General features: G+C 47.5%; 2 protein-coding genes across 2 annotated transcripts; one reads left to right on the plus strand and one right to left on the minus strand.

The window, feature by feature from the left end:
- Positions 1 to 4,708: 4,708 nt before the first annotated feature.
- TMEM129 (transmembrane protein 129, E3 ubiquitin ligase) lies at positions 4,709 to 16,723 on the minus strand. Its single transcript, XM_066573018.1, has 4 exons — positions 16,475 to 16,723; positions 12,918 to 13,392; positions 10,999 to 11,158; positions 4,709 to 9,074 (listed from the first exon to the last, which is right to left on the minus strand). The coding sequence occupies exons 1-4, from the start codon at positions 16,677 to 16,679 to the stop codon at positions 8,826 to 8,828; spliced, it is 1,089 nt and encodes a 362-aa protein (XP_066429115.1). The 5' UTR covers positions 16,680 to 16,723; the 3' UTR covers positions 4,709 to 8,825.
- A 3,229-nt stretch (positions 16,724 to 19,952) lies between these two features.
- Positions 19,953 to 49,608, plus strand: TACC3 (transforming acidic coiled-coil containing protein 3). Its single transcript, XM_066573019.1, has 16 exons — positions 19,953 to 19,973; positions 27,386 to 27,545; positions 27,695 to 27,831; positions 30,345 to 31,496; positions 32,818 to 32,887; positions 33,731 to 33,935; positions 34,014 to 34,069; positions 34,209 to 34,333; positions 34,402 to 34,510; positions 35,905 to 36,051; positions 37,327 to 37,403; positions 41,486 to 41,529; positions 42,668 to 42,828; positions 43,560 to 43,666; positions 43,984 to 44,104; positions 49,446 to 49,608. Exons 2-16 carry the CDS (start codon positions 27,387 to 27,389, stop codon positions 49,509 to 49,511), a joined length of 2,736 nt encoding a protein of 911 aa, XP_066429116.1. The 5' UTR covers positions 19,953 to 19,973; position 27,386; the 3' UTR covers positions 49,512 to 49,608.
- Positions 49,609 to 72,089: the final 22,481 nt, after the last annotated feature.

Below are 72,089 nucleotides of genomic sequence, written 5' to 3' on the forward strand. Positions count from 1 at the left end.
TAAATGGGCCTTTACTTTCAGTTATAAAAATTTCTTGAACATTTGTCTCACAGGGTTATCGGTCCCTCTAAAAGCCCCTTAATGAGGCCTTCCTGTTTCCCCAGCAATGAGAATAGCAGCAGCTTGGAGATTAGGAGATAGCCAATTAGTGTAACAATGGAGGTGAAGCTACTGGTAGCCCGGAGCAATACAGTCTAGGACCTGCCCTGATAACATGGTGATGTGTCATCGGGCGAGGAGGCGACTGTTCTTAGTAAACCACAATCTTGTAGATAGGAAATAGAGATGAGCGAGTATACTCGCTAAGGCACATTACTCGAGCGAGTAGTGCCTTAGCCGAGTATCTCCCCGCTCGTCTCTAAAGATTCGGGGACCAGCGCGGGTGACAGGTGAGTTGCGGCGAGGAGCGGGGGGAGAGAGAGATCTCCCCTCCGTTCCTCCCCGCTCTTCCCTGCCGCTCTCCGCCGGCCCACTAATCTTTACAGACGAGCGGGGAGATACTCTGCTAAGGCACTACTCGCTCGAGTAATGTGCCTTAGTGAGTATACTCGCTCATCTCCAATAGGAGACCTTCTAGTGGCTAACAAAAATACATTATGTTACAGCGAGCTTTTCAACCTACTCCAAGTTTTTCTTTAGGCTCAATGAAACAGAGCCGAAAAGGCGCAATAAATATATACACACATACGACAAGGCACAGACATGGTGTGATTAACCTAAAACTATCCCAGAACAGGATGAGCAGAGGAGCAAATACTTCATTAGTCCACTGATAAGGATTTCTCAGTAGCGATCCTATCCCAGGGGAACAAGAAGGATTCCCCCAGTGGGGATGCACACTCTGTAATCCTGTTTATACCAAATGCCGTATTGGTTGAACGAGCACACGATGTCAAAGTTCATTCGGCAGCCCATTTATACATCGTTGGTTCATTCAAGCAAGAAATCGTTCACATTCGCTGTATAAGTGAGAACGATTGAACTGAATGATAAACGAACGCGCTAACGATGATCTTTACTCCTGCATAATATGAACGATTTGGCGTCCGATCACCTTTGGCGATCACAATATCTGCAGCAGGCACGTATCACTCCTCTACTGAGATAACAAGGGGGCACTTTTAGGCTGGGTTCACATGGGGCGGACTTGCCTCAGAATTTCCGCACAGCAATTCCACCCGCGGCTCCTAATCCCGGGACTAGTTAGAAAAGTGGACAGGATTTTGCAAAAAGCCGCACAAAAACCGACATGCAGTGCGGAATTCAATGCCGCAGCATGTCAATTCTTTTCTCGTTTCCGCAGTGGCCTCTTTATGGGGAGAGAAAGCCGCGACGAAATGCCGACAGCGAAACCGTTTCAAAACCCGCGGCTAGAGGCTGTGGGTTTTGAAGCTGCGCTGTTCCCACGGAAATCTCTTTTTTTTTTTGTGCGGTCATTCCACGAGAATTCCACTGAAATTCCGTCCCGTGTGACCCCAGCCTTACGGTCCTAAATAAAACTAAGCCCAAAAATAGAGCACTGTGCGATTTTTTTTTTTTTTGCCTCATAGCAATGCTGCAGGGGGATAAAACAAAACACTTGTGTGCGGCAATATAAACTACTGCTTACTGAGTATACCAAAAAGAAACTTCTGTTTTCCCGTCATCAGATCTTCGATCAGGAAGACAAGAACGGCCACTTACCGGCCTATTTGGCCAGAGAGGATCAGTCACTACCACCAATCACAGCGGTGCGGGATAACACGGGGGGGGGGATTAGCTTTACCACATTTCTACTACTACTATTATTTGGCTGGCCAGCTGGATGGTGGCTGTCTTCGTCAGACTATAATCCGGTGGTGGGCCTGGAGCGTAGAGTGGTGGACCCCGCCCAGAGCCTGCGGGGGCTGCTGCTGAGTGGTCCCTCGTCTTCTGTTGTCCCTTTGCCCACCCCCATGCTGGTGACACTTGAGATCTGGCATCGTGCCTTGAGGCTGTCCACTGAGGAAGGGACCACGTGGTCCCCACATACCCCCCTGTGGAATAACCACAATTTGCTGCACTTTCAACGCTTTCCGGAGTCTGCTTTTTGGAGACTTTGGGGCATCAATGTCCTCTCTGACATAGGCAGTGAGGGTGCGTTCTGCACCTTTCTACAGCTGCTGGTAACCCATGGCCTGCCTGAGCATTCCTACTTTAGATATTACCAGCTGCGGGATGTGGTCAGAGTCCAATTCGGAGGCCTATCCATTCCACTGTCTGACGCGGCTGGAGGGCTTGGCGCAGATGTCCAACCTTGTTAAACCACTGTTGAGCTTCTATGCCCATATAGCGCAACATCTCGCCCCGCTGGGCGAGAGGGCCATGCAGAAATAGGTGGCGGATATCACTGATCTGACATCGGGGGAGGATGAGGACATACTTAGGGGTCCCCCTTTGGTTAGCGCTAGAGACAGACTCATTAAAGTCAAATTTCTGCACCGCATATACTATCCCCCCTCCAGACCGTGCACCATGGGTCTGCTCTCTTTTGCGATATGCCCACGATGTCTGGTTGCGGATGGGACGGTCATGCACGGGTTTTGGGAGTGTGCAGTCTTACAAGACTACTAGAGGGACATTCTCGTTTTATAGAAACACATTTGGGGGCTCTGAGGATCATGTACCCTGGAGTGTGCCTCGTTGTTGGAGACCTACTGGTCGCTGCTGCAGCAGCTCGCACACTGTATGGGGGTGGCATAGGGGGTTTTTGTTTATTTTTCTCTTTTTTTCCTTTCTTTTGACTTTTTTATTTGTTATATCTAATTCATTCTAAGTTTGTTTATCTTTTATCTTTATCAGCTATTTCTAATCAACAGAATCACAGAAAACACAAAGTTCTAGCCAAGCATGTGTCTAAAAGAAATGTGCATATAGACATAGGTAATGATTATTTTATCCCGGTATCTATGCAATGTACCATGTTTTTGGGATGCCTGGATGTTAATTATTTTCTGGTTAAAGGGGTTGTCCCGCGCCGAAACGTTTTTTTTTTTATTCAATAGGCCCCCCGTTCGGCGCGAGACAAACCCAAGGGATGGGTTAAAAAAAAAAAAGGTTTAGTACTTACCCGAATCCCCGCGCTGCGGCGACATCTTACTTACCTTACCAAGATGGCCACCGGGATCTTCACCCACGGTGGACCGCAGGTCTTCTCCCATGGTGCACCGTGGGCTCTGTGCGGTCCATTGCCGATTCCAGCCTCCTGATTGGCTGGAATCGGCACACATGACGGGGCGGAGCTACGAGGACCAGCTCTCCGGCACGAGCGGCCCCATTCACCAAGGAGAAGACCGGACTGCGCAAGCGCGTCTAATCGGGCGATTAGACGTTGAAATTAGACGGCACCATGGAGACGGGGACGCTAGCAACGGAACAGGTAAGTGAATAACTTCTGTATGGCTCATAATTAATGCACAATGTACATTACAAAGTGCATTAATATGGCCATACAGAAGTGTATAACCCCACTTGCTGCCGCGGGACAACCCCTTTAAATAAAAATTCCTTTAAAAAAAAAAAAAAGCAACAAAACACTTGTGTGAATGAGGAGATTATGGGCCCAGCAGAGCTCCCTCCATTGTTCTCTCCAGGTGTGTTTGCCTTCCATAATTAATGATGTCATTATGTGCGCAAAGTAAACAAATCCATCTTGGAGTCTTTTGAAAGACTGAGCAAAGTGCATTTAAATCAAGGCATTTGCTCAGTTTAAGGCCCAATGCCCACGGACGGATTTTTGCTGTGGAATTTGCTGCCAGACGCCCGCCGCGCGTTCTGCAGCAATGACCGTCCATAGCATGCTATGTTAAAAGATTCTTCCACGCCAACGAGCAAAAATCAACTGCGATTTTCCCCTCTCAGGAAAAAAAACAAACAAAAAAACTGCAGCGTGATCTATTTGGTTCCAGAAATGCAGTCAATGGAAGCCGTCCGACTGGCGGCAATTCCAAAATGCCAATTTCGAAATAACCGTAGATCCGTGTCATCAACGGCGCATCATGCGCTGCACGACGGCCAAGACACTCGTGGCGGATCTGGACAGGTGAGTATGTGTCTCTGGCTGGGCACTGGGTCAGATTCCGCTACGAGACTTCGCAGTCAGAATCCGACGCGACCGTGGGCATTTGGCGTATCACTGGCTTCAAAGATGGATTCTGTGCGGGGTTTTCCATCATTAAACGAAAAGCGCACAATGCCCACGCTTACATGTAACGATTAGCGCTCACATTTGGCCATTTGTGACGAATTTCGAGCGATTATCGTTGCGTGTAAAAGGGCCTTTGCTCATAGGTGATAAAAGACAATCTTGTTACAACTCTTTTAAGAATGAAACACACAATGAGTGGGGATTCAAGGGTTAATGGGCACACCATTAAATAAGGAAGCGCGCAACTCCTGACCAAACATGGCACAGAGTCGGACGAGGTTTACCAGGCATACATACGATGCTGTAACAATCCGCCGCGAACAGAGCTGCGTGTAATGCATGCCAATCGTGATGCAGACTTGCCCTGGAAAGAGTTTTCCGCCATGTTTGAATCCATAGCCTAACGGCAGGACCAGATACAGCTGTGTATACGGATGCACTTATGGGTGGGGAACCGGGGCGGGTAGTCGGACCCTTACCGTACCATTTACAAGAAGAAAACCCCAAATAACTCCTGGCCGGCGCCCAATAACAGACACAAGATACGGAAATCATTTTATTAAAACGTGTATACTGTAATAAAAGCTGCAGTAATACCGTCAGTAATTCAATATTCTACCGCTGAGCGCTCGGTCGCACCGCAAGCTCAGAAGTTCTCCGCTTATAGGAAACCCAACTTCGATTTGCTCCATGAGATTGGATGAAAAATACTGCGAGTCTGTGAGCTGCAGCTACCGGCGACGCTCAGACTGTTGTGGAACTGCAAGTCCCAGCAGGGCTGCACAGTGTCACTTCATGCTGGGACTTTCCCGAAACACTCCACACATCAGGAGAGATTTATGGAAGCGGTAAGCGGCTGCGTCACGCCGTCTCATTCATCAAAATTGCTTTTGTTCACCTAGCGACCAATCACGGCACAGCTTTTAGTCTTCTAGATCCGTTAAAGGCCCAATGTCCACATACAGATTTTAATTATAAAATGCGCAGCTCCAAAAGCCCACGGGGAGGCATTAACATCCGCAGGGCAAATAAATGCATGCGGATGGGATTTTTTTTCCTAGTGTGCGGGTCGCCCGTACCGGAAGAAATCGCAGCATGCTCCATTTTCCTGCGGATCTCCCACGTTTGGCTCCCATTGAAGTCAATGGAAGCCGTCCGTATCCGCGGCACTGCCACAGCAGTTTTTGTGCTGTGTCGCGGATACACGGGAGACCATGAGATTTAAAAAAAAAAAAAAAACTAAGTGTGCACAGCGGTAGGGCATGGCACGCTGCCGGCATGGCGAGCACATCCACCAGGCAGGAAAAAAAAGATCCGGCCGCGACGGAGGGGAGACCCGCAGCGTCTGGCCATTTCAGTATAACTATATTTTTGGCCTCATGGCGGCGGGCACGGGTGGATTTTTCACGTGGATAGTCACAGCAGATTCACCGCACGTGACTAAAAGGATTTTTGATTGCTTACAGGAGATTGCGGATTGCCTTCTTTTCCCAGGCGAATGCACCGCAGATCATCCACACTGAAAAGAATCCCCAACCCCACCGCCATAACGGATTTCAACATTCGAATCCATAGTGAATCCGCAAATGTATTTGCAGATCCTCAGCTCCCATAGAGATGAATGGAGCCAGATCTGCGGTAAAATGGCGCACACTGCGACTTATTGTCCGCACGTGGCATCCGCAAATCATTGAAAATGAAGTCGCAGGTGTTACATGAAGTGCGGACGCCCCCGGCTCCTCTATGGGCGGCTTGAACTGCGGATCACCTGCACAGATTTTGCAAATCAAATCCGCCCGCGGACATTGGGCCTAAGAAATGAAAGCTGAGCTCTGATTGGTTGTACGGGCAATGATGCCTATTTGATAAATGAGGCCTGGTAGGGTGGAGGTGGTGTTGGCATTACGGCTCCTTCACACAGGCGTATTCGCACGCATTTTTGCACACCCAACTTCTGCGTACACGAAGCACAGAGAACAGAACCCAATGATTTCACTGCCTTCACTCACACTGCCTTTTCTCATGTGCAAAAAAATTAGAACATGTTCTGTTTTGTGCACCCCGGAGAAGTCTGAAAGGGGTGCGCAGAAGGGGGTGCGATACGCTTTACAGCGCAAAGCCGCAGGAAGAACAACACATCTGGACTTCATCAGGCTAAATAGCCTTTAAATCAGTACACGGATGCGTCCCGGGCCCTGCGTGCGCAGAAACGTACAGTAAATGCACAATCACCTGCACAGAAGCGCCTTATTCATAGCACGCATACACTGCGCTGAAGTGTGCGCAATTGTTCATACTCCTGTGGGAACGAGCCGTTAAAGCTGCATGAAAATGCGTGCTTAAAAACAGAGCGTTTATAATGCTTTTTTTTAATGTTTTATGTATTTTAAAAAGATGTATTTTTGGCACATTCCTATTTTTTGTGAGTTTTTCCAAATTACAAACCATGTAACTCAGAGAGAGAAAGTTTAGAGGCCGCCATCTGTAATGCGGAAAACGTGAAAAACATCTACTGCAGCCCCCATGCAGAAGCAAACCCTACTTAGGTCTGTGGGAGCGAGGCAGCGCAAAAGCAAAAAAACAAGCCGCAATTAGGCTACGTTCAGACGGGTGAACGCGATATTAGGCCCAGAAACCTGACCAGACATCGCTTGTCAGTGTGCGTTCTACCCACGGACGCGAGTGAAATTCCGCCCGTCCTGCGCTTGTTTCTCGTGGGAGGATCAGCAAGTGCTTCCCACGGAGGGGAAAAAAGCCCCGCGCACATTTAGGACTCCATTAAAAAGAATAGAGTTCATAGAGGCGTGGGTTCTGTGCAGAATATTGCAGGTCAGGTTTGACTACTTTTGCGCACAGCTATACTCACGGGGCCATAACTGTACTCGTCTACGGAGCTCTGCGGGCCTGAATTTTGCAGGATGAGATAATATTTTTATTGGTACCATTTTTTATTGTGTTTTTTGTCAAAGGTACAAATTTAAAAAAAAACAAAACTTTTTTTTCCAATAGGCTGGTTGGGGTGCGGTAAAAGTGCCATGTGAACTCTATTCTTACTATTAACCCATTACTTGCAACACCAAGTTTAAAAGGGGTTTTAGCATTTTATAGCTTTGGCACAATCTAGTATTAATGTCCTACTGGTAATTCGGAGTCCATCATGACCGCACACATGGGGGTTGGCCTCCGACCTCTGTAGGGACGGGAAGACCGAGAGCTTGTGTTTTGTGGAATGACGTCACATTTTCACTACCACCATGTTGGAGTGCGTGTAATAGATTATTTTTGGAGGCAGAGTAATCAAAATATGCAATTCTTGCTTTTGTTTTTAGTGGAAAAGTGCTTTTTTTTTCATTTACATGATTTTTTTTTTAACACTTATTCATCCCTAAGGCCGCCTGCAGACGGGTGGGAATTCTCGCCACGGGACCTGACCCGAGAGCCTGCAGGGACCATGCGTACTCACCCGCGGCTGTTTGATTTGCCAGGCAGCTGGCGCATGCGCAGACCGAAGCCGGGTGAGTGACGTTTCTGTGCGGGGCTAACAGAGCATGCCGCGGTTTATTTGCCACGCCGGATTTCGTGCGGCCAAACCGCGGCCGTCTGCATAGGATTGCGTTTGTTAACGCAAGCCTACGCAGGCTTCCAGCAGTGGAAATCCCACGGAAAATCCCGCCGCAGAATTTCCGCTCGTGTGCAGGCGCCCTATGAGGGCCCTCGAGCACACAGTCATTTGATGGCTTTGATATGGTATGACCGATAGGGACCATTTACATGGGACGATTGTTATTCAGATTTCTGCGCTCCCGCGGGTATTTTGTGTGAAGACGCCGGCGGTGACTGTTCTTTGGTTTCTGTATGCAGAAAACTGAATGATGCGCCATTCAGAGTAACCAGCACTGGTTCATTCACTTACAGTAAATGAAGAGGGACGGGGGTAGAACGGCTCACCCAGCCCGCCCCACCTCCATGCCAGCGATACTCGCTCCTGTGTAACAGCGCAGGGGCGAGCATCACTGGGACGTGCAGCTAGGCATACTTTGCCCGATAGTCTGCCTGTGTAAATAGGGCATAAGTCAGATGTAGAAAGCGGCAGGGGACTGGCACGGGCAATAAGGGAGCAGCAGGGGTTCGGATGCAACAAATATAGCTTTTTTTAAATGTTTTTTTTACTACAGATTCGATTTAAAAAGGCGTTTTCTCCGTGGGTAGCCTCTAACACATGCCTGCATTCAGCAGACAGTCAGATCAGGGAATCATAAAGACAACCAATGAGGTAAGCTAAAATAATGGTGCGCCAAACTTAAAATGAAAAAACAAAAAAAAAAAAAAAAAAACACACAAAAATGATATACTTTCACCCCAGAACTGGAGAGTAGTGTAACCTACTCGTAGCGAGCGGATGGTAGAGCCGGTTACACTTCAATTCGACTGAATGACGACCATCTCAACTTTTCCAATTTGCCTTTCTTGGAGTTCGGGGAAAACCATTGCATTACACTCGCTGCATCTACCCACATGAAATGCAAGATTGGCTCAACTACCGAGCGACCTATGTGGCCCCTCGGGCCCCCCCGTGTTAGATGTCCAGGAACATAGTAAAATACTGGATTATAGAAAAACCTCAGGATATCAAAACCATATAAACAGTCTAAAGGCGGCTTCAGCGTATATGGCACACGTCCACTATACAGAATTTAGCTCGGCAGGTGGGGCAAGGCACCTTGCTGGACAGCCAGGTCTCTGGATGCTGCTGGTCCTGGCGGCTTGCGAACCACTTGCCCATGCAGGTTAGGCACCACATGGGCCGGCAGTAGCATTGCTGACACTCTCCTTCGTTGGGCTCGTTGCAGTACTTCACCAGCTTGACGTTGGCGTTGGTCTGCATGCAGCCAATACAAGGCTCTAGTTCCTGCAACGAAAAGTAAGAGGACTGAGCGTGGCAAGACCACTCGACTTACCGTTTTCTATCAAGTTTCCTGAGGCACTCACTTATATCGTGTTTCCCCAAAAATAAGACAGTGTCTTATATTAATTTTTGTTAAAAAAGGTTTCACTTTTTTACATGTATAGCTGCCTGGACACTATTTAAATTGACTTTTTAAATTAACTGTTAGCAGGGCTTAATTTTGGAGTAGGGCTTATATTTGAAGCATCCTCAAAAAGCCTGAAAAATCATTTTGCATCCTTAAAAATTCTGGAAAATCATGCTATGTCTTATTTTCAGGGTATGTCTTATTTTCAGGGAAACAGGGTAGGTTGCAGCCCACTGGCACCACGGCTTATGGCACAATGATTGGACATATGGAGTGATGTAAAAACAATGTAAGGCGCCGCCTCTCCCCGAATACACTGTGTACCAAATTATTATGCAAGTGCCTTCCCCGCCACAGAGCTTTTTTCATCCTCAGTTCTGTTACAATGTGGATGTTATTACAAGTGAAATTACTAATAATGGCGGCCAATAAAGGGGGGTTTCCCCTCTGCGCTGGGGATTCCAGTTTGCTGCTCCGTTTGGGTAGCAGAAAAGAGGAATCTCCGCAGCCTAACAGCGCTGGATGAACCCCACTGACTATAATGGAGTCCATCTGCTTTCCGCCAAGCTGCCCTCGCAATGCGTTTTCCTGCCCCATTGAAAACAATGAGCGATGCGTTCCCAGGAACGGACAGAGATAGAGCATGCTGCTCAGGTATAGGACTGTTCGAAAGACTGGGGTTCATATTCGTGAGTCTCACAACACACAAGTCGTGCTTGATTTTCTCGGCCGTGTGAAAGTGGCCTAAGAGAATGGCATAAATACACTGCTGCTGGAAGTTTTTCCTCAAACTCCAGTGCTGCATTCACAGCCACACTGCTCAGTACTACTGTATAATGTCACCGCTATTTCTGTCTATGTGTGCAACGGGTTACATCACGACAGCTAGTCTACACCGACCGGCTCAGGGAAGACTGAGAATTAGAGATGAAGCCTGCAGAAGGTGATAAACGTAGGACGCAAGTCATAATGGCCAGAAATACGTTATTACGCACGTACACACAACAGCTTATTCTGAAAATTCACCTGAAACGGCAGGTACGCTTTAAGAGAAACCCTAAGCACAGGTAGGTGTGAGGAAAACTATCCATACCTGCAAGTGCTCTTCACAGTGCTGCCGAGGCTGTCTAATAGAGAGCAGTCAGTCTGATGAGCAGTTCGCATTCTAAGAATGTTCTGGCTCTTTTTCCTCTCCTTCAGCTGAAACCTCACCCAGTCACTAGTGATCGACGTCTCCAGCTCCCTTAACACTAAGACACTGCGTGCACCGCACGTCCGCAGCAAGCGCATGCACAGCGGCCATCTTTGTTTGTCCAGGACCGGACGGTCGCTTTAACGTACTGCACTCACAGCATAGAAGTGGAGATTTGGGGGCTACAGCATAACGCTCTCTTCATATCCTCTACCTACGCTTAGCAATTGTTGGCAGGGGAAGGGGATCCTAACAGACCTTAAAAGGGGTTTTCCCACTTAACACCTAGGTCATAAATGGCTGATTACTGGGGGTCCGACTGCTAGGACTTCCAGCAATCCCGAAAACCCAAACACCCTGAATGCGCCATGTGAATACAGCAGTGGTACACGTGTGACAACCCTCCGTTTACTCCTATGGGAAGTGCATCTATCTCCCTCTGTCCCATAGACATTTATCACCCTGTGCCTATGGCATAAATACCTTTAGCGGGAAAACCCCTTTAAGTGATAGCGCAAGGTGTACAGTATACAGATCTATGTCACACAGGTCCCCCATTTGGCCCTTTATTCTGGAAGTGGATGACAGCCCCTCCCCACAGGGTTTACCAGATTGCTCTGCGGCTCGTAGACATTGTTGGCTTCCACCAGAGTGCGGAACGTATCCAAGAACATGTCGCCTAAGGTCTGATGTATGACGACGTTGGCCGCGTTTCGGATGGGTGCGTGAAGCTTCTCCTTCAGCTCTCCATATTCTGCCGAGTTCAATCTGCAAACAGATCAACCATTAAGATCAATTAAAGAGCAAAATTAAAAGTCCCTATCCTCATCAATGGCACAATGCGCTCGTCCGGCCCCGTATATCATTGTCTTTTATTATCAGCGATACTTGAATATCTTGTTTATTCCGCTTGTTTACATGAACCTGTCTACATAACGTTACAGATAGAAGACCCCCCCCCCCCCCCCCCCATTCCCAAAGCCCTATGGATTGTCAGGGACCTCGGAGGGGACATGAAAAAGTTCACCAGGGCACCATAGTACAATCCGAGAAGCAACTGAAAACTTTGCTCCAGTGTATCAGGGGTACAAGCCGTACATGAGAGGTCCTTATAGACATGAGGAATATGCGGATATCAAGTCTTCATTAGCTTCTTGAACTGGGCTACACTGCTGTGGTATACTTTTATACCTGATCTATACATATGGGGGGGGGTCCTACTAGGGTACATGAAGATGACAACATCAGAGAAGTTCTTTACAACTTTGTGCTAGTTTTACTGTTTTTAGGACAATTTCTTAGAACATCCCGATGTGCTCAGAGTTCTGAAACAGAACTTCAAAACCTCTATATAGATGTAGAGGTAAATGCCAGGATTTTGTCACCACTAGAGGGAGCTCAGGAGTTTACGGCAAACTGTAAAGGCCCACATACATATTAGACAACAGTCGTCCGAACCCGCTGATTTCAGCAGGACCGGATGACTCTTGGATGTATATGGGAGTCTCTGACAGATGTAAGAGGAGAGAAGGATCGGCCACGCTGAATGTCATCACCTCTGTCCCCGCTAGAGATAAGCCACCACAAGAGCTTCCTGGCTGCGGATTCCTCCACTGTCCCTATGTAAAACACATAACGGAGTATTTGTGTGTATGGGGAGTCGGGAGAAATACCTGCTGAACACTCATTTGGTCGCCAGATACTGAAGGCGGACAAGTTTCTTTACACACTAAAAGGAATTTTAGGTCTGTTTCACACAAGCGACAAAATTGCGCGATTTTCTCACGATGCGACAAAGTGCGTGTATGTGAAGCCCACTGATTTCCAATAGGTTCCTTCACATTCGCTTCGTTTGTAGCCTGCGATATTGTGAGACAAGGGGAAAAAAAATTCACGTCTTGCTAGTATCGCGTATTTCTGTGCCTGTATTACAGAGCAGTTTGCCGGCTCTACAGCATTATATACTATTCTGGGCCAGTAGACCTGCGGCCGGGACACTACCGCAATACAATGGCAAATATGCTCATCAAAAAGTGGCCTTATTGTCAGCGTAAAGGCCCGTTTACTCAGAGCGATGATCGCTCAAAAAAATAGCTAAAAGGCGATTATTTGAGTGATCATCGTTGCGTCTAAACGTGCGCCCATTGTGCACTGCTAGCTGATCGTTAAATTCAGGCCAGCCTAAAAATCGTCCTTCAGCCTTATCAGCAGTTCTCCACAGGGAGTGCTGATAGCATTGCTTCCCGCTGGAGAACAAAGGGACTGAAAGCAGATAAGAGCCCTCGGGTTATTAACTGCTTTCAGCTAAGGCTTCATTCACACACTAAATTGCTATTAAGTAGCTGAGTAGCTACTTAATAGTTTATGCAAAATGATCGCTCAAAGCTGTCACTCAGACTGTCGTATGAGTGATCATCGCTCCGTGTAAATGGGCCTTCAGTCTCCAAGCGCTATAGTCCATCATTTTGAGAATTGCTTAATGGACGTCCAAAAAGACCCCAACCCTGCAAAAACAGAAAAAAAGTACCTGATGTCAAAAGGCCTGACGTTGGGGTTAATGCTTGCCACCCGTATGGTAATGAACTGCACAGGGGCGTTGGAGTCCGGCGACAGCTCATGCTGAGTGGACTCGGTTACGGTCAGATGAATGTCCTGCTGCTGCGCCACGTACACCTTGTAGGTGGTGACCTTCATCACCCACGTGTCGGTGACAATAACCCGCGCCCCGGGCACCCCAGTTGCAAATTTATCAATTCTTCGAAACTCATTGTTTATGGAGAAGACCACGATCCTCCAATCAGAGTGCGGCAGGGCGTGATGAGCCAGCGCCCTCGCCAGCGGGTGATTGGTCCACCTCTTCCGAGACCAGTAGAGGGCAAGGAAGCCAGCGGCGGTCGGAAGGATGACCGCAAACAAGGCGAAGATCCTCCAGCCGTCGCTCACCGCGTAGAAGTAGTACAGCTGTTTTTCTGGAGCAGCGAAGCACATTCCTATGTAATAACCTGCAGGGACGAAGAGACAAGCGTTACAGACCAGGACAGCCCAAACACTGCGGTTATACCCCGGGGTCACACATCTGCGCAACAGCTTGTTGGGGGCCTCATGCTTCTGGCACTTTATATATAATGAGGCCACTAGGAAAAAAAGCCTTCAGTCACAGATGCCAACTCACTAGTTAACAGACAAGTCAAACAGCACCTCTTATCTCAGCTTCCTGTACCCCCCCCCCCCCCCCCATTGCTTCCTGTCCAGCTATACTACAACAGGAAGCGACAGGGGATCCAGGTAGTATAGCGACAGCCGGACAGGAAGCGACAGGGGATCCAGGTAGTATAGCGACAGCCGGACAGGAAGCGACAGGGGATCCAGGTAGTATAGCGACAGCCGGACAGGAAGCGACAGGGGATACAGGTAGTATAGCGACAGCCGGACAGGAAGCGACAGGGGATACAGGTAGTATAGCGACAGCCGGACAGGAAGCGACAGGGGATACAGGTAGTATAGCGACAGCCGGACAGGAAGCGACAGGGGATACAGGTAGTATAGCGACAGCCGGACAGGAAGCGACAGGGGATACAGGTAGTATAGCGACAGCCGGACAGGAAGCGACAGAGGATACAGGTAATATAGCGACAGCTGGACAGGAAGCGACAGGGGATACAGGTAGTATAGCGACAGCCGGACAGGAAGCGACAGGGGATACAGGTAGTATAGCGACAGCCGGACAGGAAGCGACAGGGGATACAGGTAGTATAGCGACAGCCAGACAGGAAGCGACAGGGGATACAGGTAGTATAGCGACAGCCGGACAGGAAGCGACAGGGGATACAGGTAGTATAGCGACAGCCGGACAGAAAGCGACAGGGGATACAGGTAGTATAGCGACAGCCGGACAGAAAGCGACAGGGGATACAGGTAGTATGGCGACAGCCGGACAGGAAGCGACAGGCGATACAGGTAGTATGGTGACAGCCGGACAGGGAGCGACAGGCGATACAGGTAGTATGGTGACAGCCGGACAGGGAGCGACAGGCGATACAGGTAGTATGGTGACAGCCGGACAGGGAGCGACAGGCGATACAGGTAGTATGGTGACAGCCGGGCAGGAAGCGACAGAGGATACAGGTAGTATAGTGACAGCCGGACAGGAAGTGACAGGGATACAGGTAGTATAGTGACAGACGGTCAGGAAGTGACAGGGATACAGGTAGTATAGTGACAGGGATACAGGTAGTATAGTGACAGACGGTCAGGAAGCGACAGGGGATACAGGTAGTATAGTGACAGCCGGACAGGAAGTGACAGGGATACAGGTAGTATAGTGACAGGGATACAGGTAGTATAGTGACAGCCGGTCAGGAAGCGACAGGGGATACAGGTAGTATAGTGACAGGGATACAGGTAGTATAGTGACAGCCGGACAGGAAGTGACAGGGATACAGGTAGTATAGTGACAGGGATACAGGTAGTATAGTGACAGGGATACAGGTAGTATAGTGACAGCCGGTCAGGAAGCGACAGGGGATACAGGTAGTATAGTGACAGCCGGACAGGAAGTGACAGGGATACAGGTAGTATAGTGACAGACGGACAGGAAGTGACAGGGATACAGGTAGTATAGTGACAGACGGACAGGAAGTGACAGGGATACAGGTAGTATAGTGACAGCCGGACAGGAAGTGACAGGGATACGGGTAGTATAGTGACAGACGGTCAGGAAGTGACAGGGATACGGGTAGTATAGTGACAGACGGTCAGGAAGTGACAGGGATACGGGTAGTATAGTGACAGCCGGACAGGAAGTGACAGGGATACGGGTAGTATAGTGACAGCCGGACAGGAAGTGACAGGGATACGGGTAGTATAGTGACAGCCGGACAGGAAGTGACAGGGATACGGGTAGTATAGTGACAGACGGTCAGGAAGTGACTGGGATACAGGTAGTATAGTGACAGACGGTCAGGAAGTGACAGGGATACGGGTAGTATAGTGACAGCCGGACAGGAAGTGACAGGGATACGGGTAGTATAGTGACAGCCGGACAGGAAGTGACAGGGATACGGGTAGTATAGTGACAGCCGGTCAGGAAGCGACAGGGATACAGGTAGTATAGTGACAGCCGGACGAGAGTGACAGGGATACAGGTAGTATAGCGACAGCTAGACAGGAAGTGACAGGGGATACAGGTAGTATAGTGAGAGCCGGACAGGAAGTGACAGGGGATACAGGTAGTATAGTGACAGCCGGTCAGGAAGTGACAGGGGATACAGGTAGTATAGTGACAGCCGGTCAGGAAGTGACAGGGGATACAGGTAGTATAGTGACAGCCGGTCAGGAAGTGACAGGGGATACAGGTAGTATAGTGACAGCCGGACAGGAAGTGACAGGGATACAGGTAGTATAGTGACAGCCGGACAGGAAGCGACAGGGATACAGGTAGTATAGTGACAGCCGGACAGGAAGCGACAGGGATACAGGTAGTATAGTGACAGCCGGACAGGAAGCGACAGGGATACAGGTAGTATAGTGACAGCCGGACAGGAAGCGACAGGGATACAGGTAGTATAGTGACAGCCGGACAGGAAGCGACAGGGATACAGGTAGTATAGTGACAGCCGGACAGGAAGTGACAGGGATACAGGTAGTATAGTGACAGACGGTCAGGAAGTGACAGGGATACAGGCAGTATAGTGACAGACGGTCAGGAAGTGACAGGGATACAGGCAGTATAGTGACAGCCGGACAGGAAGTGACAGGGATACAGGCAGTATAGTGACAGCCGGACAGGAAGTGACAGGGATACAGGTAGTATAGTGACAGCCGGTCAGGAAGTGACAGGGATACAGGTAGTATAGTGACAGCCGGACGAGAGTGACAGGGATACAGGTAGTATAGTGACAGTCGGACAGGAAGTGACAGGGATACAGGTAGTATAGTGACAGCCGGACAGGAAGTGACAGGGATACAGGTAGTATAGTGACAGCCGGACAGGAAGTGACAGGGATACAGGTAGTATAGCGACAGCTAGACAGGCATTCCAGGTGGTGACAGAGGGAGTACAGTAGCAGCAGGGGGCGCTCTCACCCAGGGGCAGCAGGCTGTGCACCAGCAGGGTGGCTGTGGTCCTCCGGACATGGTACTGGGTGAACGCCACGTCCTCACTCCCCAGCCAGCCGGACAGCAGGTTCTGCACGGTAATGCCGGCCGAGTGGAACTCATTAGGGGTGAAGACGAAGCAGACGGAGAACACCACGTACGCCAGAGTAAACGTCACCGCCGGACTCTCCATCACAGCGGGGAGAGCGTGGAGCCCGCACACTTCCGGCCAACCGGCGGGCGGCGGGGCATGCCGGGAGATGTAGTCTGTAGGCGCTCAGAGCAGAACACGTGACTACAAGTTTGTAAACTCCAGGGGAACTGATGGGCTATAGCTACGTATGATGTGTGCGGCTCCTGTAGTGGAGGGATCACCTGTGTATACCTGCAGTGACCCCAAAGGTGGGATGTCACAGCTCAGATCATGTCCTATATATATATATATTCTGTCATCACAGGCTGCAGACCCCCTTATATGACAATGCATCTCTTGTAAACAGCACCATCATGCAGGTGTGAACATTGCCAAACATTAATAAATAATGTAGAAGGTTCCGTGATAGTAATTTGTTTCCTAGGATACCGTATGATGAATTATACGATCAGCATTACAGCCTCGTAGGACTGAGCAGTGATGTGGTGATGGAGGACGACCCCATACAGACTGTAATACTGCACCCATAGGTGCGTATAAATCCAAAAGACAAGAACTGCTTCCATCAGCAATGCGTCTGGGAGAACCTCTTGATAACTGCACCGTAGTGAAGGGCATGTGCGAAGACTAAAGTTGCTCCCCAGTAACAGGAGAGGGGAGAAGTATCTGATGACTGGGATTCCCATCATCCAAAAGAACGGGGGTTCCCCTGTATGAATGGAGTGGCAGCTGAGCATAGAGACAGGCCAAGTCCTTGAATCTATCTCCAGCAGTCCTCTTGGAGTGAATGGGGCGTCAGCGCTCATCCTCGTACTCCATTCTACCCTGTTGGAGTACTTTAAATTTAGAATCGGCAATAAAGCTACCGGGATCGGAGTTCTCTTCTCTCCTGTGGCCAAATTAATTAACAATGATCATCAGTGTGGCGTCTCCACTGTGATCTTCCTGCTACACCTAGCCCATTACTAATCTCATTGAGACCTCTTTCACACGAGCGTGCCGGACACTTGTACGTGCGGCTGCAAAAAATAGGCTCATCCTATCCATTTACTGGAATATGTAGCCAGATCCCATAGACTCCTATGAGAGCCGTCAGAAAAGGAAAGGTGGAGGGAGTTTAGCAGTGGCTCACGTTGCTAAAGTCCCTCCCCCTCCCTTTGATGGCAGCTCCCATAGGCTTCTATGGGAGCTTCTATTGCCACAACCAGCCGGCAAAGGGAGGGAAAGAGCTTAGCAGCGCTAAAGTCTCTCCACCCAGCTGACAGAATTCTGGGCTGTGCATATATATATATACGCCACAGCCCGGCCGTGTGAATGAGCGAGAAAATGGGAGATTTAGCTGCGACTTGGTTGCAGCTTTCTCTCGTTCATGAGATTTTCGGGCCGTAATGCGGGCGGATGGAAGTCGCAACGCCCGTGTGAAAGAGCCCCAATAGCGCAAAACAGAACAAAGCAAAGTATAGTATCCAATCACAGTGAACCAACACCCTAAACGCAGCCAATCATTACAAAGCTTAAGGGCGCATTCAGACGACCGTATATCGGCCGGGTTTTCACGCCCGGCCGATATACGGTGTCCCTCTCTGCAGGGGGAGGAGGCGGGCCGGGAGCAGTGCTCTGAGCTCCCGCCCCCTCTCCGCTCCTCGCCACTAGTTGCAATGGGAGGGGGTAGGATGGAGGCGGAGCTAAGATCCATAACTTAGCCCAGCCCCTTTCATTGCAACTAGTGTCGAGGGGTGGAAAGGGGGCGGGAGCTCAGAGCACTGCTCCCGGCTCTTCCAGCCTCCTCCCCCTGCAGAGAGGGACGCCGTATATCGGTCGGACGTGAATACTCAGCCAATATACGGTCGTCTGAAGCCGCCCTTATACTGACGAAGGAATGCATGATGTGACTTGCTGCATATACGGTACTACTTAGGGGCACCGTCACACGGGCGCTGCAATCTTTGGCCGCCCACATCACGACTAAAAATCACATGAACGAGAGAAAGCTGCGACCAACGTGTGCGCTGTCCGGAAGATCGGCGTGTCTCCATTCAGGATCTGCTGTGTGAATTAAGGGGGTCCTCCCACTGATGACCTGTACCCTCACCACTAGATAGGGGGTAATGTCTGATCACCGAGGACCCCCAGCGAGCCCACGATCTGAGCATGTGCATGTAGGGTGGTGCCCATGTGTGACGACCGCGGCACTCACTTCTGTGGACGGAGAGGGGCGATGTGTTCGGCAATCTTCCTTCATTCCTAGAAGTGAAGGGAATTGCGCCAGCATTTGTGGCTTCACATTGACTTCTACGGGGACTTTTGGTGCTCAAATACGCAGAAAAATTGAGCACGTTCTATTTTTTGGGAAGTGACCGAAATGTGCAAGAAAAATATGTGAACCCATTGAAATCAATAGCTTCGATTTTCTGAGCATCGCACTCGCAAATTTTGCGTGTGGAAATCCCCCGGTGTGAAGAGGGCCTTAGGTGAAAGAAAAAAAAAAAAACGTGAAACTCATCAGACTAATTAGCCATTCAGTCATTGAGAGGATTTTTCTGTAGCGCACGTGAACGCACATCCCCTGTGTACGCAAAAAGTACGGCCTGGGGGATATTTTTGCGCGCGCGACACGCAGCGAATAGGGCCCGCTGCTTCCAATGAAATCATTCTCGATGCTCTTTTTTGGACACGCATTTTATTCACACGGGAAAACACGATCTGCTCTATTTTTTAGCACATTTGCGCACCGAATGTCCCCATAGGAGTCCATGGGCGTACACGACTGTGCACATTATGAACGTGCGGCGCCAATCATGGCGGCACCTCAGCTAATTGGCCTTTTAGGTGATTCTTGCGCCGCTGTGAGTGAGCGGTGCCTGCTCTACACGGGCGCGGAAAATACTTGTTCGCTGCGCAGACACGTTGCACAGCAGCACAGTTTTTTGCGCTGGCGTGTAGCCGCCCTGAGGCTCACTCACAGGGGTGGATCTGACTTATATGTTTGACTAGCTGGAGCCTCCTGTCTGCTCCACAGTCCTCGGCAGGGAAGTCCTACCACTCCTCACTACAAGCATTCACAGTCTTCACACAGCCACACGCCACAGGCCAGCACGCATGCGCAACATTTTAGGCGCGGCCCCGCAACAACAGCGGCGAAACATCACCAAAGCGCGTTCCCACATCAGCTCTACTTCTGATTGGTTGGTTTGTACTTGCGTCGTGACGTTCAGCGGCTCTCCTGGCTTCTGATTGGACAGATTTGTTGAACTGTCGAAATTCAAACGGGAGCAGCGGCGGCGTTGTGTAAGGCGGAGAACGAGACGAGAGGTTATATAGCGGCACCAGCAGGTACGAGGAGGAGGAGGGCACGGAGCGGGGCTGTGAGTGGCGGGGGAGCAGTGGGTGGGCGTGCTGTGAGGGGCGCTGGGTGTAACGTGTATGTGCGGCTCTCCTATACTGGAAGTCTGAGTCTGCCTTTGTACAGCGCGTCACGGGTTACATGTAGACGGAGTATACTGAGGCCGTTGTTTTATCTGATACTCCAGAGCTGCACTCACTATTCTGCTGGTGGGGTCACCGTGTATATACATTACTGATCCTGAATTACATCCTGTATTATACTCCAGAGCTGCACTCACTATTCTGCTGGTGTAGTCACTGTATACATACATTACTTATCCTGTACTAATCCTGAGTTACATCCTGTATTATACTCCAGAGCTGCACTCACTATTCTGCCGGTGGGGTCACTGTGTACATACATTACTTATCCTGTACTGATCCTGAGTTACATCCTGTATTATACTCCAGAGCTGCACTCACTATTCTGCTGGTGGGGTGACTGTGTACATACATTACTTATCCTGTACTGATCCTGAGTTACATCCTGTATTATACTCCAGAGCTGCACTCACTATTCTGCTGGTGGAGTCACTGTGTACATACATTACTTATCCTGAATTACATCCTGTATTATACTCCAGAGCTGCACTCATTATTCTGCTGGTGGAGTCACTGTGTACATACATTACTTATCCTGTACTGATCCTGAGTTACATCCTGTATTATACTCCAGAGCTGCACTCACTATTCTGCTGGAGGAGTCACTGTGTACATCCATTACTTATCCTGTACTGATCCTGAGTTACATCCTGTATTATACTCCAGAGCTGCACTCACTATTCTGCTGGTGGACTCACTATGTACATACATTACTTATCCTGTACTGATCCTGAGTAACATCCTATATTATACTCCAGAGCTGCACTCACTATTCTGCTGGTGGAGTCACTGTGTACATACATTACTTATCCTGTACTGATCCTGAGTTACATCCTGTATTATACTCCAGAGCTGCACTCACTATTCTGCTGGTGGAGTCACTGTGTACATACATTACTTATCCTGTACATATCCTGAATTACATCCTGTATTATACTCCAGAGCTGCACTCATTATTCTGCTGGTGGAGTCACTGTGTACATACATTACTTATCCTGTACTGATCCTGAGTTACATCCTGTATTATACTCCAGAGCTGCACTCACTATTCTGCTGGTGGAGTCACTGTGTACATACATTACTTATCCTGTACTGGTCCTGAGTTACATGCTGTATTATACTCCAGAGCTGCACTCACTATTCTGCTGGTGGGGTCACTGTGTACATACATTACTTATCCTGAGTTACATCCTGTATTATACTCCAGAGCTGCACTCACTATTCTGCTGGTGGAGTCACTGTGTACATACATTACTTATCCTGTGCTGATCCTGAGTTATATCCTGTTTTATACTCCAGAGCTGCACTCACTATTCTGCTGGAGGAGTCACTGTGTACATCCATTACTTATCCTGTACTGATCCTGAGTTACATCCTGTATTATACTCCAGAGCTGCACTCACTATTCTGCTGGTGGACTCACTATGTACATACATTACTTATCCTGTACTGATCCTGAGTAACATCCTATATTATACTCCAGAGCTGCACTCACTATTCTGCTGGTGGAGTCACTGTGTACATACATTACTTATCCTGTACTGATCCTGAGTTACATCCTGTATTATACTCCAGAGCTGCACTCACTATTCTGCTGGTGGAGTCACTGTGTACATACATTACTTATCCTGTACATATCCTGAATTACATCCTGTATTATACTCCAGAGCTGCACTCATTATTCTGCTGGTGGAGTCACTGTGTACATACATTACTTATCCTGTACTGATCCTGAGTTACATCCTGTATTATACTCCAGAGCTGCACTCACTATTCTGCTGGTGGAGTCACTGTGTACATACATTACTTATCCTGTACTGGTCCTGAGTTACATGCTGTATTATACTCCAGAGCTGCACTCACTATTCTGCTGGTGGGGTCACTGTGTACATACATTACTTATCCTGAGTTACATCCTGTATTATACTCCAGAGCTGCACTCACTATTCTGCTGGTGGAGTCACTGTGTACATACATTACTTATCCTGTGCTGATCCTGAGTTATATCCTGTTTTATACTCCAGAGCTGCACTCACTATTCTGCTGGAGGAGTCACTGTGTACATCCATTACTTATCCTGTACTGATCCTGAGTTACATCCTGTATTATACTCCAGAGCTGCACTCACTATTCTGCTGGTGGACTCACTATGTACATACATTACTTATCCTGTACTGATCCTGAGTTACATCCTGTATTATACTCCAGAGCTGCACTCACTATTCTGCTGGTGGAGTCACTGTGTACATACATGACTTATCCTGTACTGATCCTGAGTTACATGCTGTATTATACTCCAGAGCTGCACTCACTATTCTGCTGGTGGAGTCACTGTGTACATACATTACTTATCATGTACTGATCCTGAGTTACATCCTGTATTATACTCCAGAGCTGCACTCACTATTCTACTGGTGGGGTCAATGTGTACATACATTACGTATCCTGTACTGATTCTGAGTTACATGCTGTATTATACTCCAGAGCTGCACTCACTATTCTACTGGTGGGGTCACTGTGTACATACATTACTTATCCTGTACTGATCCTGAGTAACATCCTGTATTATACTCCAGAGCTGCACTCACTATTCTGCTGGTGGAGTCACTGTGTACATACATTACTTATCCTGTGCTGATCCTGAGTTATATCCTGTTTTATACTCCACAGCTGCACACACTATACTGCTGGAGGAGTCACTGTGTACATACATTACTTATCCTGTACTGATCCTGAGTTACATCCTGTATTATACTCCAGAGCTGCACTCACTATTCTGCTGGTGGAGTCACTGTGTACATACATTACTTATCCTGTACTGATCCTGAGTAACATCCTGTATTATACTCCAGAGCTGCACTCACTATTCTGCCGGTGGGGTCACTGTGTACTGTGTACATGCATTACTTATCCTGTACTGATCCTGAGTTACATCCTGTATTATACTCCAGAGCTGCACTCACTATTCTGCCGGTGGGGTCACTGTGTACATACATTACTTATCCTGTACTGATCCTGAGTTACATCCTGTATTATACTCCAGAGCTGCACTCACTATTCTGCTGGTGGAGTCACTGTGTACATACATGACTTATCCTGTACTGATCCTGAGTTACATCCTGTATTATACTCTAGAGCTACACTCACTATTCTACTGGTTGACTCAATGTATACATACATTACTTATCCTGAGTTACATTCTGGAACATACTCCAGAGCTGCACTCACTATTCTGCTGGTGGAGTCACTATGTACATACATTACTGATCCTGTACTGATCCTGAGTTACATCCTGTATTATACCCCAGAGCTGCACTCACTATTCTGCTAGTCGAGTCACTGTGTACATACATTACTTATCCTGTACTGATCCTGAGTTACATCCTGTATTATACCCCAGAGCTGCACTCACTATTCTGCTAGTAGAGTCACTGTATACATACATTACTTATCCTGTACTGATCCTCAGTAACATCCGGTATTATACTCCAGAGCTGCACTCACTATTCTGCTGGTGGAGTCACTGTGCACATACATTACTTATCCTGTACTGATCCTGAGTTACATCCTGTATTATACTCCAGAGCTGCACTCACTATTCTGCTGGTGGAGTCACTGTGTACATACATTACTTATCCTGTACTGATCCTGAGTTACATCCTGTATTATACTCCAGAGCTGCACTCACTATTCTGCTGGTGGAGTCACTGTGTACATACATTACTTATCCTGTACTGATCCTGAGTTACATCCTGTATTATACTCCAGAGCTGCACTCACTATTCTGCTGGTGGAGTCACTGTGTACATACATTACTTATCCTGTACATATCCTGAATTACATCCTGTATTATACTCCAGAGCTGCACTCATTATTCTGCTGGTGGAGTCACTGTGTACATGCATTACTTATCCTGTACTGATCCTGAGTTACATCCTGTATTATACCCCAGAGCTGCACTCACTATTCTGCTGGAGTCACTTCGTGCATACATTACCTCTGTACTGATCTTGGTGTTGCTGTATCAAATGTGGTGCAGTTGCCTATAGCAACCAGAACTGTTATGGGTATGAGCTGCAGGTTTTGCTCCAGTGGATTGTCTTCAAGGCTTTGGTTCCCCACGTGTTACAACAGATGCTGGTAGTGGTCCCCACTCTTGTGCACCTCTGGGCTCGTTGGCTGATACTGCCTGCAGCTCTTCAGCAGTGATGCTGTGGATAGGGCTTCCTTCAGTTCTCCCAGTGTCTTGGTGTCACTTCCTCCCTTAAATTTCCTCAGACTGGCATTGTATGTGGAGAAGTCCGCGGTACATGCGGGCCGTAACGCCTCGCTCAGTTGACTCTTCCGTAACCGTGAGGCGATACCAGTGAGTGGCGGGGGTGCTGTCGCCCCATCTTGGAGGAAGTAGTAGATTTTCTTCTGGTTCAGACACATCCAGATAAATTATGGTGTTCAGTTGATCCGGACTCTAACCCTGACCCGCGTTCCCGACGCTGCGCAGTAAGTGCCAGTCTTCTGCCCGTGCAGCGGTGTTTGTGGGTCTGTGGGGGCTCTGTAGACCAGAACCTCGTATTCTGTGAGGGACCTGAATCAGTCAGCGACCGCGTACAGTGATGGACGCCTTCTGCTTTGTCGTGCTCTTCGCTTCCTGCTCGCGTTCGGTTTGAGGTTTCGGCACTCGCCAAGACGCTATGTGATGCACCAACCTGCTGGTCGTCTGAGTTGCTTTTTGAGGACTATTCGCAGCCTGCTGCTGACCGTCACGGACGACTTCGGATAACTGGAGTGACGCAGGCTTCTTGTGACGGACTTGTTTGGCGCCATTTCTGCATACGGTGATAAGCAGGTGGTTTTGATTTCTTGTAATAGGTCTTTGCTGACATCGGCGTCGCACAGAACCTCCACAATGACCATTCGCTGTCGCGGGGAGAACACGCTGGGGCAGATCTATGAAGGCCATCTAGAAAAAAAAGTTTTTGCTCTTAGCAACCAATCACAGCGCAGCTTTTATTTCTTATACTGCTGAGGTAACATGAAAGCTGCGCTGTGATTGGTTGCTAAGAGCAACAGATTTTCTTCCTGTTAGCTTACAGAATAGCGTGATGCTGGGATCAGAGGCGGCTACTTATCGGTCACCCACCTTGTATAATCTCTGGAGAACTTATCTGTATATGATGAACGGAGCCGCTCTTAAAGGGATATTCCGGTCAGTGGGTAAAATCCCCTCTTCGTTCCTCCCAATGGGGCAGACGGAGTCCTCGGCTGCTTCCCATTGAAATGAATGGAGCTGAAAGAATTAGCTGAGCAGAGCGTTCAGCCGTATATCTGTGCCATTGGTTAGAGCGGCTGCCATGTGTGTGCGGCCAGCGGTCCGTATGACACTACAGAAGTGTGAAAAGGGATCTGAAATGGGGACAAAACAGGACATGGGTTCCCCAATCTGAAGATCAGTGGGGGTCCCAAGATATACCTGCAAAGTGACATGTATTCTGTCCCCGAGGCTAATGGTGCCTCTTGTCCTGCCACTCCTGCCCCTGGCATTAATAATGCTGCCTTTCTGACCCGTCAGGTAAATTGCTAACAGATAGCAGAGCTGTGACGGAATCCCCAACCTGAAACAAACAGCCGTTCACTAGCGGACTGCGCTGTTCTCCAACTAATTCTGCCGCGTATTTCCACATTGGGAGATAAGTTGCGGCACGTTCTATTTGTCGTGGATTTACGCTGCCGGAGGTCTCCATTAATATCCATCAACAGGGTCCATGTGCGGCATGGAAAACCGGGGAGTTTATCAAAGTCATGGAATTTTGCGTGTTTTTTCTATTTTTTTTTTTTTTGTCATGGAGTTCTTTCTGAGTAATATCTGAGATTCTTGTGTTTTAGTTGTTTGTCCAAAATCATTTCTTCCCTTACGAACCGGTATTGTGTAACACCGGAGGCCGAAGAAAGAAAGAAGTAAAAGCGCACAAGAACCTCAATACTCCGTCTTAAAAATACAATAAATATTTCAGCTTTTGCAGTTTTTGTTCTCATCCGGTCTCTAATGGTTTGGGACTTTTAATATAAAAAATATTATATTAAACTGTAAATAGCTCGAATTTCGCAGGGTTTGTCTTTTTAATTATTTTTGTATATTAAAAAAAAAGGTGCCTTCACACTTGCGAGAAAATTGCCCTTTTTTTGAGCGCTGAGTGAATGCAGAATTCTTAAACCAATGATTTCCAATGGTTTCCTTCACATTTGTTTGTTGCAAGAAAAGAAAATCGCGCCCCGTCCTCGTTCTGCTTTTTATCTCCCCCATTTCCCCATGGAGTTTGCTTTTATCGCATCGTGAAGCTGGAGCTTGTGATTTTTCTTTTTGTGCGATGCGTCTGTACCATTAGTAAGTCCGATCGACTTTCATACTAAAAAAATTGCATCAGTCGTTTTTGCGGGGAAAAATTAGTTTTTACACTCTAAAAACCCTGATTTTCATGCAGCGATATCGCAATCACCAGTGTGAAGGCGCCTAAACCTTTCATTCCGTGTATTTCGTGCGTTGTTCACCAAGGTTTTGTCATGGAAAATCTTCTTGAAGACCTGAATAAACCCTGATTAACGGAGTCTGTGGGAGTCTACAATCACTGGCAGGCACTAAAGTGTTCAGCATCACGGTACTCCGGCAGTGTAAATCCGCGGGCGTATCCTGCGACACCCGAGGGCATGAGCCCTAAACTGGAAGCCTTGTACAGCAAACTCCAAGTAGGTGTCCGTCTCACCATGTAAGCGAATTATTACTGATCCGGGATACCGTCACCGCGCGGCACATATGGCCAGGAACCCCCCCCCCCCATTCTCAGTGCATTTGTGATACATGTTTGGTTTTTTTCCCGTGCCCGTTTCAGTACGCCAATTTGAATTGACTTATTGAGTCCATAAATAATCTGGACTGAATATGGGCAGACAGTCCTGCGGTGCGCGGGCCTGAAGGCGGAACATTCTACCTTTCTGATAGCTTAAAGTAACCCCATGAGAAGTCTCCACAGCAGACTCCTCCTCGCTCAGCGCCTCGGCTGTGTACATGGGATCACTATTGCCAAAAATGTAGTGATCGTCCTGTAAAGGTACCTTCCTGCAACGTCTTCTCTCCTCTGCCAGAGGTCGGGAAGCTGGGATATAAGGGGCTGTTTGGGTCCCTGTACCCTAGAGCTCTATTCACTGACATGGGGGGATGTCCTATTTGGTGCTTGGGGTCTTTACGTTTCTTCTCTTCTCCCTAGAATGAGTCTGCAGATATTTAATGATGAGAACTTTGGGAGCGACCTAAGAGCGGAGACGTGTGACTTCCTGTGCACCCCTCCGGACAGCGGCAGGCCCTCTATACTGCGTCCTTCCCAGAAAGACAATCTGCCACCGAAGAGCGCGCTGAAGAGCATGAAGGTATTGTCTGTGCGGCCGGCGCTGCCGTCCTGCTGTGAGGAGCCCTCATTAGTCCCATAATGAGAGGCTGCGGCTCGCGCGGCGTACACAGGAAGCACTATTTATAGGCACATGTGGTTCTCGTAGTCAACGTGTTTTGTGATTTTTAGGTGACTTTTCAGACGCCTAGAAGGGATCCGCAGACTCGCAAGATCGTAACTCCCAAGGTGGCGAACAAACAAGACGGCATGTTCACGCTGGACGACTGCGCTCAGGCGCTGGATCAGCTGCATCTGGGCTCAACGTGGTGAGTACCCACTATAATGCATGATGTCACTGCTGCTGCGCCTACATCACCACAGTGCGATAAGCAGTGCCAGAGGTGTCTGGTGCTGCTTATCCCAATAGCAACATTGTGAATGTCAGTTTGACTTGGCCTGAATAGGTGAATTTATAGTGGGATGGAGGGAGATGTGACTGCCGTGGATGTTGATATCCCGTCTTGCTGTAGTCTTCACTGGTGTAATGTGAACTTGTGCTCCCACAATCGTTACTAACTCATATCTCCAGTTTTTAAAACTTTCTACATAGTTTAGAGGTTTTCCAGGGCTAACCTATTAAGGATCTAACCTCAGGGTAGTCATGAATATCATGAGTGGAGGTTTGCCACTTGGCACCCTGCCATACAGCTGATTGAAGAGGCTGCAGCCTCTTGGGTCTGTGACGTCTCATTCATTGGTGACGTGGGTTAAGAGCCGCTCAGTCTCATTCAAGTGAATGGGATAGAACTGCTTTTAAGAGTTTTCTGCCCATTTTTTTTCAATGACCTTTCCTTTGGATAGGACATCAGTAGTTGATGGACAGGGGATCTACCGCTCGGGTCCGCCATCCATCTGCCGATCGTTCAGCCCAGTGCAGAGGGTTTGAACTTTGTCATAAGCTGACAGGGGAGGAAGTGCCGGCGCTGGCTTCACTCCCATTGAAATCAATGAGTGCTGCTTCTCTGCTAGTCAGAACGTCGCATCCAGTCCTGACCAGGAGACGAGTCGGAAGCACTGTAGCGGCACAGCTTTTCCATTGCATTCAATGGGAGTGAAGCCACCACTGGCACTTCTTCTCCTGTCCGCTTATGACACTTGACCTGCTGCATTGGTCAGCAGGCCGAATAATCAGCAGATGGATGGGAGTCCAGAGCAGCAGACCCCATATCAACTACTGAGGTCTTATCCATAAAGGTTTGGAGTCATTCTGGCCATGTACTGTAAGCGCTCACACCATAGTAACCTGCATATATACCATTCAGACTTCACTGCCTTTATTTGAAGCGGTGAAGATCTGCAGTGTAAGTTGACATGCTGTGGACTTAAAATCCACACCGCAGGTCAAATTATTTTTTTCCTTTAGCAGTGTGGACAGGATTTGGTAATCTCTTTGCTGCTACCAGATTTTCCACACGTAATGCCGTTGCAGAAAATCTGCATTGTTTCCTCCCCGTGTGGACGTACACTTACAGTAATGTCTGGTTTGAGGTTGCTGGCACTGCTTTTGTCACAAACTACAGTCCTAGGAAATTCCTGTGGGAAGTAATGTCCTGCTATGGACTCTTACACAGGGCTTAGTTCATGACTCACTAAAGTGAGTCACTTGGCGTTTCCTGCCATCTGACTGACTATAGATGCACGCTGACTATATATTTGTAGCAACAGAGTAAATACAACATGTTCTATGGAATCTTTTTTTTTTTTTTTCAGCCCATGTTCATTGGGCAGTGTAAAGCCTGACTCGGGAACTGAACCCACTTCATGCCTGGTGGATGCTGGCTGCTTGAAACCGCTGACATCCGCTTGAGATCAGAGCGAACTCTGATCATATCGTATAACTGCTTGGACTCCGTGGTCAATGTTGACTGCAGCAGCTAACCGGAGGGAGTGCTGATGACTTGGTTTTCAGCCCTTATTTTTTTCTCTGGCTCTTCTCTCAGCTAATTTAGAACACAAAATTAAACTTTGTGGTCGTAAGATGCAGGAGAGGAGAGAGCAGAGGGAAACTAAGCAATCAGTCCAGCTCTACTAGTGGATTCCTTAGCCTGGGTACCCACACAGCGGAATCCCAGCGGAAATCTCGGCAGTTTGGCCGCAGCGAGATTTCCGCCGGGAGAAGCGCTGCTTCAAAACCCCTGGCACTCAGCCGCGGGTTTTGAAGCGGCTCGGCCGCTCGCTCTTCCGCTGTGGCCGGCGCTCCCATAGAGGAGAGCGCGGCTGTAGCGATGGAAGAAAAAGAATGAACATGCTACGGCTGGCTAATCCGTGCCGCAGTGCCGGCTTTGCCGTGGCGGATTTGCCGTCCCGTGTGGACGAGATTTCTGAGAAATCTTGTCCACATGGCTGGCTAATACCAGGATTAGCGGCCGCAGGCGGATCTGCCGCAGCAAAATTCCGGACGGAATTTCCGCGGCAAATCCGCCCTGGTGTGAACCCAGCCTTAGTGAGACTTGGGCTGCAGTGTCTATATACAGTGATATGTAGAAGCTGCAGAACACAAACTACAAAACATTTAACCAAACCGTATAGTCGGAACAAAACATGCATTTTAAGTGAAACATTGGCTTCCGAATAGTCTCCATAGCCTTTTAAAAAAAATCTTTATTTGTATAGCGCCAACATATTCCACAGCGCTTAAAACCTTATGCTGCTAATCTCTCTAACTCCTCCAAGGACTTTGATACAAAGTTATTATACTGTTGTACTTGCATATATAATATTATCGTTACACTTTTAATGTGATCATTGTGTTTTTTTTTTTTCTTTCCGCTCTTCCTAGTACGGAGTACCTAAACGTTACCAGCGAGCCCACAACCCTTCCCGAGGATGAAATTCCTCTAAATAGCATGGGAGCGTATGCGATTGATTTTGACAAACTGGATGAAATCAATCCATTCAAAAGCGCTAATAAAATGATGAATTCACCTCTGAAAACAGAGCCTCTACCATATGACATCGCTGAGCCGCCAACTCGTGACGTCACTGAGCCTCCAGCATGTGATGCTGCGAAGCCCCCTGCTGACTTGGAGGTGCAAAGCTTGTCGGAGGCGTCTGACACGATGTTTGCAGATCAAGCTGTGGACTTATTGAAGGTTAGCCCGTTAAATGCCGATTCCCCAGTCACTGTACAGCTCGCCCTCAGAAGTGACGACCCGTCCAGTAAAACTTCTCTAGATGACACTGTTCCTCTGATGGAAGATTCTAGCTCTGCGCCACCAGAGGTGTCAAATATGGCTGGAGGTGATGATGTGGATAAGAATACTCCAACGGCGACTGAATCCGTTAGTGTGGCCACCACTGCTGCAGAAGTGGTACAAAACCCTACTGATGTCGATGCCAGTACTTTACTACTTGACGTTCCAAATTCTCCTCCGCTCCCAAAGGCCTCTTACAGTTTTGACCCTGACCACATTGATGCCATTGATCCATTTAATACCGGAGGTTCAAAGCTGCAAAATTCTCCAAAGAAACCAGTTCCAGAAAATGGAGGAGACCCTAAAGGTGAGCCATTGAAGTTGGAGTTTGACTTTGGGGGTGGAGATGCCCCTGTTAGAAAACCACCACCCAAAAAGTTGGGGAAGCGCCCCGGTGTCAAACCTTTGCTCAAGAAACCAGCCTTGCCCAAGGTAGCTGCACCCGAGAAACCGAAGGAACAAGATTCTTCCAAACCCACAGAATCTGAAGAAGACCTCATCGTTCCTAAAGCTTCATACAACTTTGATTGGGACAAGTTTGATGATCCCAACTTTAATCCTTTTGGAAGTGGAGGGTCCAAGATTACTGGCTCTCCTAAAGCGGTGAAAACTGGTGATGACGCGCCATGTGCCAGGAAAGAGGATGGGCCACAAAAAGCAGATGCTGATAAACCTTTGGAGAAGCCGAGTGAAACGGTTGAAGAGGACAAATCAGTGTCCTCAGAAAACATTGAGAAGTAAGATCTTTGTGACTTGTTGATTGCTGGAGGTCTGACCTCTGGGACCCCTAGACTATTTAAGAAAGGGGGGGGGGGGTGCACGTGGTGTCGATAAATGACAATGGCCCCTGTGGCTTGGCCTTGACGGAGCACCTCGACTGGTCAGCAATAGTATTTTCATGGAAAGGTTTTTGTGATTGGGGTGTTTCTGCATCTGGCGAACTTTACGGTCATGTATTTTAGTACATACCTGTGTTCCTAATGTGCAAGTTCTGCTACTCTGTTTTACAGCCTGGAAATGCATGAAGAAAGATCACCATTGGATATTACCGTACCTCATGTGTTTCTGCTGCCTGACATGGTCGCACCAAGTGGAATGGTAATGCCCAGGTGTGTGTTTGCTTCATACATTTTTAGGAGGCGTAACTGGAACAGCACAACGCGGCTCCAAGGAAAGATGCCCCAGAGCTGCTTCATGGGGATGTGAATAATTACTAAGGGCGCCTTTATTATTGCACTTCGAGCGTGCTTTGTGTGTGTTAGGAGGGGTAAAGTTTCTCCTTATGGAGCACCCAGGTGTGAAGAGACCTGCCATGGTTTCACAACTGTGTAGGAACCTCCAGTGAAGATCCCGTCACAGATGTAGCTGAAAATACCAGAAGAAAAAACACATGCAGCACTTTATCTTCCGTCCAAAAGTCGGCCAGCTGAGTGGAACGCGGGTCCACCCCCCAATTGGTCAATGGGGTCCACCCGGCACTGTTCGGTTCTGTCCAGAGACTGAACTGTTCGGTTACGGGGATTTCCCTTTCGTGCTCCCCTGCATGTGCAGATATGCTGCAGTTTGACTCCAGAGCAGAGCTTTCCTGAAGAGGTGGGCTGTTCCAGGGGGTCCCTGCCCGCAGCATGCAAACTGATGGATTGCTGCCTTTGCGCAAACTGGAAGAGAGCTGTCAGTCTTCATGCTGCAGGCGGGAGAAGCTGCCGGGTCAAATAGGCAAACGTCATGTCCGTTTTGGATTGTCGGGGTTCCAGAATAACACTTGCGTGCAGTCAGTGTGCAGATCTGTCGTGGGCTCACGCTGCCTGTGGAGCAGGAACCCAGCGACAGGTTGCCTCTAATGATGGTATCCATTCGGTGATGGTTGTATGTAGATCAGTTCTATACATTTTAGTACAGGTGAAGGGGCAGACATCTGATTCTCTGGGGCCTTAAACCTCGTCTCCTGGATTTATTGGGGGGCAGGTATGTGGTGCAGTACAAAAGTCTGTCGTTATAGATTCTATGTGAACATTCGTGGTGCAGGTTGTGGTGTGATGGCATCCTTCTGTATTCTAGGACTCTTGCGCAACCCACTGAAGCGGATGTGGAGTCCCAAATTGTAAGCACAGGAGAGGTCGCCCAGAAGGTGAGAAGTCGTCTTCTAATTCGTGTTCTTCAGCAGTCTTTTCTGTTGCTTGTCTGATCTGGAATCTCACTGGTCACTTATGACATCTAGCAAAACAAAGTGTTTTTTTTGCTTTTTTTTTAAAGGTGCTTCTAAAAGAATGGTACAAAAGTAAAGCCTATTTATTCCTACATGACGTGCCAACAGCCAGACTGACCTGGAAAGATCGCACCTCTGTAAAGCGCATTCTGTGTGGCCTCTGTTGGTGACATGACGGATCGTCCACTTTTGCCTGGATGCGTCGCTGCATATTCTGCTATCCATTCCGTTGCAATGGAGATGTAGCGTTTTAGGTCCTCTAGTGTTACAAACTGCCCACATCGAACATTTATAAGGCGCATTAAAAACCATGTCCTTCTGGCTGTTGATGATGGGCGTCAATTCATGTACCAACAAATCGGCTTTACTTCTGCACCCTTTTTGAATTTTCCGTGTGTGATTGAAAATGTCCTATAAATTCTTAAACTGCCAAAATCTGTCTTATCGGAGCTGGACAAATGCCTGGACCAAGAACCAAAAACTTTTTCTGAGCAATATTAATGACTTGATTTGAGAAGTCTAACCTCAAGCACCCCTGCTATGTGTATTGAATAGATGTTGTAGCGGGGCTACCTTGAATGAAACAGAGCTGCAGTACTGGGCACAGCCACAACCAAAAGTATGGCACTGTACCTGGTAAATGATGGAGACCTGTGCTTCAGCCCCTCATTTGATCGGCTTGGATGCTAGGAGTTGGACCACCACTAGTCTGATAATGATGGCCTCTCTGGTTGTTGCCTGTATCCCAATGTCTTCTCTCTTCAGGTTGAAGATGTTGTGAATACAGTCACAGAGGAAACCTGTGTTCCTGAACCTTTACTGACTGAAGACAAGTCCCTTGAAAAGTTTGACATCCCGATATCCAGTGTCCTGCCCAGTGATTTCGGATTACCAGACACAGAATTCAATGCTACCCTTCAGACTGACTTCAGACCAGCGTATGAGTTTGACTTCAAGCCTGCTACTGAATGTAAGACGACTCGGGCGCAGGAACTGAACACTTCCGGTGTGTAACTTCTTTTGGTAACGGGTCTTTGTTTGCTTGTAGTTGGATTTGGTCAACCGATAGAAATTGACTATTTGGAGAACTTTGGCTCTTCCTCGGTGAGTAGCTTCCACTGGATGCTGTGCGTTGCATTTCAGATGAATTATTCACCTGCTGCCCTGTCTGCCTGGCATATGGGATTTAGGAATTTACTAGAGTGACCCCACGCCCCTGTTGGCCTGTTTATTTTTATTTTAGTTCAAAGAATCTGCTCTCCGAAAGCAATCCCTCTACCTGAAATTTGATCCTCTATTGAGAGAATCGCCCAAGAAGTCGTCTCCTGCGAGCGCGGAGCTCATGTGCTGTGAACCGCTGCAGCGCAGGTAGGTGTAACACCAGGTGGCCACTATTACCTGTAGTGACACCATTTAACCCTGCGTTACTCTTTCAGCTCACAGCTCTTTGGCTCTTTTCCTGAACCATCATTTCCTGTCATTCCTTGCCTTAAAAATGAGGAAAAGCCTAAAGGACTTGATCTCCTCGGGAGTTTTCCTGTCTCTGTAAGTAACATGATGACCTTTACATAACAATCCACAACTTCTGGCAGGTGTGACGACTTCTAGCATTGTATGCCTTCAGTCTATCAACCTGTTAGACAAGTTTTGAACAATCATTTTAAAGGGGTTGTACTAAGATTACTTGCTATCCCCTATCCATAGGATAGATGGTAAATTGCTGATCGGTGGGGGGTCTCGCCGCAGAGACCCCTTCCGATCTGCACAACATGACTGTCTGGTCCGGTTCTATAAACCAAACAGCAAACTTTGTTGGCTTCATGGGTAGCTAAAAGTTAGTGTTTAAAAAAAAAAAAAAAAAAAAGTTTCTCTCCTTCTGTACAGCCGCAGCTCTGTTAGCGCCCAGGAGTTTTTGTGCTGTAGCATTACACACGGGGTCCCCACCCTGCCCTTAGGATCACATCAATTATAAGGCTATCGGGGGAAGGCGAGGTGGGGGTCTCTCCATGTACCAAGATGTTAGTTTAAAGGACATGTAATATGTCAATAAAGCTTTCCCAACTATTGAAAAACCTCTGTACCCGGGTTTTCTTTGCAGATGGAGCCTCCACCCAGTTTGTGACAAATTAAAAAAAAAAAACTTAAAGACTAGGCATGTAATAAAATAGCATACTTGCCTGTCCACAGCCCCTAGGACTCCCACTGCCCTGTTCTTGTCCCTGTCTGCGGATGGCAGCCAGAAGTCAAATGACTGCTAGAGCCAGTCGAAGGCCAGAGTCGCCATTCGAACTCCTAGCATCAGCACTCACCTCCTGGGTGCCATGATGCCAGGGGTTTGCAGCGGCTGTCACCTGACTTCCGGTGACCATCCGTGGACAGGGCAGCAGGGGTGGCGCATCTAGGTCCCGGGAGGCTGAAGACTGGTGAGTATATTGTAATTTCTTCTTTTTTTTTTTTTAATCCACTGCCCAACTCTTTACAATCCTTCTTGGTTACACAACTCATTTTTAAGGGTGCCTTCACATGTGCCAGAATATTCCACAAGACCTTGCGGGAAATCATGCAGAAAAATCTGCATGGCTAACATGCTGACTCTGACTTGAAAATAGTTGAATTCTGCATACAACGTCACATCTAGACATGCGGATTCTGCAGCGTATTGTGGAATATTCCAGTATGTATAAGCAAACTAATGGGGGTCAGAAGCTTCTGCTGGCCTACAGTGTACTGCCTGACTACATAGGAGAGAAGCTGCTGAACCAGCCCTACATCTTCGGAGGATCTACGGTAACCGCAGCCTTGAGTCTGCAGTGGAGACTCTTCCTCCGGGCTGTAGCAGTGTCCTCTTCTGTTACTATAGCACTGCCGAGTTGTTTAGGTAGCACAATGGTGTCCAGTTACCAGCAGATCAGGCTGAAGACCATCTTCTTCCTCCACAGGACAACACTCCCTTAATTCCAGACCCTACAAACCCTGTGCCGACCCCGGACCCTTTCCTGCTGCCGGCTGATGTGGGGGCAATCGTTGAAATGCTTAAATATAGCCAGAAGGACATGGATGCAGCAATAGAGCGAGTCAGGCTGGAGGTGAGTGACGGTGTATGACTTACAGCGGAGGTGTATGCTGCACTGGAGGATGCCAGGACCTGCTGACTCCAGACAGAGTTTAATATAGTAGTAATCAAATTTCTCTGGGGAACCTACACTAAAATTGTCAAAAACTGACAATTTTTGAATTTGTAGCACCTTAATTTGTGAAGTTTTTTTTCCCCCCCCTCCCCTTCCTTTCCCTTAATTGGAATGTAATACTCCTTGCATGGCAGACAATTCGGATTAGAGACCCACAATTTTAGACATTCTGTAATTCGTCACTTTAGGGAGGCCTATCTCCTTCACTAACCGAATCCTTTTCTATTTACCCCACTTCTATATTCTCCCTCAGGACCTGAACCGGTCATCCAGCAGTTCCCATCCATACACCCTAAGGCCCCCTGTCCACAGACGTTGCAGTATCCCGTGGTGAAGCTCCGCCGCGGGAGCAGGAGCCGCCATTGGATATCCGCCGGTCAGCCCTATCTGATCGCAATGATTCTCCGCTCGTGGACAATGTGCCGCTGCTTTCCATAGCAGTGTTATGGAAAGCTTCAGACGGTAAACTGCCAGGGAAATTACACCCATGGACAGGCACCCTAAAAGCGTAATGGGGGTACTGCTGGATAGTGTGGTTTAAAAAAAAAAAAAAAAAAAAAGTTCACAATCGCAAGCAAAATAACCATAAAAATTGGCCTAATTTTGCTTATTTTTAACGGTTGTATAAAAACACTTCCTAATTGTTTAAGGTTGCCATAGTTACATGCGTTTAAAACTGATGCGAATGTAATTCGTTTTTGTTATGCACACTGACTTCGTTGGGTGAGTTTCCTCGGGAAATCGCTCAAAAATAGAATATGCTGCTTTTTTTCTTTCCTTCCTCGGACTGTCCAATCAGTTTGTTTTATTTCTATGCTATTTCAATCTTTTTTTTTTTTTTTTTCTTGTGGTCTGAATCACACGGAAAAATCACCCATGTGAATACAGCCTGATGCACTTCATATCTGTACACACACAGTGGCTGGCGACCGTCATACGGCTTTATGTATACTACTCTAGTTATATGGAAGATGGCCGGACCATCGTACAGAACGAGCACTTGTGCCTCCTGTCACCCTTAGCATGTATACAGCATGCCTTCCTATATAGTGGTGGTCATGGAACCAGAAGAATGTCTCCTCGATTGCAGTATAATAAAGCTGGCTGCAGATCTTGCTCCGCACGCTTTCAGGGAATGATTTCATAAACTTATATATTTTTTTTTTACACTAGGTTCAAGAAAAAGAGCTGGAAGTCTCAGAGTGGAAGAATAAACACCAAAACCTTTACTTGGAATATGTTGAAATGGGGTAAGTATGGGATGAGGAGGGAACTGAGCAGAATTGGTGCCAGAGTGTGTGAAAGTGAACATCAGGTTCTGCTAGACCAGCCTGACTTCTAAGGGCTTTTTCATATGGGCGACTATTTCCACAACACCCTGTGGAATCTGCCGTGGGGAAAATTCTGCACCGAAATCCACATTGCCAAATGAATACTTTGTGGAATCGCAGGCAGAATTCGGCCATTTTCAATTCCACATCAAAATTTGCATGTCAGACCTGCAAATGTTGGTATAGAAATCAACCTGTGTGAAAAAGTATAAAGTGGCCACTAAAAGTACATTTAGACGGGACGAATGTCGGGCAAACTATGCCCAACACTCGTCCCGTAAATGCTGTTGCACGGGAGCTGGTAGTGATGGTTTCGCTCACAGAGCCGCCAGCAGGGGGGTGGGGAGGCTGGAGGAGATCTCTCCTCGCTCTCCCCTGTCCCTCTCCATTGACTTAACCCAACGGCTGTTCAGTTCTGAACGGCTACTATTTACACTAAACAATGAGCGATCAGCTCATCGTTCATGCAGCATAAACGATGGATGATGAGCTGATAGCTCAGTGTAAATACCAGCCGTTCAGTACTAAACGGCCGTTAGGTTAAGTCAATGGAAAGGGAAAGGGGAGAGCGAGGAGAGAAATCTGCTGCAGTTGCCCCGCTGTGAGTTAGATACTGGTTCCCATGCAGGTGCACGGAGCATGTATGTGCGGGGACGAGTGTCAGGCATAGTTTGCCCGACATTCGTCCAGTCTAAATGGGCCTTAAACCTAAAATGGACTGCATCATATGCTGAACTGCACTTATTTTTCACTTGTATGTAGATTCTGGTCAGGCCAATTAGCTGCTGCCTGGAGTGACTTATACGAGGGGCTGCTAAGTCTTTGGCTTTACCCAGAAAGAAACGAGATGGGAAGATGAAACTTTACATTTATCCACATACTCTCCACAGATGTCAACACACTTCTTACATCGGTATTCCAAGTTCTGTAAGCCTTGCAAAAAGGATTTCGGTTGTATCTCAAACCAGTCATCCGTAGCAGCCATGGCATCAGAAATGGTGTGAAATTTGGTCCCCTTGGGGTGTTTCTTCAGGTTTGGAAACAGATGATAGTCGGAGGGAGCGAGATCTGGTGAATAAGGTGGGTGGTTAACCAGCTGGAAGCCTAGCTCCACCAGTTTTGCCGTGGTCGCTTGTGCAGTGTGAGCGGAGGCGTTGTTTTGCAGGAATAAGATTCCTTTGGACAGCTTGCCGCGCCTTTTGGCCTTCAGAGCTGCCTTCAATTGGTCCAAAAGTTCAATGTAATGACTTGCATTGATGGTGGAACCATTTTGAAGGTAGTCCACTAGCAGCACGCCCTCCTTATCCCAGAACACAGACGCCATCACCTTAGTGACTGACTTTTGCCCCCCTGAACTTCTTTGGGCGAGGAGAACCACTGTACCTCCACTCCTGACGGCTCCTTGGTTTCAGGGTCATACAAATAAATCCAGGTCTCCTCCATAGTGACCAGTCGATCCAGGAAGTTCTTATCAGTCCGGAAACGCTGACAAATGGACCGGGAAGTTTTCAACTCACATGCTTTTCTGATCTGTTAAACATTTGGGGACCCACTTTGCAGATCGCTTCTTCATGTTCTAATGTTCATGGCTAATGACACAAACACGTTCACCAGAAATCCCAATGATGTCTGCTCTTCCTTTAGCTCGAATTACCCGATTCCCCAGTATGAGGTTGTGCGCAGCATTGACGATCTCCGGAAAAACCACCTCTCTCGGTCGTCCAGGACGTTCCTCATCATTGGTGTTGAAGTGGTCCGTTTTAAATTTGGCAACCCAGTTCCTAACTGTGGAATATGAAGGGCATTGATCCCCCAATGTCTGCGACCTATCACCATGAATATCCTTCGCAGACTTTCCTTGCAGAAACAAGAATTTTATCACTCCTCCAACTCTCATTTGCCGTGAATATCGCCTTAGACTCCGCCATTTTGTTTGCCCCGTGCCTAGATCTCTGTTCCCATAAGCTACAAACACAACATTTTGAAAACATATTAGACACATAAGGCTTTCATGTGATGTAACATTCGTTACCATAGAAACAAAGAACACAAAGCCAAAGACTTAGCAGCCCCTCGTAATAGTGAATGCTAGATTGCAAATAGCCCTACAGCGTACATTGATTTTCTTTTTGTCCTAGAAGAACTCTTAGGATAAATCTCTACTACTTACAAGGGTCCCATTAGAATAAGCTGATCAGTATCCTGCAGCTGGAACTCCATCAGTTGGATCTAGTGTGAATTATTGAATTGCCAAACACAAGGGAAACTAATTATAACACAGTGCACACTTAAGGCCATTTACATGCAACGATTATCACTCAATGCGTTAAAACGATGGTATAGGAGTGATGACCGTTGTGTGTAAATGTTACCATCTTTCACTCTTCAGATGAACGATTATTTTTAGGTTGGCCTAAAATCCTTCGTTTAGTCGGAGAGCTGATAGCAGGGACTGATTGCGGTGTTCTCTACGGGGAGCACTGATTACATTGCATTCTGCATGCAGCCCCGCAGCAGAACAAAAACTGTATGCAGAGAACAGACCATCTGCTGTTCTCTGCATACTGCTCTGGAGGCTCATTTACATGCAAATGAAGGTAAAAAGCTGCTAATAGGCACTAGTGCCTATTAGCAGCTTATAACAAATGATTGCTCAAACTATCATTCTCCCTATGTTTGAACGAATTTTGAGCGATCATCCTTGTGTGTAAATGGACCTTAAAACATTTGAAAGATTATCTTTGCGTGTAAACGGGCCTTTATCAGTAGATTGTGTGAGACAGGGCAGGTTTTTACGAGTGGGAGACTCTTTTAATAATCACTATCTACCCTGGCCATCTTTTAATTCAGAATTTCCTAATGGGGTATTTGACAATTGGGTTTTCTAAACTCTTTTAAAGGACCGTCGGCTCCTATGAGCCCTTATAAGCTAAACCTGTGGGCTCATAAGAACTGACACACTTAGTCCAGTAATGTGAGCTTTATAGCTTGTTCACATGGGTGTATTTTCTGTCTATTTTATACGGCTGTAATACAGGCAGAATAAACCCCCGTTGGTTTGCTTGGGGTATTCAGATGTGCATGTGTTACACATATAAGATTGCAGCATGCCCCATTTTGCTCTGTATCGTGGACTGAAATTGCCCATTAAAGTCTATGATCGTGTAAAAGTGCAGCGAATGTGTATTTACTGCGGGTTTTATGTATGTTAATAGTGACTTCAGTTGGGCTGCCTTGGGGTTTTTTTTTTCCCAATGTGCGCAAAAAAAAAAATACTAATGCAACATAGGCATACACACAGAGTACAAATGTGTCTTTTACGGACCGAAATTGCTATGCCCATGTGAATAAAGTCTTATACGCTCATTCCCCTGCTGCATGCTGTTAAAGTCCTGCTGGTGGTTAGTTCTAGTAGTCTGTGCCCTCAAGGAGTCCACTGGATGCATTCAGCAGGGACATTGACTGCACAGTGTGGGAACGGCAGAGAAGAGGAGTAGAAGACTCAAATTACTGGAGCCCATAAGTTTAGCTGACAGACTACCTTTAAAGTGTAACTAAAAGTTGTTAAACTTCTGTCGGTGATGGTCTGTGCACTAAGATGCTCACCAACCGCTAACAGACAGAAGCGCCTCGCTGAGCACTAGACCCATTTGGCTGCTTCTGGCTCTGCTCAGAGCAGGGTGGTATGTAAACTCTCCATGGAGCTCCCAGACATCAGTCGGCAGTAACGGCCACAGCGTTCAGATGAGCACGGCTGCCAGTTCCATTTAGCAGTAGGTGGGGTCTGAGCACCTGAACCTTCTACCAAAACTTGTGACATGTCAGAAGTTTTGAAAAAGTATAGTTGTACTTTAAATCCAGCCCGGACTTATCTTATCCTGGCGTCTTGGGAGCCAGCAATATCACACTGTAGGGTTGGATCCACCCAAGGGGGGTTATGGTTGTTCCACATATGTTTAAATTGAAATCTGGTAAACTTTTTCTGCTTTCTTCAATTTCAGGAAAATAGTTGCCGAGTTTGAGAGCACGATCACACAAATGCTGGGTAAGTATAAAAGCTACTTTACTGAAGAGTACATGGTATATATGCACAATCCCACTCCGGAAGTGTTAGTTACTGAAGATTGTATTGGGATACGCCTTTGGTATGATTGAAGGTATAACCCCCTGAGACACCACAGCTGACAGAATGAAGGGGCGGCCATGTTTTCATTGTTCATCCAAGTGTGCCTGGTGCTGTAGTTGAACTTTCTTCTTATGATGATTGGATCTGACCCCCATTAATCATATACTGGTGGTCTTTTCTATAGATACGTCATAGATTGTTTTAAAAGGATGGTCCGTTACTGGACAACATCCCTTTAATAGGGCAGTCTGTAGTAAAAAAAAAATAAAAAAAAATTGAGTATTATTAACCCTCTGCTAGGATTCAGCACTGCAGCCCCGCTGTGGTCCTGTAACTTGTTGTGACCGCAGCTGTCACCATAGTCAGGTAACTGCTGCAACTGATTGGATGCTTCAGTGTCATGTCACCAAACCCCTGTCATGGCTCTTGGGGTGCAAGCGCTGATGACAGGAGAACGAGTGATGCTGCCGCCTCTGGCTTCCATTGACCGCTACTATCATAACAAATGCCAGGTCCACGGCAGGGCTACAATGCTGAATCCTGGCAGAAGCTTAAATAAATAAAAATTCTATGCTCATTTGGGCAGTCTACTTACCTCATCTTCTCTCTGCTGATCTTCTCCCATCTCCTGCAGTCCTGGGGAAGGACGGGAGGAGGTCACCTCGCCTCCAGCTGGCTGAAGTGTCCATTCACCAGCGTTCTTTCTGCCCGGCAATGTATGCTACATCCCGATGACATAACTGAGCTATTGCCGAGACTGCATGTGCGCACTGTTTCTGCAATAGATCAGCATTCCTTTCTAGCCAGTGAATGCTATGTCACAGGGACGCAGCGTACATTGCCGGGCAGAAGAGGAATGCACGCATCATAAGAGGGGGAGGATCTGGAGGTGAGGTGATCCGGGGAACTGGTGAGATCAGCGAGGAGAAGATATGGCAAGTAGATTGCCTGTCTGAGGAGGAATAGGTGAGCATAGTTTTTTTTTTTTTGTAATGCTGAAACCCCTTTAACCAGACAATGGCTTGAAGTAATGTCTCATCTCTTCTGTCTTCTGAAGAGGATTCTCAAAAACAAAAGGAACTGAACAAACTGGAACTGCAAAAAGTAACTCAGGAGAAGCAGCAGGTGCAGGCGGATCTCAATTCTATGGAGAAATCCTTCTCGGACCTCTTTAAAAGGTTGGAGAAGCAAAAGGATGTTCTGGAAGGATATCGCAAGGTAAGGAGAGTGTGTGTGAACTGTAGTCCTGGGTAGGTAGTTTTGGGGTAATATTTATGCAGGCTGGCTATTGTACAAAATATTGATCAAACAAGCGACTTTTGGCACATAGCTGTCCATGTAAAGGCGGGACATGACCAAGTACTGAGCGAGAAATTGCTTATTAGAAGCATCATTTTAGCTCGCTAGAATGATATTACTAATTGGCGACTTCTCACTCGCTGTAAACAGGCAGTCATTCACCTCTGCCCAACTGTCTCTTCACGATGACTAGAATTGGGCAGCCAGAATTTATCTCTGGTGCGTTCTGCTTCCATTCACTGAAGGACTATCGCTCCTGTGAGACAGCGATGGTCATTGAGACAGCTGTCAGCCGCTTGATAGTCACCCTGTGTAAAGGCATCCTTACAGTGCATGTCTGTTATAATGCTAATGGAGTACCGTCCACCATTAGATGGATTCCAGACCACAGTACATCACTGGTCACTAGTTGCTTCCTCTCCTAAAGCAAATTGCCATATTAAGACAAATGGGATTTCTGTGTAAGATGACTGCAGCAAGGGCATGTGACCCGAAGGGTTAAATCATTGTGTATCTTGCCAGCTTCCTTAGGATACTATTGTCTCCATTCTGGAGTTAGCTGACATAACTGAGTGTGTGGAGCGCAGAAAGCAAAGGCCAATGGGGAATAAATCTCTGGACAGGAGCGACTCTTTATTTCTGTGTTTTAGAATGAAGAGGCCCTGAAGAAATGTGTTGAAGATTATCTTGCAAGGATAAAGAAAGAAGAGCAACGCTATCAGGCCCTCAAGGCCCATGCAGAGGAGAAGTTGAATTGGTAGGTTATCAGCTTAAAATGTGTAAGGCTTTATCATGGTGGCAGGAATGATAACTGAGTGAATGAAGGTGGAGCAGTCCGGGGATCGTTCTGGCCTGCCTTCATTCACCATACACAGGCAGTCGCTCATAGATGAACTACCTGTGAACACGGGCCGATTCAACATTCGGTTTTTAGGCACGCATAATCTGTGCAGAGTAGAAATATTGTTCATAGTTCTGATTGTGGGAACTTGAACGGTATGTCGGCCTTTATTCTCTCGTCCTGTGCAATGATATCATTGGGTTTAACTTGGGCCCTTTTTTTTTCCATCTTAGGGCTAATGAGGAAATTGCCCAAGTACGAAGCAAAGCCAAATCAGAAGCGACCGCTCTACAGGCCATGTTGCGTAAAGAACAGATGAAAACTCAGTCACTGGAACGTACTTTAGAGCAAAAGGTGAGAAGTTAAAGCAGTTATCTGGAACTAGGTTATTGATTACCTATCTTCAGGTAGGTCGTCCAAATCTGATCAGTCGGGGGTTCGCTTAGGTGAACACTGTTCTCTTTTCGGGTCTGATGTCATGTGTCTTAAGAGTAGGTCAGTATCATTCAAGTAAATTGAGCGGCTATGCCATGTACAGCGCTGTGCCTGGTATGCCATGAAGTGGTGATGGCGCTCATCTGAGCCCTACAGCAATTCAAGACAGCTGATCAATACAGGTCTCAAACGGCAGCCCACCACTGATGACCTATTCTTATGGGTCATCTATATCTTGTGCTTGGAAAAATCCCTTTAATGATGCCGAAGGTGTCATGTAATTTTACTTTTTTGTTTTTTTTTCTATTGCACAATTACTCTAAAACATGTTCAATTGAAATGTGCATACTGCCCTCTGCTGGAGGACCTGTTGCACTACAACTTGCAGGATATGGAAGCTGTACCATGAAATGTTGAAACCTGTTGCATCAGAGCAGCAGCTTGTAGAGAAGTATAATATTTAACTTGAGTAGGCAAATATCCTTAACCCCTTAACGACGGCCCCATCGGGAAACTACGTCCTCAGAAAGTGGGCCTTAATCCTAGAGGACGTAGTTTTATGCATCCTCTTTGGATTGATGCCCACTGGCCTGAGGACGTGACGGCTCCATGCTGTCGGTGCCCGCAGGTAGCCGACAGCATGGAGCTGTCATCCCAGGATGCGGGCAGTCCCCCCCGGCATTGCGATCGGCGCTATAAAATGAATAGCGCCGATCGCAAAAAAGTAAATAAAACAGTGTAAAAAAGTAGTAATTCAGCTGCTATGATGGATCGGATCCATCACGGCAGCTGAAAATACTCACACGGCTTGTCGGCGGTGTCCCCCGGAGATCTGGTCCTCCCGGACCCGCCGGCGGCCTTCTGCTCATGCGCGCCTGACGATGACGTCACGCGCACGCGCAGAAGCCCAGGTGTCCCCGGCAAATTTAAAATCTCCTGGCTCCCGGCTCCTGAAGGTAGCCGGGAACCAGGAGGTGTTACCGGGGACCACTGTGAGCGGTCCCCGGGCCCGCGATCACCGCTATCCATTGCGATAGCGGTGATCGCGAAAAAGTTTAAAAAGTAAAACAAAAGTAAAGTTTCACCTCCCCTCATGGATCGGATCCATGAGGGGAGGTGAAGATACTCACCCCCGGTCCTCTGCGATGTCCCGGGACCCGAAATCCCCGTCTGCGCATGCGCGCCCGATGATTGACATCGGGCGCGTGCACAGAGGGGCTCGAGCCCCGGGAAATTCAAAATTGCTCTGCTCCTGGCTGCCATGTGTAGCCAAGAGCAGAGGGATGTCACCAGGGACATGATCACTGTCATCCAATGGATGACAGTGATCATGTAAAGTAATAAAAAAAGTAAAAAAAAATAAATAAAAAAAGGGGTAAAAGGTAAAAAAAAAGTTTTAAAAAGTTAAAAAAAGCTTGCGTTTCATCTCCCCCCACGGATCATATCCGTGAGGGAGTATGAAATGACGTACCTAAGGCCTGCGGATTTATCCGCGGACCTCACCCCAGCGTCTGCGCACGCGCCCGTCGCCAATGTGGCAGGCGCATGCGCAAAAGCCGTGTTTTTTTAAAATCTCCCTGCTCCTGGCTACAAAACTTAGCCGAGAGCCTGGAGATTTCACGGAGGGCCGCGGTGAGCGGTTCCTGATCACGTGTTCGCCGTTATCCAAAGAATAATGGCGATCACGTAAAAGTTAAAAAAAAGGTGAAGCTTCATCTCCCCTCACTGATGCAATCGGTGAGAGGAGATAAAATTTTTTACCGGAGGCCTCCATATTTGCACCCCGACGCAATCTTCTTCCGTGAACTTTCCCGTATTCTGCGCATGCGACCGCTGGCAAAACACCGGACACATGCGTAGGAGTCGGGGAGCACAGGAAACTTAATATCTCCTTGCTCTCGGCGACCAACGGTCACCGAGAGCCCGGAGCAGTGACGGGTGGCCTCGTTGAGTGGTCCCCGGACACGTGATAAAAAGGTAGCGATCTACCTTTGGCCGGTATCACATGACCGGATAGGAATTACGGATTCCGCATGCGTTTGATTAGCGGTAATACGCAGATCAATCGCATTGGATTACACAATTCCGCTCACATTAGCGGGTTGGAATTGCGTAATCCACTCGTAGAAAAGAGAACGCAGCAGGTTCTATTTTACCGCGGATATCCGCAACATAGAGCCCATTGTGCTCCATGGTCATGGATATACCCGCAGCCCATACGCAACTACGTTGTATACGGGCTGCGGGTACCCGCGTCATCGCTAAGCGACGGTGCGGGAAATACAAACAACAAAAAAAAGTGTACTGCGCATGACCGCCCGTGTAAGTACGCAGTTATGCGCAGTACATTACACGGCCGTACGCAGGGTCACAGCCGGGCTCACAGCTGGGATCCGCTGCGGGCCTCCACAAGCGGATTCCACCTACGGCCGTGTGAGCCCGGCGTTATTCAGACCGCTACCTGTAATACGCAATTTACAAGAAGCCCCGGGAACGCTCGCCTTCCTGCAGTTCCAGGAGCAGCTTGTTGAGCGCCTTCTGTGTGAGACCGCCGCACCTCATCAAGCTTATGGAGACTCACAGAGCGCCACTTTTTACACCCCATCCCCGCCACTGAGGTCAAAAAATGACTCCCAAAAAGCATGAGAGGAGGGGGGGGGGGATACCCGGTTTTATTGCCCCATGTGCCCATCCCAACCAGCCTCCATAATTACCCGTCTTTGGAAATACTACACAGTTCACATTATTACTTTTATCTAAGATTTGGGGAACGCCGAAAAGGGCGTGGAGGGGGGGGGGGGATTTTAGGGAGTCAATTTTTATTCCGTACAAATGAGCAATGGGGCCTGGGATTTATTCAGTTATGCCCTGCAATCCAACTGGTGTTCCCTCCATTACAGGCCTTGCCATGTTTCCTGTAAGTAGATTAGGGCCACAATGGGTATGTTTTTGAACACGGGACAAATGGGGGGATCCATTTGGGGGTGAACGTCTTCATTCCTATGTACACTGTACAAAAAAAAAAGTTTTTAAATTGACAAAATTGCCAAAAAAATGAAAATTGTAATTTTTTTTCTTCTGCTTTGCTGAAATTTATTCAAATACTGTCGGGTCAAAATACGCAGTACACCCCTAGATGAATTCGTTAAGGGGTCTAGTTTTTAAAATGGGGATATTTGTGGGGGTCTTTATAGTTTTGGACGCTCAATGACTCTATAAGTGGGCAATGGGACCTGGAATTTATTCCGTTGTACCCTAAAATCCAACGGGTACTCCTTCCATTATAGGCCTAGCCATGCGCCCTTTAAGTAGATTAGGGCCACAAGGGGTATGGTTCTGAACACGGGACAAACAGGGGTATCCATTTTGGGGTGAAAGTCTTCATCCCTATGTGTGCTGTACAAAAAAAACAGTTTTTAAATTGACACAACTGCCAAAAAAATGAAAATTGTAATTTTTTTCCTACTGCTTTGCTTAGATTTATTCAAAAATTGTAGGGTAAAAATACACTACACCCCTAGATAAATTCGTTAGGGGGTCTAGTTTTCAAAATGGGATCATTTGTGGGGGTTCTCTGTCGTTTTGGCCGCTCAAGGGCTCTACAAGTGTGCAATGGGGTCTAAATCACCTTCATGCTAAATTTCTGTTCTTAAAGCCACCGACTACTCCTTTCATTTTGGGCCCCGTTGTGCATCCAGACAAAAGATTAGGGCCACAATGGGTATGTCTCTGAATACGGGACAAACAGGGGTATCCATTTTGGGATGAAAGTCTTCATTCATGTGTGTGCTGTACCAAAAAAGCAGTTTTTAAAACGACAGAATTGCCAAAAAAACGAAAATCACAATTTTTTCCTTTTGCTTTGCTTCAATTCATTCAAAAACTGTGGGCTCAAAATGGTCAGTACACCCCTAGATAAATTCATTAAGGGGTCTAGTTTTCAAAATGGGGTAACTTGTGGGGGTTCTCTTTGGTTTTGGCCACTCAAGAGCTCTACAAAAGTGCTATGGGGCCTAAAACGCCTTCAAGCAAAATTTATGTTCTGAAAGACACCGACTACTCCTTTCATTTTGGCTCCCGTTATGCATCCAGACATAAGATTAGGGCCACAATGGGTATGTTTCTGAACACGGGAGAAACGGGGGTATCCATTTTGGTGTGTAAATCCTCATTTTCATGGGCTCTATAGGAAAAAAATATGTCTTTAAAATGACATATTTGCAAAAATATGAAATTTTATTTTTTGTCCCCTAAATTGAACTAATTCCTGAAAAGAACTGGTGGGGTCAAAATACTCATGATACACCTCAGTGAATACACTAAGGGGTGTAGTTTTTAAAATGGGGTCATTTGTGGGTGTATCTATTATTCTGACACTTATGAGCCTCTGCAAACTTGGCTTGGTGCAGGAAAACAAAGTGCTCCTCAAAATGCTGAAAAGTAATGTTAAATTTGTACGTCCTCTAAATGGTTAAAAAAAACACAAGTTTTTCAAGTGTGCATTCAGAATAAAGTAAACAGATGGAAATACATATCTTATCAAAAATTTGTACAGTATGTTTGGACATATTTGAGATTACGGTTGAAAATGTGAAAAAATGACAATTTTTTTCAAAATTTTTCCAATATTGGTACTTTTTATAAATATACACAAATTATATCGTCTCTTTTTACAATCTAAATGAAGTACAACATGTGGCGAAAAAACAATGTCAGAATCACTGGGATATGTAAAGCCTTTACGGAGTTATGCCACGTTGAACGACGCATGTCAGATTTCCAAAATTTGGCTCCGTCACTAAGGCGCAAACAGGCTTCGTCACTAAGGGGTTAATGTACCTATGATTATCGTGGCCTTTATTCTGGATCGTTTGCATAAGACTTTTCTTCTAAATGGCAGCATGGACCAGCTGTGGCTCATAGCTGCTTAAGTAGATGGTGAGTGGTCTTCTAGTCCCTCATATTTAGTAATGGAGCCGGTACTCCCCAACTTGGACATCTTGTGGATTGCAAAATTGGATCCATTGTGTGGAAGTGTTGCAGATTTTTCAGCATGGATTTCATACAATGGAAAAGGAAATCTGCATCGATGTCCTTCATAGTTGTGTAAACTTCATTGCAGATTTATCTAAAAAGAAAACTGCTCTCCCCTTTAAGGCCCTTTTACACATCTTTTGAGCGACCATCTTTGTGTTTAAAGGGCCTTTACACGTCACCTGGTTTCCTACATATGACTGCTAATGACGCTCTTCTGTTTCAGACAAAAGAAAATGACGAATTGACCAAAATATGTGACGACCTGATAGTAAAGATGGAGAAAATCTGATCTGCTGCCGTAGCACTTTGTTTATAGTTTTATAATTGTATCCCTGTCTGTCTTGTTATTGTTTTGTTATGAACTAATAAATTGAACTCTAAGTTAACTTAACGTTTGTGATCACTGAATGTTGTCCTTGCAGCATACACAGCTGGTCGGAGGAGTGAAGGCCCGACACTCGTCCCTGTGTGTCCTTGCCCCCATGCTGCTGCACAGTAGCGAGTATTGCTGGCTCTTTGACAGCGGCCAGCAGGGGGGTGGGCAGCAGCAGGAGCTTTCTCTCCTCGCTCTCCCCTGCCCCTCTCCATTCACTTAGCACAGCGGCTGTTCAGTACTGAACGGCTGCTATTTACACTGAACGATCAGCCTTCAGCTCATCGTCCATGCACTACTGAACGGCCGCCATGTTAAGTGAATGGAGAGGGGCGGGGGAGAGCGAGGAGAGAAATCGCCTACCGCCCTGCTGAGAGCTAACAATACTAGCTCCCGTGCACCACAAGAGCGAGTATGTGCGGGGACGAGTGTCGGGCATTGTTTGCCTGACATTCGTTACGTGTAAATGGGCCTTAAGGCTTTCTTAAGAATCTGTCACCATAAACGGTTATAATGTTTCAGGAAGTGACATGGAGCGATGTAACTTCTATACTCTCCAGCTCCTGCGCTGCCGCCCACTCCAAAGCATTGGTGGCCTGAAACTCTAACACACACTGCCATGTGCACACTCTCCCAGAAGTCTGGTGGCATGCACACAACAATCTAAAAAGTTTAGATTTTCAGACTGTGTGGGAACCGGGGAGTATTTAAAAAAAAAAAAAAAAACAATTACATAAGGCTGCACATCACCTTCTGGACCAGCACTGTAACTTGCTTTATGATGCAGTTCCGAGGTGACAGTTCTATTAACACCTGTGGTGGGGACTCTGTTCAGGACCACTGCCACAGAGCAATCCAAAAATGCCGACTCAAATATTGCAACGTGCTTTACTATTTAGTTCATGGAAAGGCAGGGGGGAAGCTGAATGAAATTTGTGACTGTTTTGAACTCAAAACTTAAACCAGACAAACTGAGCTGAGGCATACATCCCATATCAGTCCACTGAGCTCAGGACAGTTTTATGCTGTCTTATCTCCTTCAACCTGCACATGGAAGGAGATGCAGCACCACCTAGTGGATAGCAACATTATTACAAGACAAATTCAGAAATTTTATGAGGTTTTTAAAGAAAGAAAAAACAATTAGTAAGAGAAACATCCCTCTTGACCTCCTTCAGACCTTTCATATTTTCCACTTATGTAAGAATTCCAGGCCAAGGTTCATTCCATTCTTGAGCGTATCAAACATGGCCATAAATGTGGGATTTATGTCTTAGCTCAGTTGACTGTTATGTTTTGAGGGCAAAACAGTCTCAAACTTCTGTGTGTGAACTTATTTAGATTAACAGGAATGTGTTCTCCTCCCCTCTGCATCTGTATGTTATGTGCCATCCAAACTAGTTTCATTCAATAGCCTGATGAAGGAAGTGAGATCCTGAAAGCTCGCTATAACATCATGTATTTTTGTAAGTCATTAAAAGGTATCATATCTACAAGATTACTTGGTTTCTCTCACTGAGAACGATCACACATTGCTCTACTGGCTAACATGGCACCAAACCTTTTTTTGTTTTATGCATAAACTGACATGCTGGGACGAGGCTGTGAGAGGGGCAACATAGAAGTAGTGGAAAGTTATTTGGGTGATAAAGGGACTGGTTGGTCCTGAGTAAAGTCTGTTTTGATACACAACCATGCGCTGTCAGAAGCAATCCTTCCTGGCATACTGCATGATACCAACTATCTATGCCATCGGTGGCTTCAACACAAATATAAGGGGGTAATGAATGGTGCCAAAGAACATTGAGCAGTTACGGGATGAATCCCATCAGTGATGCTCTGGTTGGCCTTTTCTTGTTTTTGCCTTTGGCAAGCAGATTGGCTCCCCCTGGTTCGAAGTCTGGCTGTTGCACCACTCAGCCAGTTGACGTGGCCTGCCCAGGCACATGATTTGGGCTTACAGATCCCGTTGGGCCTCATTAACTCCATACATTGAAAGCCAACCTCAGCCGGGTCTGATCAACTGCCATAGCGGTAGCAACTCCCCGAAAGGTACCCACAACACTCCCAAAGACATTGATCTCCAGACTATGGGCTCCTATGGTCCATGTGGTTGCTGTAAAGCATATTTGAATGCTGATGACTGAAGCTCAGGCAAGATGGCTAACCCCCTTAGACACATGCAGGCGACAGAAATCCACAAAGTAAAAGCAAATTAGAAAAAATAGGTTTAGTAAACAGAATACAGTCCGTTTTTAAGATTCTGTATGTCGGAGGATAGTTATAAAGTGCGAAGAAACGAACCTACGAGGCAACCAAAATACAACAACTGGTAGCCCTTCCCAGGACCGTGCCTGTAATAGAAAATGCATCCACTTAAAGGGAGTCTGTCACCTTGAGCATGCAGTCCAAACTGCGTCAGCATATTTATAGAGCAGGAGGGGCTGAACAGATTGTATATGGTCTTATGGGGAAAGAGTCAGTATAAGGCCGCCTGCAGACGAGCGGGTCGGATCCGGCAGCGAGAATTCTCGCCGCGGGACCCGACCCGAGAGCCTGCAGTGACGAGCGCGTACTCACCCGCGCCTGGCGGCCCCGGCTCTTTCATGTGCCGGCTGCGGCGCAGCCGGCGCATGCGCAGACCGGAGCCGGCGGCCGGGTGAGTGCGAGCCCCGCACAAAAATAGGATATGCCGCGGTTTGTTTGCCGCGCGAGATTTCGCGCGGCCATCTGCATACGAGTGCGTATTGTAATGCACTCCTATGCAAACTTTCAGTGGCGGAAAAACCGCCGCGGGATTTCCGCCCGTGTGCAGGCGGCCTTACTTGTATTTTATTTATACCTCTGCACATTCTGAGCTGAACAGTCCAATGGTTCTCTCATTTTACCTCTCCAGTATAAGAAATGAGATCTGTGCTGCGATTGGTTGCTATGGGCAGTACAGACATCTCATAGTGTGTTCTCCCTACTACACTGAATGGTCATTGGGGTGGCTGTGTGCGAAACCGATCAATTAAGGAAAGGTAAGAGCCCGTCGCTGATACGTATCCAGGTCCAAAACCATCTGCTAAACATCATATGCAGAGCCTGGTTCAGGAATGGCGCCAAATGGGTCTGACACCAATATGACGAAACTAAGGCCTCCATCAGTCCAGCCCTTCAAAGTCATCCGTGACATTCAGCAGCAGATTGCAAATGCGCCTCAAGAATCAACTCGAAGACTACCAACAAGTCGGTGGATCATGAACGTTGAGTGCTGAATAGTGATGAGCGAACGTACTCGTCCGAGCTTGATATTCGTGCGAATATTAGGGTGTTCGGGATGCTCGTTACTCGTAACGAGTACCACGCGGTGTTCCGGTTACTTTCACTTTCCTCTGAGACGTTAGCGCGCTTTTCTGGCCAATTGAAAGACAGGGAAGGCATTACAACTTCCCCCTGTGACGTTCAAGCCCTATACCACCCCCCTGCTGTGAGTGGCTGGCGAGATCAGGTGTCACCCGAGTATATAAATCGTCCCCTCCCGCGGCTCGCCTCAGATGCCTTGTGAGTTAGCTGAGGGAAAGTGCTGCTGCTGGTGCTGCTGTAGGGAGAGTGTTAAGAGTGAGTGTAGGCTTCAAGAACCCCAACGGTCCTTCTCAGGGCCACATCTATCCGTGTGCAGTACTGTGGAGGGTGCTGTTAGCAGTGTTGCACAATTTATTTTTTTTTCAAAATCGGCTGTCTGCAGAGCATTGCACCCTGCAGTAGTAATACAGGGACAGAAGTGGTGGTTAGGCAGGGAGAGTGTTAGGAGTGAGTGTAGGCTTCAAGAACCCCAACGGTCCTTCTTAGGGCCACATTTAACCGTGTGCAGTACTGTGCAGGCTGCTGTTAGCAGTGTTGCATTTTTTTTTTTTTCAAAATCGCTGTGCAGAGCATTGCACCCGGCATTAATACTACAGGGAGAGAATTGTGTAGGCAGGGCCAGAAGACATATATTATTGATTGAATATAGTCAGTGGGCCTTTTCTTTAAAAAAAAAAGGGAAAAATTCTATGTGGCCTGCCTCTGTGGGTACGTGTGTGGTGGGTGGAGATAGTAAAAAAATCATACGCAGCCAGCTACGTTTAACAGCAGGCTTGCGCCAATTTATTTCCTGCCTTCCTGGGAAAAATCACCGCTCTGCTGCACTTCATATAACACTGCAGTTCTCTGGAACACATCTAATCTTATCTGATTGAATATAGTCAGTGGGCCTTCCCTTTAAAAAAAAAAAGGGAAAAATTCTATTTGTCCTGCAGGCTTGCGCCAATTTATTTCCTGCCTGGGAAATCACTGGTAATACAGCATGCTGAGGGGTAGGGGTAGGCCTAGAGGACGTGGACGCGGCTGAGGACGCGTAGGCCCAAGTGAGGGTGTGGGCACAGGCCGAGCTCCTGATCCAGGTGTGTTGCAGCCGACTGCTGCGCGATTAGGAGAGAGGAACGTTTCTGGCGTCCCCACATTCATCGCCCAATTAATGGGTCCACGCGGGAGACCTTTGTTAGAAAATGAGCAGTGTGAGCAGGTCCTGTCGTGGATGGCAGAAAGTGCTTCGAGCAACCTATCGTCTACCCGCAGTTCTGCGCCGTCCAGTGCTGCAAATCCAAATCCTCTGTCTGCTGCTCCTCCTTCCTCCCAGCCTCCTCACTTCACTACAATGACACATGCTCAGGAGCGGGAAGACTCCCAGGAACTGTTCTCGGGCCCCTGCTCAGATTGGGCAGCAGTGGTTCCTCTCCCACCAGAGGAGTTTATCGTCACTGATGCCCAACCATTGGAAAGTTCCCGGGGTCCGGGGGATGAGGCTGGGGACTTCCGGCAACTGTCTCAAGACCTTTCTGTGGGTGAGGAGGACGATGACGATGAGACACAGTTGTCTTGCAGTGAGGTAGTAGTAAGGGCAGTAAGTCCGAGGGAGGAGCGCACAGAGGATTCCGAGGAAGAGCAGCAGGACGATGAGGTGACTGACCCCACCTGGTGTGCAACGCCTACTCAGGACAGGTCTTCAGAGGGGGAGGCAAGGGCAGCAGCAGGGCAGGTTGCAAGAGGCAGTGCGGTGTCCAGGGGTAGAGGCAGGGCCAGACCGAATAATCCACCAAGTGTTTCCCAAAGCGCACCCTCGCGCCATGCCACCCTGCAGAGGCCGAGGTGCTCTAAGGTCTGGCAGTTTTTCACTGAGACGCCTGACGACCGACGAACAGTGGTGTGCAACCTTTGTCGCGCCAAGATCAGCCGGGGAGCCACCACCAACAGCCTCACCACCACCAGCATGCGCAGACATATGATGGCCAAGCACCCCACGAGGTGGGACGAAGGCCGTTCACCGCCTCCGGTTTGCACCGCTGCCTCTCCCCCTGTGCCCCAACCTGCCACTGAGATCCAACCCCCCTCTCAGGACACAGGCACTACCGTCTCCTGGCCTGCACCCACACCCTCACCTCCGGTGTCCTCGGCCCCATCCAGCAATGTCTCGCACCGCACCGTCCAGCCGTCGCTAGCGCAAGTACGCCACCACGCACCCGCACGCTCAAGCGTTAACCGTCCACATAGCGAAATTTATCAGCCTTGAGATGCTGCCGTATAGGGTTGTGGAAACGGAGTCCTTCAAAAGTATGATGGCGGCGGCGGCCCCGCGCTACTCAGTTCCCAGTCGCCACTACTTTTCCCGATGTGCCATCCCAGCCCTGCACGACCACGTCTCCTGCAACATTGTACGTGCCCTCACCAATGCGGTTAGTGGCAAGGTCCACTTAACAACGGACACGTGGACAAGCACAGGCGGGCAGGGCCACTACATCTCCCTGACGGCACATTGGGTGAATTTAGTGGAGGCTGGGACAGAGTCAGAGCCTGGGACCGCTCACGTCCTACCCACCCCCAGAATTGCGGGCCCCAGCTCGGTGGTGGTATGTTCGGCGGTGTATGCTTCCTCCACTAAAGCACCCTCCTCCTCCTCCTCAACCTCTGTCTCGCAATTTAGATGTGTCAGCAGCAGCAGGACGTCGCCAGCAGTCGGTGTCGCGCGGCGTGGCAGCACAGCGGTGGGCAAGCGTCAGCAGGCCGTGCTGAAACTACTCAGCTTAGGAGAGAAGAGGCACACGGCCCACGAACTGCTGCGGGGTCTGACAGAGCAGACCGACCGTTGGCTTGCGCCGCTGAGCCTCCAACCGGGCATGGTCGTGTGTGACAACGGGCGTAACCTGGTGGCGGCTCTGCAGCTCGGCAGCCTCACGCACGTGCCATGCCTGGCCCACGTCTTTAATTTGGTGGTTGAGCGCTTTCTGAAAAGCTACCCACGCTTGTCAGACCTGCTCGTAAAGGTGCGCCGGCTCTGCGCACATTTCTGCAAGTCCCACACGGACGCTGCCACCCTGCGGACACTGCAACATCGGTTTAATCTGCCAGTGCACCGACTGCTGTGCGACGTGCCCACACGGTGGAACTCTACGCTCCACATGTTGGCCAGGCTCTATGAGCAGCGTAGAGCTATAGTGGAATACCAACTCCAACATGGGCGGCGCAGTGGGAGTCAGCCTCCTCAATTATTTTCAGAAGAGTGGGCCTGGTTGGCAGACATCTGCCAGGTCCTTGGAAAGTTTGATGAGTCTACCCAGGTGGTGAGCGGCAATGCTGCAATCATTAGCGTCACCATTCCTCTGCTATGCCTCTTGAGAAGTTCCCTGCAAAGCATAAAGGCAAACGCTTTGCGCTCGGAAATGGAGGCGGGGGAAGACAGTATGTCGCTGGATAGTCAGAGCACCCTCCTGTCTATATCTCAGCGCGTTGAGGAGGAGGAGCATGAGGAGGATGAGGAGGAGGGGGAAGAGACAGCTTGGCCCACTGCTGACGGTACCCATGCTGCTTGCCTGTCATCCTTTCAGCGTGTATGGCCTGAGGAGGAGGAGGAGGATCCTGAAAGTGATCTTCCTAGTGAGGACAGCCATGTGTTGCGTACAGGTACCCTGGCACACATGGCTGACTTCATGTTAGGATGCCTTTCTCGTGACCCTCGTGTTGCACGTATTCTGGCCACTACGGATTACTGGGTGTACACACTGCTCGACCAACGGTATAAGGAGAACCTTTCCACTCTCATTCCCGAAGAGGAAAGGGGTTTGAGAGTGTTGCTATACCACAGGACCCTGGCGGACAAGCTGATGGTAAAATTCCCCTCCGACAGCGCTAGTGGCAGAAGGCGCAGTTCCGAGGGCCAGGTAGCAGGGGAGGTGCGGAGATCCAGCAGCATGTTCAGCACAGGCAGTGCAACACTCTTTAAGGCCCTGGACAGCTTTATGGCTCCCCACCAAGACTGTGTCACCGCTCCCCAGTCAAGGCTGAGTCGGCGGGAGCACTGTAAAAGGATGGTGAGGGAGTACATAGCCGATCGCACGACCGTCCTCCGTGACGCCTCTGCCCCCTACAACTACTGGGTGTCGAAGCTGGACACGTGGCCTGAACTCGCGCTGTATGCCCTGGAGGTGCTTGCTTGTCCTGCGGCTAGCGTCTTGTCAGAGAGGGTGTTTAGTGCGGCTGGGGGAATCATCACAGATAAGCGTACACGCCTGTCCACCGACAGTGCCGACAGGCTAACACTCATCAAGATGACCAAAGCCTGGATTTCCCCAGACTTCTCTTCTCCACCAGCGGACAGCAGCGATACCTAAGCAATACGTAGGCTGCACCCGCGGATGGAAGCTACGTTCTCTCTCACCATCCAAAACGGGGACATTTCTGCTTCATCAATCTGTGTCTAATATTCCTCCTCCTCCTCCTGCTCCTCCTCCTGAAACCTCACGTAATCACGCCGAACGGGCAATTTTTCTTTGGGCCACAAGGGTCACTCATATAATTTTTCCAAACAATTTTTATACGTTTCAATGCTCTTACAAGCGATGAAACTTAAACTTGAACCAATTTTTCGTTAAACTGGGCTGCCTCCAGGCCTAGTTACCACTTAAGCCACATTAACCAAAGCGATTAATGGGTTTCACCTGCCATCTTGGTTGGGCATGGCCAATTTTTTCTGAGGTACATTAGTACTGTTGCTACACCAATTTTTTTGGGCCCTCACCTACAGTATAATCATTGTAATTTCTATGTTCTTCGCCTGCACTCATGGTACAGAAAGGTGTGTGGGGTTGGCCTACACTTTTGCTACATAAATGTAACTGGGGCCTTGTCTATACTGCAGCTACTGAAATGTGAAAGAGACTGTTATCTCCCTAAACTGCTGCAATGGGAATTGTTACTGGGGCTTGTCTTGAGTGCTACTATTACTGAAATGGAACTAAGACTGCGCTCCTCCTATACTGCTGCTTCGGAATTGTTACTGGGGCCTGTCTTGAGTGCTTCTATTACTGAAATGGAACTAAGACTGCGCTCCCCCTATACTGCTGCTAGTGATATGTTAGTGGGGCCTGTCCCTAATACTACCGCTGCAAAGGTTAATAATTCTGGGCTCTGCCTATACCGCAGCTAATGGTATGTCACTGGGGTGTGGAAACAGAGGCTTCACAAAGACATGATGGCGGCGAGGCCATTTCCCACCAACGCTGTTACTGTTAAGGTGCATATAACCACGGACACGTGGAGAGGACACATAGTGCCTCCAAAACATCCCCCTCCTCCTCCAACAGTGAAAACATTCTTGGCAAATACCTTTGCATTGGTCCGTCTGGTGGCAGTCCAAGAATTTCACCTTTAACGACACTACAAGAGAGCACCACCATCATTCCCCCGCCACGGCCCACTTAATCATGGCCACATTCCGAAAACCAACTACATAAAACCGCGCTACTAGGTCCGCAGTCACCACCACATTACCACCAACGAGGTTACTGTTAAGGTACATATTACCAGTCTGACTGGGGCATGCAGTGTGGGCCGAAGCCCACCTGTATTGTATCTGACGTTAGCTCTGCTGAGTAGGGCACTGCAATGGGATATATTTATGTACCGCCGGTGGCTTCCTGGCACCCACCCATGCTGTAGGTGCACACGGAGTTTAACCTACATGTGTCCACTTCTAAAGAACCCCAGTCAGACTGGGGCATGCAGTGTTGGCCGAAGCCCACCTGCATTAAGCACGACATTACTACCTCAGCTGTGTTGGGCAATGCAATGGGATATTTTTATGTACCGCCGGTGGGTTCCAGGGAGCCACCCATGCTGTGGGTGCACACGGAGTTTAACCTACATGTGTCCACTTCTAAAGAACCCCAGTCTGACTGGGGCATGCAGTGTGGGCCGAAGCCCACCTGCATTAAGCACGACATTACTACCTCAGCTGTGTTGGGCAATGCAATGGGATATTTTTATGTACCGCCGGTGGGTTCCAGGGAGCCACCCATGCTGTAGGTGCACACGGAATTCCCATTGCGGAGTTGTACCTGCCTGTGACTATTTATAAAAAACCGCGGTCTGACTGGGGCGTGCAGACACCTTGACAGAATGAATAGTGTGTGGCACATAGGTTCCCTATTGCTATGCCCACGTGTGCAGCTCCAGATGGAGGTGGCACAGGATTGGATTTCTCATTGCTTCTGTACAGCATTGTGGACTATCGGCCCGCCCCTTTTATGGGGGGGTCGCTGCCTAGCCATGCCAACCCTCTGCAGTGTGTGCCTGCTTTTCCTGTGGCAGACTCACTTATAAATAGACATGAGGGTGGCGTGGCATGAGGGCAGCTGAAGGCTGGGCAGGGACAGTTTGGTGTGCGCTGTGGACACTGGGTCGTGGGGGGGGGGGGGGTTGGGCAGCATGTAACACAGGAGAAGTGGCAGCGGAGTGTCATGCAGGCAGTGATTGTGCTTTGTTGGAGGTAGTGTGGTGCTTAGCTAAGGTATGCCGTGCTAATGAGGGCTTTTCAGAAGTAAAAGTTTTTGGCAGGGGGGGGGGGGGGGGCCCACTCTTGCCGCTATTGTGGCTTAATAGTGGGACCTGTGAACTTGAGATGAAGCCCAACATGTAGCCCCTCGCCTGCCCTATCCGTTGCTGTGTCGTTCCCATCACTTTCTTGAATTGCCCCGATTTTCACAAATGGAAACCTTAGCGAGCATTGGCGATATACAAAAATGCTCGGGTCGCCCATTGACTTCAATGGGGTTCGTTACTCGAAACGAACCCTCGAGCATCGCGAAAAGTTCGTCCCGAGTAACGAGCACCCGAGCATTTTGGTGCTCGCTCATCTCTAGTGCTGAAATCTCCGTGCCTGAAACCGTGCAGGAACTTGAAGTGCGACAAAGCTGAAGGTGTGAACTACTGTCCATGGCTGTTGACTGATTGCTAGAGGACTTTTCGACCCATTGCAGTACTTTGACGGATGAAGCGTGGCTTCCTTTATCAGTCGCGTGAACTTGTAGAATGAGAGGTTCTGGTCTACTGAAAAACTCCACCGCGTGGCCAGAAAATTGGCGTTTGGTGCGCAGTGTCAGGAACACAAATAGTGGGCCTTATTTCTTCGAATCAACTGTGAATACGGCATTTTATCTGGACGTGTTTGAACAGTTTTACAGCCAGAAGAATGAATGTAATACTTTTTACTACAAGATGGGGCAGCATGCCGCACCCCCTGCAACTTGCTGGTACGGCTTCATGAACAGTTTACAGAAGAACAAACTGGTAGAAAACCCTATTTGCAGCATCACTGCTGAAGAGCTGCAGGCAGTATCAGCCAACATGTTGCATTGTGCCCAGAGGTACATAAAAGTGGGCAGGGACCATTACCATAATCTCTTGTAAACATGTATGTAATCAGTAAAGCTTTGGAAAAAACAAAACCATCCACTTGTTCTTCCTACCACAGTATTGTCAGAGGTCTACTTTACAGTGACCCTCCCTGTATCTACAGTCTCTAATCCACCCCTGAGCAGTATAAATAGGGGAAACTGGGATTTTTGTGACATTACAAAATATCTTGGCGCATGGAGTGAGAAGTAGACAGCCATTATTCAGTCATACTGCAGTACCGGGGCCCACCTGTGTAGTACGGCAGCCTGTCATCTGCGCAAAGGGCTCCTAGACTCCAAGTTCCTACAGTATAATAGAAAGTTGTGGCATCTGTTCCATGATATTGCAAGTGTTTGAGACATCTCTGTACGATGACATACACAGTGCATGACCTTGTGCTGCAATGCTATCCATTATTTCTAGGCAGGGTATTGCTGTGTATTATTTTTAGTGACTGCCCTTTCGTGTAAAAAAGGCTTGCAAAAATCCATGCCTGCCACCCAAACAACCTGGTTCTCATGAATGGAAGCAAAACCTCTGCAACAAATTAGTGGTTCCTTCCTGTTATTCTGCCATCTACCACTAGATGGCGCAAAAGTACAGAGTATATAGAAGCTCCATATAATCCTGCTGGGGAGACTGAATAATGCAAAAATCATCACAGATGGACCATGTTACATTGGTTCTATCATAGGTTTATACCTACTAGGAATAACTAAGCACAATGATACACACTGTGTGACCAGTTCTTATACACATGAGGCCAATGCACAAAATGATCCCGAAATCTAAAGTTATCCACAGGACTGAATACTTTTATGAACATTGATGGTGTCACTAGTGAGACCCCCCCCACTGATCCTGAGAACAGGGATCCCATGTTCGGCCTTCGGGCTTACTGCCGTGAGGAGTAGATTGCATGGCGCAGTGGTCACGGATGCGCAATGTCACTCTGTTAACTTTCAATGGGGCCACCAGTGATAGCGGAGTACAAGCGTAATTTCTGTCTAACCCAATGATTGGAGCAGCGGCAGCACATATGTCACCATTTCTCCATTCGGTCTGACATTAGTGTGGATGGGAAAAGTGACCCACAGTGATGAGAAGAGGATATGAAACCCTTCTTCTTAGGATCAGTAGGATTCTCAATGGCGATAACGGAGCTTATTAAATGGATTATCCAAACAAAATCCTTATCCCTAGGACAGGTGAAAGATGGTTGGTCAAGCCACAAGGATCATGAGAAGGGCACAATTGCCTTAGGTGAACGGCGTGATGGTGCACATGTTCATTGATAGCAAAGCGCAGCGCTTGGTTATCTTCATCAGCACTAGAGAAATTCATGATTCTCATTTCTTGGGCTGAATGGAGAGCAGTACTAAAGACTGTCTCTGGTTTAGGAGAATCGCTTCTGTATTTCATGTAAGAAAGAGACTAAAATCCAACCGCAGAGTTGCAAAGTAGCATGTGAGGAGCAGAAATCTCCTTCTGCTATGCTACATGCATGAGCCATTCAGCAGTGCTGTCCAGGGCTGACGCTATCCTTGTGGGACCGTGTTAGTGAAGAACAACCACCAACTCCGTGCAGATGCAATGCAAACTTCAGTGTGGGTTGGGATTTGGCGCGATCGCCTCGTTGGACCCGTGTTCATTCCAGGGACTCAATGTAGATCAGTACTTGAATCTCCTGCAGATGACAGTGGATGACTTCCTGGATCATCTGCCCCTATTGTAGGAGAAGGAGGCCACTCCGAGTACACTTTCCTTACTTCAGTCATAGCAGCGGTCCGATGGGACTTAGAGAGATGTCGAAAGTGGATTTCTGCTTCTTACATGCTACTCTACAACTTTGCAATTGGGTTTTACTCTCTATCTCTTACAGGGACCACAAAACCAAATTGAAATCCATGTTCTGTGGGCCCCAGGGGCCCATGCACCTTACCATCATGTAGTGCATCCATGTCTTCCTATACAAGAACACTATTGTTATTTCAATATAGCACACCAATAATGAGATATAGCACTGGACCTGACTTTTTGACTACAGCTCAAATCAGTGTAATAGATGGTAGGAAATGCAGCAGACAGAAAGGTATCCATAAAAGCCAAACCCGCAGAGAAATGGTCATGCAACAGATGGAGAATGTGTAAAAAAAACAACGCATATCACCATAATCGGTGGCTTCCCTGGACGGCCTTGGCGCTCAATGTGTGTGGCTTTCATTTGAGTTGTATAAATCCTACTGCAATGAGCTCCCCCTAGTGGTGACTACATACAAGCAGAATTTTATCATGCAACGCTATGCCTCTGCCTTGTGTGGGAAAGCTTTGATTCCTTTCTGTCTATGTAACACACCTGAGCTCAGGTAATATTTAGAATATTTTCAGATAATTCATGAGTATATTTCCATTTATCATAAAAGCCCTAGTCTGGTTGCAAAAAAATAAACTACGGTAGTTCTGAAAGTCCTGCCGAAACTCCAGTCCATCACCTCTATCCCCACTCCACTGACCCGAGCCATTTAAGCTTGACCCTCCGGTGCTTGTTTGGCACCAGGGCCTCTTGTGAATGGCAGTTAGCGTGTTCTAAACTGTCCCCGCGGATATAATAAGTGTAATCTGCAAAATTGATGCTGTTCGGTACACTCAGTAGATGACCCCAATTACACAAGACACTGACACCATCAAGCAAGGACCTGACCTTGTAGTAAAGTGCTTCACATCAGCCTCTTGTGTCGCTGCTCTACATATTTATGCCGCGTTCAGACGCACAGCGGGACGCTTATCTCCCAGCAAGACAGAGAACTATGAATACTATTATCTATGCGCTGCGCAGCCGGAATGATCTGCTGTAAAAATAGTAATGTGTCTGATGCCAGAAGCTTCATTCTCCGTAGATCAATCTGTGTATAAGGAGCAGACCTCCGATGCCATGTGCAATGCCAGGGTGGACCATAGGGGGGGCAAATGTGGCACGTGCTCTAGAGCCTCCATCAGCCAAGGCTGCCCAGGTTGGTTCTTCTCCAAATCGGGGGAACTAGTTGTCCTTCATGTCCTCATAGCATGTACATTGATCAGAGGGGGGCACGCACGTGTGTGGCATCTCCATTGAAGCATAAGGGAATCACTGACGACTGTGAAAAGGATCATGCACTTGTACAGACCACAGGCCCCACATGACTTACCCCCTCTAAAAAATTACGTTTAGTTCCGCTTTAATTATCTTTTATGTAATTAATTACCGGGATTAGGCTTTCTCCGGCATAAAATGTCTTTTAGTTTATGGAGAACTTCTTTCTAAACGGTTTTACAGCAGCAGCATGAATAGTCGCACTTGTGATACCGCCACATCCGTGTTTGTGGACTGAGGCTGCACAATATTTGATGACGCAGGACTCCCTGAATGGGTCACAACTCACAAACAAACAAGAACACAGCGGTCCTGTTGATTTAGTCTCATGAAAACCCGGAAAATTTTATTGCTCTCTGCTGCATCAATCTCTTGTTAAAGACTGTGCCGCGCCCTATGTGAGCGCTTCGGTCATGTCCGGAAAAGATAACAACCCCTAATTCAATTAATCGCTGTTAAAGGGACGTGATCGAGTCATGTTACGGCAGAGCTTACTTGGGAACACTTTAATTGCTATTACGATTTTGTATTGCATTTTGTTCTTCTCCATTCACTGCTAAAGCAAAATGCAGAATTCTGCTAGTTTCCTATTACTAGAGTGCAGTGCATTGTGGGAGCTCACAGAACAGAGAGGAGGAGCTTAGTTATTGGATCATATGATTACCTGCGGAATGCTGATCACAATCCAGATACATTCCAATAGCAGCCTGCAGAATCCTTACTTCGGGCCCTTTATAACTTAAATTGGCTATTATCGTTTATTGTGAATGCATGCAGTGATTGAATGACGAATGAGAATTAGTTCGCTTCTCGCTGGTCGTTCAGTTTCTGCATGCGGATCGGCCCATGTGAACAGGCAGTCATTCATCTATGAGCAACTGCCTGTTTACTGTGAATGGAGGTGAAATCGTTCCAGCCCGCTCTGCCTCCATGCACTGAGCGATGGTCCTTCCTGTGTAAAAGCACAAAAACGACTATCGCTGGGACAACCTGCTAAAGCACCCAACAGTTACCCCAGCGGTAATCGCTCCTCTACTTACACAGAAGAATGACGATCGCTCAGTGAATGGAGGTGGAGCGGGCCAGAGATCTCTTCCCCCAACCTCTTCCATTCACAGTAAACAGGCAGTTGTCCATAGATGAACGACTGCCTGTTCACACAGGCCGGTCGTTGTTTCACTTTTATGTCTGGACGATCCAAACGATGAGCGATAAGCAAACAAATTATCGTTTGTCGTGCAGTTTTAGGCAGCGCTTAACTGCGAAGCAATGAAAATCTAAACAATAATCGTTTAGTGTAAAAGGGCTCATAGACTTTGGATGTAGAGGGTGAATCTTCTAAAGCGACCGTAAAGTTTTGGGACAAAATTCTGTCCCAGAACCGGAGGGTGGAGGGGATACATTACTTGGAGTAGATTATGCCGGCCGTTATTTGGTTCAGCCACCATTTTCTAATTACACTATGCACTTTTCTATGATTGGCCAGCTCTAATCACGTGAGCAGCACTGGCCTATCACAAAGCAGGTATAGTGCAGTCGTAACAATTCCAATGCCCTATGGATGATTTGATGGTCTATATGTGCAATGGCCATTTTGGTCGCCCAGGTACAGGACCCCAAACTAGCGGAACTGAACAAGAGCTGACAAAATGTATCTCATTCACCCTTCTGTCCTGGGAGAGATTTTTGGCCCAAAACTGGAGTCACTTTAACCCTTACATGTCACAGTCAAAGCATGAGTGGGTTCTCTCTATTAGCCTATCTGAATCCCCATGATGCAATTGCAAGTTGCCAATGGATTCCCACGGAGTACCCTAAGAATAGGGTCAGATATAAAGTAGAGTGATTGTGACTGTCTCTGCACATAGCATGTGTGTCCATTTCTACCCAGCGACAAGACCCCCTTGTTCTGTATCAGGACTGGTAGGAGTCCTAGTGGTCGGCCTTCCAATGTTCAGACACTTATGCCTTATCAAATACAATTAATCTTTCTTTAAGCAGTTGTGAAGCATTTTTGGGTGTTACCCTGGTTTCAGGAAATGTATATTTTCTCTCTCCATGCTTGCTGGGTGGGTTCCTACTAGTGCAATGCCAGAGTTGTACTGTGTACTCTTGTAAGGGACTCACTATAAAGGGTTAAGGTGGCTATGGAGATGGACTGGGAAGGGGGTCAAAAATTGTTCTAAAATCACTGCGTGCAACAAATTTTAGAGCAGCAGAACTGAGCATGCTGGACTTGATGTGATTGGAGGAAGATCTGGTATAAGGGCTGCAAGGGAAGCCCAGAGATCTGCTGTCAGCACTGCTGGGGGGGAAGAGGGAAAATGATTAAAACAGACCATGACAGACAGAGAACCACTTAGCACCATTGAAGAACCTAAGGATGTAGTGGAGAGTTGCATTCCAGACCTTGTATAACATTTTCACATTGTTTGGGATGTTAAAAGCTGCAGCTCTCACAAAAAAAAACGTAAGTGAGGCCGGCCTTAAATTGGACTATAGGTGTGTAAACCACTAGGGTCAGACATACCGAAGTTAGTCAGCAGACCTGCTATTGGAAATATAGTTTGCACTGAGGACATTGAAGTCTTGGCAAGTTTCTGAAGCTTGAACCTCTGTCCACAGAGTCATTTGGAGGCAAGGGAACGGTTAAATGTCACCCGGGGTATTGAGCTAGCCTTAAAGAGACGTTTAAAGAGTAAACTGTAATTGGCCTTTCTATTGGACTGTACTGGAGTGTTACCCCATAGGGAAAGCTGTGTATTTTATTTTCTGTATTTCTGTGAAATGGTACTTGTTAGTGAGGTGTTATTGATAGTGTTCTCTAGGAATCGCTGTTACTATGGACAGTTACTTAACTGCTATTATTCTACTGTTCGCTTTTATTCTTGTGTTATTAAATAAATATTATACACTTTGGTTACTCCATCTGCTGCATCCTATCCTGAATCCTGCCTCACTACACCTCCACCCCCGACACTCTAGGCCAATCATATGTTTCTTCATTGCTGCTTCCTCTCCTCTCTCACAGCATTCTCTCTCAGAGACAAAGGGAGGTACCTGTAGCTGCATCCCCTTCTTCCCTGAACCTTTACAGAGAAGCTGCGAACAGGCAGAAGGGCTGCAAGAGTTCAGGAAAATGTCACTTTCCCCTTAGAACATATGTAAAAAGTTTCATATATCCACATGTACTACTGAGGTATACAAAAATGAATAATACATGAGCTTTACAGTATGGCTAAGGGTGGTTTCTCACCTGCACCTTGGGTTCCTCTTTCCTTCTCCATTTGGGGAGCAGGAAATGGGAATCCCCATGGCCGAATGACTCCATCTTAGGACGAAACCGAACAGCACCGAATGGACCCCATTGACTGCAATGGGGATCCGTTCGGTTTCTGCTTAGCTGCCCTGCTGTTAGCCGGAAGAAAAAGCACTGCATGCAGGTCTTTTTCTTCCAGTATTTCAAGGTTCCAACCAGACGCGTAACTTGAAGCTCCCGGGCCCCGATGCAAAACTCGTAACAGGGCCCCCAACTATAATGCTTTACTTATAGTACTTGGTTCCCTATATGGAGAAGAGAGTCCTTATGGGCCCCCTAAGGCTCCTGGGCCCGGGTGCAACCGCATCCCCTGCATCCTCTGTAGTAACGCCCCTGGTTCCAACCACCCTAACATAGTTGGCATATAAATGAAAGGAAACATTGGGTAACATAACGAGAAGCAATTGAGGACCATTCTTTCTTGAAAGTAAGCCATACAGTAACATCTAAACTTGGGGGTTTGCCTTTTTGGTTTGTGTCTGCTCCCCAGTGCGGTCCTTTAAACATGATCTGCGCCCTTGGAATACCATTGTACAGCATATGTGACCACGTAACGTCCGGTTAGTAGAGTACTTACATCCAGATTATGCCCCATCCATTTCATTCTATCTGACCTAATATGGCAAACCAACAAGTTAAATATACATGTGCTGCTAAATAAAAGGGATAATTGTATTTTCATCGGCAGCAATCTGAGCAGAACGCGTTTCAGTGCCGTGATTAGATTATAATGGAAGCTGACAACATTTTGGCTTCGGAAGGAATGTGTTGTAGGGTTTGTTGGTATTCTACACTGGAATGGGTTTCAATTAAAAACTCATTTTGTGAACATCATAGAACCGCGTCGAGCTCCATTTTCCTTTCATTATCTCATTTACCCTCGTCCTTTCATCACATTAACATTTTCACCAGTACCGTAGTTTTTACAGTTTTTTAAATAAAAAATGGATTTTCTTTCCTCAAAGTTAAAACTTGGTGACGATCAGCCATAGCCTTATGTTGGGGGGGGGGGGGGGGGTGGTGAGCAGGGGGGAGTGGTGGAAAGAGAGGGAGAGAGAGATCTCCCCTCCGTTCCTCCCCGCCCCCTGCCGGCCACCGAATCTTTAGAGACAAGCGGGGAGATACTCGGCTAAGGCACTACTCGCTCGAGTAGTTAGCCTTAGCGAGTATACTCGCTCATCTCTACTTACGATCATATAGGGTCCTAAAAAAACCCATTCAAAACAGTGCTTGAGTATAACCACCATATAGTACGGTGCCCAAATAACACTGCTATACATTGGCCAAATAACAGCTTCCTAAGTAACAATGCTATATACTATTTCCACCACCATGCAGTGCAAAAATAATGCCACATAGCATCTAAGTACCAGTGATACACAATGCTTAAGTAAATACTGCTATACAGCGTCCAACTAATGTCAACATACAGGGATCAAACTCTACACATAAAGTAATTAACAACATTGCTATACAATGTCTAAATAATACTGCTATAGTGTTAATATTAAGGTCTATGATGGTTGCAATCCTGATGTCATCCGTCAGGCAGGCAGATGTTGATCCACCTTACCATGCACCAGTTTGACTTTAGGCTACTTTAGGCTAGAATGTAGTCAGAGAAGGAGGACGCAGGAGAGCAGGCTTAGGCTCAGACCAGGCAGTCTGAGCCAAGCTCAAATCGAGCTCAGCCTAATTTTAGGTTGAAACCCCTCTAGGGAGAGAGTGGGATACAAGACATGGAGACATCTGACAAAGAGTCTTTTTCCTCCCTGCAAGTGGAAATACAAGTCAGGGCTGACCCCGTGGAATCTGGAAGTAAGACAGGCCTAGGAACCATGAATTTATGTTGTCCCAGCTAGGTCAAAAGTCAGCGTGTCTTAGAGAAAGAGAGAGACCGTTGGCTTCCCTTCAGTTCTTCAAATAACTACTTGAAACGACCCCCAGATAACTGAGACTGGCAAGCTCATCTTCCCCACGAAAGAGAGAGAAAGAGAGGGAGTTAAGGAATCAACTTGTGTTACTTTCATTCTCAAGGAAACCGCACATGTGAACTGTTTGTTAATTTTGCAAGCTCTGAGTAAACTATGTCCCTCCGGTTTCATCAAAGCTTTTGTGTCTGGACTCATTATTTCATCGTATGCTGAGGCACTGACGTCACGTAGAACTTTTGCTGCTGTGGTTAACTACCAACTTTGTGTGATCTGTTTGCTGCGTGGGCCTCCGTTCTAGTCAGAGTGGCCACCACTGTGAAGGCCTAAGCCAAAACAAACCACTCGAGGTACTGCTGTCGACTTGAGCTCACTGCACTAGGTTTTCACCCTTGACCGCTCCAAGCAGAATGCAGTGCTTGCTGGGTGGTCCCCAAGCCATTACTCACACAGATAGTCCTGGTGGTGTAACTGCTGATGCTGCATTGGGCCGAGTTGTAGTACTCGATGGTTTGAACAGAGCTGGCGGCACAGGTGCAATAACGAGGTCCACGCTGAAAGTCAAGGCAGGAAGAGAGCAATAACATAATCCAGAATACAGAGCCGTAGTCAAGGAGCGTAGAAGTCAGAATAGTCAAAAGTAGTAAATAAAACCCTGATGCCAGACTACACCTAAATGGCATCAGTTATGTCTGGCCCTAGCGGGAAAACACTGGTTGGACACAACTGATGTAGGTGAACCAAACCTAACATGGCTCAAGGGCGGTTTCTCCCCTCTGTCATATTACCGCTAACCAAATTTGTTCTGTACCACCCAGGGTGGCCAAGAAGACACGCCCCATCTCCAGCAGCCTGAACTGTTGACTATATACAGGAAGAGTTCATCAGTTCATGCTTCTTCCACAAAGTTCTAAGCTCCCATCCACATGGTGTAACAGAAATCTGGATTCATCTGACCAAGTGAGATATTTCCACTGCTCAGTGCTCTGAGTTTTGCAATGTTGTCTTTATGCAAATCCAAGTCTATCCATAAACATCTTAGAGATCTGGAGTCTCCTTGGAGTCCTTAGACTTGCCCATGAGCTTGGAGGAAACCTCTTCCAGGCAATTATCCGCCTTTGAAATCACAACACATAAGGCGTTGGGCGCTAGTTTACAAGCCAGTAATGGAGGGTGGAGGGATTCTATGAGTGCTGGGAGATTAGAAGCAGGTGCGGACAACGCAAGACAGCTGCAGCAAACTTACTTAAGGTTGGACTAAGGGCTTCTTCGTACAAACATGTTTGCATGGGTATTTGCGCACGCAAAATCTGCGCGCGCAAAACACAGAGTATAGAATCCATGAGTGCGTTCAGCATGCGCATTTCGCACATGTGGAAGAGAGTAGGACTCGCTCTATTTTCCTGCGTTTTGCGCAGTAAAGGCCCCGAATAAGTCCACGGTAATTGTGCAAATACACAAGGGGAAATACTGCGTAAAATGCGGGAAAAGAAGACAGCTGGACCTCATTAGGCTAATTAGTCTTTTAATTCGCAGAAGGGGTGGTCCGTGTGTATGTGAACTAGCCCTGTGTGCACAAAATGTACAGTGATATGCACAGACACGCCTACAAATGTACCTCGTTCATGCGCAAATTTGTTGCACTGTCGCAAGCGTTTTTGCGCATACAGTCGTCTGATAAGCCCTGAGGACTCTTTTATGCAGACTGATTGTCCTTTTAAAAAAATCGTTCAAACAATAAGGCCGCTTTCACACTGCCGAGAAAATTGTGCGCGTTTTGTGTGCAGCGAGACACTCAAATCTCGCACGAATATGAATCCCATTCTTTTAAATGGGGTCATACACATGAGGGATTTTTTTCTGCATCACGAGAAAAAAAATCGCGGCATGTCCTATCTTTGGGCGTTCCCTCGAAACACCTTGCATCGCATCACGCATTATTTTCAATGGGGCTGGCAAAGCATTGCGCGGCGTATGAGGTGCATGCGAGTGCGATGCAAGGTTTTCCATTGAAAACAATAGAGAACACTTGCTGATCCTATGGCCCAGATTTCAGCCATGCTGGAGGATCGCTACTTCCCTGAGGGGAAGCGGGTTTAACAGAAAAATGCCTCACATCCGTAAGGACATTGTGATTTGGCGAGCGCGATATTGGGTCGAGTTTCAGCTCCGATATTATACTTGCCCAAGTGACTATAGCCTAGTAGTTCAGTGCAAACGCATGCATATTTGCCCATTTTGCGCCGTGAATGAGGCACTTTTGCGCACATATCTGCACATTTTACTGTACTTTTTGTGCATATAGGGTATGTTCACATGGGCGCAGGACACACCCTCTGATGTAAATGGCTATTTAGCCTAACAAGGTCCAGCGTTCAAAGAAAGCGTTCAAACTACTAAAGCAAGAAGGCAGCGAAGAAGCGCTAAAACAGGGAAAAAAACCAAAATATGCAAAGATAGGATCAAAACTGCTAAGGAGGAGGCAGAAAGACTGATCGCCAAAGAGAGCAAAAACAACCCCAAACTATTTTTTAACTATATTAAAAGGATTTGCACCATGAGCACTGGCCCTTTAACAAATAATGCAAGAGAAATCATAGAAGACGATGGAGGGAAAGCAAACCTATTAAATAGTTTCTTTTCAAGTGTATTCACGAACGAAAAGGAAATGCCACATGAGATGCAGGGGAATAAAATGAACCCCTCACAAAATATCTCATACCTAACGCAGGAGGAAGTGCGGAACAGGTTAAAGAAAATTAAAATCAATAAATCGCCAGGCCCAGATGGAATACACCCAAGGGTACTAAAGGAACTAAGTGATGTGATAGCTAGGCCGCTATATCTAATGTTTATGGATACTATCAAGACCAGGGTTGTACCACTGGATTGGCGCATTGCCAACATGGTTCCAATTTACACAAAGGGGTCCAAACGTGAGCCTGGTAACTACAGGCCAGTAAGTCTTATTTCAGTAATGGGAAAAATATTCGCAGGGTTTCTGAGAGATGTCATTGAAGAATACCTCAAGGAGAACAACGGAATAACTACTCACCAGCATGGGTTCATGAGGGGTCAATCTTGTCAGACCAATCTGATCAGCTTCTACAATGAAATAAGCTCTAAGATGGACCTGGGAGAGTCTATTGATCTGGTATATCTGGACTTCGCTAAGGCATTTGACACCGTGCCGCATAATAGGCTAATATACAAAATGAGACAGCTCGGATTGGCTGAAAACGTGTGTAATTGGGTAAAGAATTGGCTCAGAGATAGAAAGCAGAGGGCGGTAATAAATTGTTCGTATTCTGATTGGGCCACTGTCGCTAGTGGGATGCCACAGGGTTCAGTATTAGGCCCCA

Source organism: Eleutherodactylus coqui, chromosome 7, assembly GCF_035609145.1.
Source record: "Eleutherodactylus coqui strain aEleCoq1 chromosome 7, aEleCoq1.hap1, whole genome shotgun sequence".
NCBI classification, from domain to species: Eukaryota; Metazoa; Chordata; class Amphibia; order Anura; family Eleutherodactylidae; genus Eleutherodactylus; species Eleutherodactylus coqui.

Bases quoted from the DNA above. Each gene is read 5' to 3' on its own strand.
- TMEM129 (XM_066573018.1), bottom strand. From the start codon at position 16,679: ATGGAGAGTCCGGCGGTGACGTTTACTCTGGCGTACGTGGTGTTCTCC. The intron at 13,393-16,474 runs GTGAGAGCGCCC...TCGTCCCTGCAG, and splicing joins GCACAGCCTGCTGCCCCTGG to GTTATTACATAGGAATGTGC. The intron at 11,159-12,917 runs GTACTTTTTTTC...ATCTGTTTGCAG, and splicing joins GTCAGGCCTTTTGACATCAG to ATTGAACTCGGCAGAATATG.
- TACC3 (XM_066573019.1), top strand. From the start codon at position 27,387: ATGAGTCTGCAGATATTTAATGATGAGAACTTTGGGAGCGACCTAAGA. The intron at 33,936-34,013 runs GTAAGACGACTC...GTTTGCTTGTAG, and splicing joins CTTCAAGCCTGCTACTGAAT to TTGGATTTGGTCAACCGATA. The intron at 36,052-37,326 runs GTGAGTGACGGT...TTTTTACACTAG, and splicing joins TAGAGCGAGTCAGGCTGGAG to GTTCAAGAAAAAGAGCTGGA.